Source organism: Dermacentor silvarum, chromosome 1 (assembly GCF_013339745.2).
Source record: "Dermacentor silvarum isolate Dsil-2018 chromosome 1, BIME_Dsil_1.4, whole genome shotgun sequence".
Lineage (NCBI taxonomy): Eukaryota > Metazoa > Arthropoda > Arachnida > Ixodida > Ixodidae > Dermacentor > Dermacentor silvarum.
Window position 1 is genome coordinate 256,252,560 of NC_051154.1, and position 72,089 is coordinate 256,324,648.

Genomic DNA, 72,089 nt, shown 5'->3' on the forward strand with positions numbered 1-72,089 from the left:
TAGAGAAGACGGTTTACCACACTTTCGTGGTAATTATCGCATACAGTATTATCGCATTTGCGCCGTACAGTAAAGTATTGTAGAAGCAACAGCATGTAGCTGTACGACATAATGTGCTTGTCACGCGCACATCAGTGACTTTACTCCTCCCGTAAACCAAAACACTTCTTTAGTCTGCTGAAAGGAATATTATAACGTTATGTGTGCTACCAGAGTCCTTGAATACTTTTAAAAGCGAAGCTCTTCTTTGTGAACCTAGCCGGGTTTCCGTGACCGTGGGTCCTGCGTGGCTGTCCTCTTGCCAAATGGGCCAACAAATCACAGCGGAGAACGTGCGATGTCACAGTCCCCGCCACTGGATTTCTTGCACCACCCCCAGATAGCGCTCACTTCCGCGCATTCGCGGCGGTGGTGGCGGCGGGCGGGCGGGAAAAATATAACCATAAAAACGCCAGGACTCCCCGCGATCTTCATCTTCAACCACTGCACCACCACCGGACGGCGCTCGCCTTCGCGCATCTTCGCCATACTAAATCATAGAGCGTTATGGAGATACAATAGGTAGGGGGTGCTCCGGAGTATGTGGAAAGGTGTAATGGTTCCCAGGCTTACATTTGAAAATGCGGTTGTGTGCTTGAAGTCAGGGTGATGAAGTCAAGCTGTGCAGGGTGATATGGGCTGGCCAAATTTTGAAGTAAGGGAGGCTCAGAGTAAAATTGATCTTTGAGAACGACTGAGGAATATGGAAGAAAGTATATGGGGTGCATGAGGGTGTTCAGGTATTTGTACAGGCCAAACATTGACTCACAGTGGAGGAAAATAACTGGGAAGCTTCCGAGCAAGTATGAGACCGGTATGGTCGCAACACGGCAACGGAGAACGTCAAACGCAAAGTGAGAGAGGCTGAGACAATGTCATTGGTGGCGGCAATGGAAAAGAAACCTGACTAACTAACTCAAGAGAAAAAAATGAAATCAGGGCCGAAACAATTTATGATAACTTGAAGGGAATCTCCTTACTTTTCGAAGCGAGATCAGGATGCCTTAGAACGCGTAGTAATAAAGCGAGGTACACCAAGGATGAAGACGCATGTGCTTGCTGCGGTAAAGCTGGAGAAACGATCGAACATGTTTTATTGGGAATGTGAACGAATCTATCCAGCTACCTATCAAGGCTCCTCTGACCTGCTTGAAGCCCTTGGGTTCAGGGATAGCAGGCAGAAGTAAACATGTCCGCTATAGAGATTACTAAGAGCCGGTTGGAGGTTTAGTGGCAGAAAAGTAGTGAGACCACAAACAACGGAGGTGTACAGAAACGTAATATAGTTCCCAGTAACGGTTCAAAATGCTTGAGGTTTGTAATGCTTTTTATTTGTGTGTTTTCTTAAAAATTAAAGGTAGGACATTAGGCAAAAGACTAACAAGAGCTTGGTGTCGCAACACACCACCCCTTTTCAAAGGGGACGCTCAAAGCATCCATCCATCCATCCTATTGCGTCGGTGGCAGCGGCGGTGGAATTGCGTTAGACTGTCTACAATGCCTGAATAAAGCCTTCCGTGTGCTTCGTGTTCCGACTCTTTATGCACTCACACAAATCGTCGCTGTATGCAGATTCGAATCATAATTTTTTTATCCATATTGCCACGACGAGCCTCCTTCTGGCCACCTAGGCTACACAAGAACCCTTGCTAGAGGGTGAAAATCGTACTATTGGCCCAAGCTCGCCACTTCTGTTAAACGGTATGTCTAAGCTGGTCGTGAGTCCCAGCGCCGGAAGTCGCCGGCTGGGAAACCTGCAGGATAACTGAAACGCATTGACCCATCATCCACGAACATTTGACAAAGTCGGCATGGATCTCTTGGGCCGGTTTTCTCGGTCATCTTCGGGGATTAAATGGATAACCATCGCCACAGAATATTTAACGCGCTATGCTTAAGCAAAGGCTCTGCCTCGGCGCACTGCTTCCGAGGTTGCGGAATTTTTTGTGGACAACATTTTATTGAGTCATGGCGCCCCTTTGTGCGTCATTACCGACCGAGGAACTGCATTTACGGCAGAGCTCATTCAAGACGTTTTCCAATTAACTTACACGACTCATCGAAAAACGACTGCCTATCACCCGCAGACAAATGGCCTGACCAAAAGGCTCAACAAAACGATGACTGACATGCTGTCTATGTACGTAGACGTAAAGCACAAAACGTGGGATGAAGTACTTTCGTACGTAACGTTTGCGTACACCACCGCTACGCAAGAGACCACACGCTCCACACCGTTGTGCCTTATATACGGTTGTGAAGTCCAGACCATCCTTGAAGCAATGCTTCCATGCGACAGCTCTGATCTTCTTGACCAAGACGCCGAGCTCTTCGTATACAGCCAACCGAGGAAGCACGCCAACTGGTTGTCACGAACTAAAAGGAGCAACGGTTCTGGTTCTCGTCTGGACTACTGTTCGCTGCAAACGCCTATCCGAGAAACCTTGCCGGTAAGTGACGTCAATTACGAGGTTCTTCCTGACGGCAGCCAACCGACGTCGAAAGTGCACGTTGTTGCACGAGCTTGTGCACGTTGTGCGGCTGAAACCATACCGCGCACCATAACCACCACAGTTTGTGGATCTTGTTGTTCTTTCTGTTTTATTTATTTTTGTCGTTGACAATCATTGTCTCAGTGACCTTACCGTTCGTTCTATGACTGCGCGTCAGCAAGCGTTTGTATGTGCATGTGTCTTTGTGCGTTTACTTCTACGCTCACCCTGTATATCGTGTGTGCTGCTATTGGCATCGAGTCGATGCTCTTCCGAGGGGAGATAATATTGTCACACCTTGCAACAGGCGCCTCCTAATTATAAAGCAGACGAAAACGCGCTATGCGCCGACACCTGCTTTGACGCGCGCCAGTGAAGAAGCAGACGAAGACCTTCCGATCCACGCGTGGGCGCTTGAGTTTTCGTGTACTCAGCGGTTAGAGACTCGGGCTCAACCCTTCAACTCTGCTGCAAATATCAAAGCATCAAAGGAGTCTGGTACTATGTATTTCGCGAACATTCTTTATGATGTGAAACAATGCTGTTGGCAGCGCTTTTTGGACATGCAGACTGCTGCCTTGTAACTTAACCAAGGCGATAAAATTTCATGACATAATAAATACAGTTAAATACGTATAAAATGTCTATACTTTGTTTTCCTGTATCTTAAAATTAAGTTTAGGATAGGCCACTTTAATCTTTCCATAATATAACAGAGAAGAGACAAAATAAGTGGCTACTGCCGGCACAGAACACGTATCGTATCATCTTAAATATCACCCTCCCTGGTAGCTCAGTGTCTATGGCATTCCGCTTCGGAGCACGAGTATGTGGTTTCAATGCCAGCCAGGGCAGCCACATTCCTAAAGAGGCGGAAGGTGAAAATGTTGCTGTACTGTGTACACAGCGCACGTTTAGGATCCCCACTGGTGGACATTAACCAAAAGACCTCTACTGTGGCATGCCCTTTGTGGGCGTGGCTTTGGCACGTATTCCAGAATTCATTACAATATAGTTTTTTTATTTTCACAATTATGATTGGGCATTATACATAAAATGCACAAGTGAAAATTTCTGCAGATCACACGCAGTGTGGCAATAAAAGTAAACGAAGCTTTCTGGGCTGTTTGCTTTGATTGACGACAATTGGCGCTGATGTTGACGGCCAGTGTTTAAGTTCCTCCGCATTTATTGCAATACGAGAGGGGTAAATTGATACTAAGCGTTACCTTGCGTGTATCACTTGTGTTTGTCTACATTGTACACAGAACACACAGCGAGAGGTGTTTGCTTGAAGCGTTGTTGTGCGCCCTTGTTCATAGCCTGCACTGCGTTGCCTCACACGGTGCATGGCATTGTGGCAGAAGTGTGAAACATTAAATTTTACGGCTCTTCATGCTAAATGCGCAATTTCATTCTGAGACACGTGGGGGGGGGGGGGGGGGATTAACACGCGACCTCGAGCAACTTCATAGCCAAAAAGCTCCCACGGCGGGTACAGAAGTGTCGATTTGATAGATGACCGCTTCCGTAGTATCCGAGTCGGTCTTCTACACACGTTGCCTTCCATCAACATTTCGTATGAATCACACCGTCGCACCGTTCGCACGCCGGCCTTAACCGCACGAAAACCGTTGCGGGACTCCCCTAAAAACAGCTTCGCTGCATGTAAAAGGTGGTCCTGGTGTAAGGAAGACGGAGGCTTCACGTTGGGGGATGAAACTTAGCTCTCACTTATGGGGAAGTCGCTCGGGTGAGCGAGATATTTTGTTCGCAGGTGTTTAATTTGGGTCGCTCACATTCGGCGCGCCGCACAACAGCTTCGCACGCGAAACGTGTTCCGTCCAAGGTCTAATTGAGTGTCACCACTCGAGCTGTAATGATTTAACATTTCCCTAAGAACCACGCCTTCGATTGATGCCAATGGGGTTGTCATGTGAAGACAGATACACGCATTAGGGCCACTAGTTAGCACTACAAAGTACTATGTAATTACTGCACTCCGAAATCAAAGTTTTCTTCAAATGATTTTGTTTACATCCAAAACCGTCTATTTTTTTTCAAGGCTCATCAAAGGAACCCGTATGGGTTTCCTTCGTAGCAATTGCTACGATTGGATGGATGTCTCAATTTCCCTTTAATATCAGAAGATTCTTTTGATTGCTCGTGAAAGTATTTCCGTGTGAATAAACGAATTCCAAAAAATAATTACTCAAGATAATGGCTTTTTTTACGCCATGGTTGTGTGCCTTTCAAGTGTGCAAACACGGGCAGGTGGACAAAAAATTATTCAAACGTATTGCGGAATACAGAATTTACAGGGATGTTTGGGACCAATTCAAGCACCAGCCGCAATATTCCGTTAACATTAGCTTCACTGCAGGCTGACACGGCGTTTATTGTTTTAATTTGTGGCACGAGCATCGAGTGACATTCTTGTTTCTTGTGCATTACTTCCGGTTCACCTTCCGAGACGACCGGAGACGAAATTAAGAAAAACAAAGAAAAAAAAATAGAACCGTACAAAATTCACGGGTTTAATTACAGATATAATATCAGCGCTTAACTTTAGTTACAACTTAAGTTACTAAAGTGTCTGGAATAATTATAAATAATTAGAAATCACTGATTACCGTACACCAATGCACAGAATGCTAACACCGAGGTGCGAGTGCCACTACGAGACACCTAAGTCAAAGATTAGGGTCGCCTACCGTTTTTTGTCCCGTAGCGATGCATTGCCTGAAGTTTTCAGCGGGTGCATCTATTTCATTTTGCCATTTTGCTTCCGTGGAGCCGTAGGTTAAACCTGTTTACTGTTTTGGTGTATACGTGTTTATTTTGCAATGACATCCGATATCCGAAATGAAGTTGTCGCTCGCTTTCCCTTAGACTTCACAGTAATACATTGACTGCATTGAAAGACAGGCAACTAGCCCCCTTCGCTATATACTGAAACGTTTAGGCAGAGTTTGAATATTCCAAAATATACCGCACTTGTGAGCAAGGAGTCCTTGGAACAATTTTAATTTGATCCACGATTCCACGATGTCATCCATAACCAGTCATTTCAAAAGTAGAACGCTAACATTTATTTCCAAATAAGCTCTAGTTGTATGTTACGGCTAATACAAAAGAAATCAATTGGTCGGTGAAAAATGCATGACGTGGGCAAGGGATCAAAGACATCCGTAGGGCGTGCAAGCCTTGACACTGCATGTTAATACGCATTCTGCCTGCGATATCACAGCATCTTAGTGCTCATTATAGGTTAAAAAAAAGTAACTGAAGGCTAGTGATCACTCTTCGAAATTCTCTACATCACGCCATTACACCGAAAATTGAAAGCTCTAATATCCTACCGCTATCAGACACCATGTCATGCATCTTGTACACTTGGTAGTCGTGGTTACACTGCTTCCAATGCATCTACGACATCTACTGCCTCTAGAGAGTTTCCCTGTTCGAGCGCTTTCAATGACTCTACTCAAGTTATTGACTCGACCTTGTCTAGTCCTTCGTCTGTCTCAGGCTTTCATTCTGATTTTAAAAGCATAGGAACGAGCGCTGTATTTCCTGCCTTAATTATTTTCCGTTCTGACTTTCTATTTTTACCTCGTCTTTTTCGTCCATTGCTCCTTCAGCCTTTATGGCCTCATCGCCCCGTTCTTGGGGCTTTACCTGCACTAAGCCTTATTCTTATTCCGGGGATTTCTCTTCGACGCAGTTGATTTTCACAAACTCTACTAAGCAGAAGGTACAGCTACACCATTCCAACGAAATACTTGGGAAGCAGCTAATGATGTGGAGGCGGATATTGAAGCTGTCAGTGCGCACGAGGCGAAGCGAAGGAAGACCGAGCAGAGTGGAGTCAAGTAGCGATGGCAGGTCGTTTCGGTCCTCGAGGGCGCATTTGGAACCTTTTCTTGTGCCAAGTGTAAGCCGCTGCACGTGTTCTAGACAGGGACGCTCGCCACACGACGGGCCTACGACAAACGCTGTCGTCAGTTCAACTTTTACGAGGTGCAGTTCCTGAAGGTTCGGGCAGGACCTCAGGAGCGTACAGAATGCGTGTTCCTTCATATCGCTACCGATGCGAAGATATTCCAGGTGAGCGAAATCTTCGATAGGGGTGTTTTCATCATCAATGTCACACGCGCTTATTCGAAGGGACTTCAGCTGGGGACACTGACTTGCAATGGTAGAAAGTTTGACGTCAGAGAAGTTCGTAAGTGACAATTGTACGAGGCGGAGGACAAATAGCAATTCGGTTACATGAGGCTTGAAAGCACAGCGGGGTTTTGCAGTGTCCATGGTGAGTGAAAGATGCGTCACTTTGGTGTAGCTGGCAACTTTTTCGAATGCACTTTCACATGAGGCTGAGAGCTGCAAAGAAGAGAAAACATTTTAGTGCTTGGGATACAGATTCACATGTGTGCCGGAATAATGTACATACTAAGTAAACGTAAACTCTAGAAGCTATCCACTGATAAAGATTAAGCAAGTTAAGCTAGCTTATATCAACCGTTGTACAATGATTCATGGTCTTCTTTAGAGGCGCTAGTAACCCAGCCCACGAAAAGGAAATATGCTGTTACTTGTGTAACTTGTGGCCGACCGTGTAAAATTCCCATTCTACTTTTGTTGATAAAATTTTATTCTTTTGACCTTGAATGTACCTCACCAGGCTGCAGCCTATTTACACATTTTGCAACTTCACGTACCAATGTACATTCTACTGCGAATAAGCATTCAGTAGCGTCTGGTGTGACAAAAAAACAATAAAGTGCCATGACAAGAAAACAACGAATGGATTAGAAAACCAGTGACTCGAAGCAGCTAGAAGTGAGGGAACTAATACTCATGTATATAAACGCCAGAAGTATGATAAACAAGCTGGACACATTTGAAGATATTTTACTTGATCGCGATCCTGACATTGTTAGCGTCACTTAAACATGGCTTTCAACTACAATCCATAGCCAAGAAATTTCACCTCCAAACTACTCAATGATTAGAAAAGCCGGCAGATCCCACGGCCTGTCGGAATCGATGTTATGCGAAGCAGTGTGCGGGGAGAGCCCACCAAGTTATCAAAACGACCATGAGAGCACCAAGACGAGGCGGACTTTTCATGACCTACATGACACGCATGTCATGACATTAACGTCATGAGTCCTCAGGAGTCCATTTAGCAATGCCTAGGAGACATTAAGGTCTCCTAGGCATTGCTGCCTTAGCCATGCTCAGGACTATGACTTCAACCATTGACCTTTAGCCTTTTTCTTCAATTAGGTACTATGTCAGAACCAATTTAAGTGGTTTTTGAGTGTTATTTTTTTCGCTGGGTGATTGTCGTTTTTGCTGAGTCATGCTCATGACTATGACTTCTACCATCATCCTTTAGTGTTTCCTTCAGTTAGTACCCGCGTCAGAACCCATTTGAGTGGTTCTTGAGTGTTAATCTTTTTTTGCTGATTCATTGTCATTTTTGCTGACTCATGCTTCTGACTATGACTTCAAGCATCATCTTCAAGTGTTGCCTTCACTTAGTGCCCACGTTGAACCCCTTTGGGTGGTTTTTGAGTGTTCATCTTTTTATCCATAGTCATTGTCATTTTAGGCGGCTGTTTTATGACCTACCGGACACCCGTGTCATGACATTTATGTCATGATCTATCATTTATGTTCGTCATACACTGTTGTCATACAATGCCAACTTGGTACCTACCAAGTTAACGAAACGATCATGAGAGCACCAAGACATAGGCAGCTGTTTCATGACCTACATGACGTGCATGTCATGATGATCATGTCATGACCTATCATTTATGTTCGTCATACACTCTTGCCATAGTATGCCAATTTTGGTAAATACCAAGTTAACGGCACCACCACGAGAGCACCAAGACGTAGGCGGTTGGATAGATAGATAGATAGATAGATAGATAGATAGATAGATAGATAGATACCGTCAAAGTGGCAAATGTTCGCTAAGAAATGCTTCGCATTTAAAAGATCTATCAAGTCGCGATGAAGGCGTCGCTCCACTAATGAAAAATAAATTCCTTTTGTGTTCCTGCCTGCGTGTGAGGATACTGAAGCAGTGTTCTCTAAGATTCTGTGCAATGTCAATCCAATTATCGGGAGATGCGTATACCGGAGTCCATACGCAGGCCATGAGTGCATAGATTCCCTTTAAGAATTCATGCAACAACACGGTCATAACTCTCGATCCATCCTCCTGAGAGACTAACCCTTTCAGACTTTAACTGGGCCACAATGCATCCTACATCATTTAGTTCGAATTGAACGGGTCGTATTGCAGCCTACGCGCACACAAGGTTCCACTGCAAATATTTTATATTTTATATTTCGTACATTCATTTTATTTGCAAGTCGCAGCAAGGTACATATTACAGTATGTATATCTGATCCCCAAGTAAGACCATGTCTGCTACCATTACAGAGTACATTAAATATCAATCTTCTCGGAGTGGCTACAAATGAGACTATTGCTCCCGTCCACGTCACTGACGCCGGAATTCTTAAACTCCGCTTCTAACTAGGTCCTAAATAAGGACGGTCCTAACGACATTCCTAGTACTTTAACGCGATAGCCTTAAGGGCCACGTTACGCAGAAAACACAACGTCGCCGGCGTTGACCGTGTGCGAAAATTTTCTGCGAATCACAGCGCGGCGCGCGGCGCGCGCCGCGTGCTCCGCTTGGTTCCTTGCAACACCAGAAGAGAGCGCTCGCCTCCGCGCATCCGGAGCAGCGCGGCGGAGCCGGCCGTGCGTAGGAACGAAAATAAATAAACAGAAAGCTCGCCTTCGTGCCTAACGCTTGCCGCAAGTGTTCGCCGCTGAAGATTATGGTCGCATAAGCCGCATGTCCGGTAAGATTATGGTCGCATAAGCTGAATGTCCGGGAAGCGTCAGAATGAAGTTAGGGCTATCGCGTTCTACTCTTAAAGGCGAATTTTAAGCGTCGGTCAAGTTTTTTTTTCTCAATACATATGCGGAGTTGCGTAACAAGTATTTCGGCCTCATCTTCCGAAAGGCAATTTAAACTTCCACACTACCAGACAATTGGACCGTTGCAAAAGTAACTCCAAATACGAAAATCGGGAGGCACTCGCACGTTGTCCTTATTAAGAAAAATATCATCACAAGCACAATCTCTAAGTCATAATTTTGAAACATATTGTTACGTGTGGAAAGACACACACGAAAGAGGCTATTTACAATATATTTACGCTGGAATCAAACCGCCAGGCCGACACCTTGCTCGTGCCAAAAGCCCAGACACACTTCATCGTCTTTCTCGCGGCGGCTCGTCTCGAGCATCTTCAATATACAGGATGTTTCAGTTAACTTGCGCCAAATATTTAAAGTATGCAAATTCTACACAGCTGGACCGAAACAAATGTTTGCCGTCACTTGGAGATAACTCAGTAATTTTTTTTGGCTTGCCGCATGATTAAATATTTAGTCCTTATTATTTATTCAACTTCTTAATTATTATAATTAGATGAAAAGTGTCAATGAGAAAATCGTAGAACAACATAAGAACTCCCGACACAGCTTTCTGTTGCTCAATACCTGCTACCTCAAAGTGTTTTTCCGAGCGTGAAAGAAGCTCCTCACGCCTCCTCTATCATTCTTTGTACACCTTCCCTCTAGCCTGTTGCGCGTTAGTACAAAGGTAAGCGCTGGAGCTTGTGCAATGCTTTTGTGGTGGGCTCACGGATAATTAGAGCAATCGAGAGGATATTGTGGCAACTCAATGGAAAGGTCCAAGTGAGTTTCTCAAGTCGTCTTTCCCCTCTGGCGCGCTCCTGGTATGCATATACACGCTCTGAACCACCTCCCGACGTGGTGTGACAGACAGCAGTAACCGCAGTAGCAAGCAGCAATCGCCGCAGCAAGCAGCAGCAGAAAGCAATCAAGAAGAAGAAGCAGCAGCAGTAGAAAAGTCAAATTTAGAGGCAAACAAATTAAGCTTCGCTTTGAAAGTAATGTTGGCATTCGGAGCCTGCACCGTCAGCAGCTGTTTGGTAGAACTCTTTTGTTGGGGACTCGGTGGCTTGGAATATCTAAAACTTGCCACACTCAGATGATGAACGTTCAATGAATAGGTCCATTGGGATTCCTGCGCCACAATTTCAGTCAGTTACCGGATAACTTAATAGAGCAATTGTATTTCACTTATGTTCGTACTTTACTTGATTACGATTGTATCTGTTGGGATCCGTACATGGCGGATCTCACAAAACAAGTCGAAATAGTGAAAATAGTGCAGCTAAGTTTGTTCTTACTAATTATAGTAGAACGTTAAGTATGACCGAAAGAAAAATAACTTATCGTGGCCAGCATTAAAAGACCGACGAAAAAATGTCAGACTGAAAATTTTTCACGCTGTTTAACATTCCAAAACAAGGATTGAGAGAGAAAGACATATGAAGTCGACGACTTATATGTCGATGAGACACGACCATGCTCTCAAAGTCCGTGAATTCCCTTTCAGGGGGGACATTTTTCGGTATTCTTTTTCTTGTTCTATATATACGATGATGGAAAACTCTTTCGATTGACAAGAGTAATATTGAAAACAACAATGCTTTTTATCGCGCTTAAGGTATGTGATCACTTGTTTCTTCCTTTACAATGTAACCCCTACCGGCCGCGCTGTCTCAGTTAGCTAAGGCTTTGCGCTGCTGAGCACGAGGTCGTGGGCTCGAATCCCGGCCGCGGCGGCCGCATTTCGATGGAGGCGAAATGCAAAAACGCCAGTGTGCTAGCACAGTAGTGCACGTTAAAAAACCCCAGGTGGTCCGCATTAATCCGGAGCCCTCCACTACGCCGTGCCTCAGAATCAGAACTGGTTTTGGCACGTAAAACCCCAGAAAGAAGAAGTTACAATGTAACCCTCCTGCTGTAATGCCCGCATGGGCGAAACAGGTATGCAATAAACAAAATGAATAAAGGGTCCATGCTGGTGTCGGCCAGTGCGAGAAACTGTTCTACCCAAGGTCATCATCAGCACCACGTCAGCGACGGGGTAAACTGCACATAGCCTTAAGAGGAAGGTCTCACAATGAGTTAGCTCCTTTTTCCATATAGATATGCATCAGAAGCACGCGCTATTAATAAACCACCAATGAATCGATTACACTAACTTACATTTAGTTGAGGAGAGAAAAGTATGTTGCACCAAATTTTTAAGGAGACTTTAGATTAGAGTGTGAAATTTCACAAGAAATCACTACTTTAAAAAAATTGCTCGCGAAGTTTGGCACTTCAAACTCCGCGCAAAATATACGACAATTCGGCAAATTGCTTCCTTTAAGCCGTCTGAAGTCAACCGAGCCTACGTAAAGTTGCTAACTTGTTTACAGGGGTTTTGCAAAAGCCGTACACAAGAGTTGGTGTTATACTTCAAAGCGATATGTTATGTATCATTCACCTCTTTGACCCCCTTCTCTATATTCTTCTTTCTTTCTGGCGTTTTACGTGCCAAAACCATATCTGATTATGAGGCATGCCGTAGTGGGGGGCTCCGGATTGAGTTTTACCATCTGAAGTTCTTTAACGTGCACTACAACGCAAGCACGCGGGTGTTTTTGCATTTCGCCTCCATTGAGATGCGGTCGCTTCTCGGCCTTTTGGCTAAGATGAAAGTGTTTCACTGTCACCCACATAATCGGCCAGTGGGCACGACTAACCTCCGTTCCGATCTTGTTCTTTGGAGGGGCGAGGAGGCGATCATCGTGGACATCACCTGCCCGTTTGACAACCGGCCCGCAGCCCTGAACGAGGCTGGCCAGAAGAAGGAGAAGTGCCATCCCGTCCAGGGGTACCTGCTGCGGAAGTTCCAGACGGTGTCCGTGGAGGCGATCGTCGTCGGTGCGCTCGGATCCAGGGACCCCAGGAACGACCGCAGCATCTGGAAACCTGTACGTCGAGCACATCACCGCCAAGTGAATAAAAACTTCACTAAACAGTCACACACTACACTAACATACACCTCCATGCGAGTTGAAAAACTTCCAACAAATATTTAAGACGGGCTAAACTAACACGCACCTTCATGCCTGCCCCAAAAAACAAACATCACATCTCAAGTGTCTTGGGTCATTCATTATCAGTTCTTTTTGGAAGAAAAATGTTGCAAACATTTTTCTAAAAATCTCTTCTCTATATTACACCTCTTACTATTTTTACTGTAGCGGCGGTGTAAATCGTGTCGCCAGTGAAAAGTAAGGCAGTTACGATGGATGTCGGCAGCCTTTCCCTTTTTACTTCTATATTCGAAATAAATTATTACTGTTACTCTTAACCTTAGTAGTCGGATGCATAAGATTGCGGTATATACAAACCTTAGATTACTTTGTGGTATTGAGTTACGAACATGATGCATTTCTTTTTTTTTTCAGTTTTCAATTGCCTGCAACATGAAAAAATTGAAAGTTGATACTGGAAATATTTTCTAACGATAGCCGTTTATTTATACTCTCTCTTCACGTTAACACCTTTCGCTGTGAAAGCTAAACGGCTCCAAATTAGGCGCTAATAAATATAGCCTACATGGCCATATCCATGTCCCAGCAACGATATGGCATTTACAAAAGCCGCCATAGTCCCACCACTGAAGGAGTAGTACACCCGGTTTATGCGGTTTTTGATAAAACACTCACAAAGTGAATTGATAAGAATGGAGGCTACAGCTGTGCTTCGGAATTCTTGTTGCACCGCAATTTGGCTCACCTCGTGTTTAGCCTCCAAAAGCAGCTGCATGGAGATGGCATGCCGTCCATGTGGCTGTTACACTCGGCCTTAATGCAATACATCGTTGTCAGCCGACAAGACAGCGTGTCGTGGGCGTGGATCTGCGGCATGTTGCCCAAGACGCCAAGTCGATACTCCGGCGAAGCCACGGCGCCGCACTCCAGGGCCAAGCGAATTCGGCTCAGGCCAGTTCCCACTCCACGCGCAATCGACTCCGTCAAACTGCATGGACAACACACGACGATCATGAACGAAATGTTATGCGTTTTTGTTGCGCAACAATTTACAGAATACTTCGCATAGTGAAATGAAGACTTCCCTGTTTCATTCAAAACAAACGTCACCTTGTGAATCAAGACAATGATGGGACTTGTCATCCTTCAGCCGGGAAAAAGAAGAATAGTCAACGTCTCTCTACTCAGTTTTTTTTTTTTGTCATGCATGCCCGAAATGATTTCTCGAAGGAGGTCTTTCTAGGAATCTCGAGCTCTGCGCTTGGCTTCTATGGCAATCAGCTGTGGCTCATTGCACTTTAACTATGTGGGCAGTGGTATTCAATGAAAAGCACTATAATTCGAAGTAGTCCCTGCTGCTTGTAAACGTACCTTGCATTTCTGCAGCTCTACCTATTTATTGTCTGACAGCTCTACCTATTATTGCCTGAAAGCTGGGATAGTAAAGATGTGTTCTGCCTTCCGCTGCGCAGCGTTTCGTACTGCACAGACATCGCTCGTGTTCGAGTACGTGTTCGAGCACCCGACTGACCCGCAACGCGTCGGCATTCTTGCAACAGCTCAAATCACGTGCACAACGATAAAGCACATCACGGGAGACTCCCTTCGAATTGAAAATGCTGAGCGAGCGATGCACCTGAGCGCCTATAGGCGAAACTGAGACATAAGCAGTCCTGTACGGTTCCGGGACTTTCGCCATATCCGCATCACTACCGCGAGGCGCATGATGATGATGATAATTGTGGTTTATTGGCGCAGAGGCCAGCGCGAGGCGCGTGTGCCATCTGCTTAGTCGCTGTGTAAAGCCTGTTAATAAGAAAATGAGAAAATTACCACACTGCGACTTCGCCAAGATTGCTTTCATAGCATAAGCTATGCATTTATAGCCCGTTTAGCCCAAGGGAAATTTCGTTACAGTTGGCCTTTTAGTGTCGCTCTGATTTTTTCTCTTCTTCTTTTTAAGCTTCTTTTAAGCTTTGTGGAGTGACTTTGTCTCTCATGTCTCCTCGAGTTTTAGCCTAAAACACGATGAACCTAGCCACAAAGCTGGAGAATAAAACATGTCATAGAAATAGAAAGTGAGAATAAATATATTTTTAATTTTGTGCGGCTTTCTACGGCTCCAGTTTCGGCCAGATGCGCGATACCATGGTTGCATGAAGAAATTCATAGAAGACTCAACATTGTAGAGGGTCACAGAACAGCGTTGGCTGGGTGAAAGGGCTTACCTTGCTAAATTGTTCTTCCTTGTTTTTATATTATTTTGTTCTTTGTTATTGTTTTAAATACCGCTATTTTTTCCCACACGCTTAACTTGCTCTTTCCGCACACGAACTTACTCGTTCGGGACACAAAGAAATTGCTGTTCTTCGTCTTTCTGGGGTTTTACGTGCCAAAACCAGTTCTGAATATGAGGCATGCCGTAGTGGAGGGCGCCGGATGAATTTTGACCACCTTGGGTTCTTTAACGTGAACTACCACGCAAGCACACGGGCGTTTTTCCATTTCGTCTGCATCGAAATGCGGCCGCCGCGGCCGGGATTTGATCCAGCGATAATGGAATAGTTGGCCTCAGTACATTATGTCTCTTTCGAAAGATACCAGGCTAACAAAATTGTTATTCAAGAGGTCACTGCTGGCCTTCCACGTTTCTGCTGAACTCGACGTTGGCTTAAATCGCATGCAGGAGGGTGTGGTGACCAGGTGGCACGCCATCTGTGTCACTGTTACTCTCGGCTGTCGTCAACCAGTATGTCAGCGTGTCGCAGAGGTGGATGGGCGGCTTGCAGCCCAAGACACCGATGCGGCACTTGGGAGAGGCAAGTGCACAGCACTCCATGCCCTGGCGAATCCCTTTCACGCCAGCATCGACTCCACGCGTAATCAACTCGTCCGAACTGCGTTGGCAATATACGACTTAAGAGAACCATTTCTTTGAAACGCGCTTGAAACGACATGTTTTTTTTAAATGCGCCACTGCGCTCCAATGCAGATGCACAGTGCACTGTCATGTGCCACAGTTGGCAGCATCTTGATTACGTCTCTTAATATTTAAATTAAACTATGGGGTTTTACGTGCCGAAACCGCGATCTGATTATGAGACACGCCGTAGTGGGGTACTCCGGAATAATTTGGACCACCTGGGGTTTTTCAACGTGCGCCTAAATCTAAGTACACGGGTGTTTTCGCATTTCGCTACCATCGAAATGCGGTACGCCTCCTATTTCTTTATTTATTTATTTTTTAATGGGGAACTTATATACAGCCTGTTATAATCGAATGTTGACCACGTGGAACAGTGCGGTCGCACAAAAGGCGCCTTGTTTAACAAGGAAGGTCTCAGTATTCCCCTGTTTTTTTTGTTTGTTTTTATTGTGTGTGTAAACACCTGCCACTTGTGTGGCAGCCATATTGAGCACGGAATCGTAAATTGTGCATGTTCTAACAATATTTTGTTTTCTTTCCATACAGCGAAATAAACTTCTCCAACCATATATTTTGGTATAAATTGTGTCGCTAATAAAGGTGCATGAAGGCAATTGTATCGATTAATACACAAGAACTCATTTTCAAGCACTAAAATAAATTTACAATAAAAGATTGGCATGTCTTTTTTGTCCTGAGACTAGCAATTAGATATGTATTGAATGCTTACCCAAAGCCACCAAAGCTCGAATACACGAATATACATAGTGGGTGCTATTCTTTAATTAGGTCTGGTAGACGTACAAGCACCTATTGATGGACAGGTTCTCCTTGGCACATGTATGCCCTCTTTTTATCTGTTTCTTACGGCTTTCTTTTTCTTTGTGATACCATCAAAAAATAAATAAGTCTTTGGCGGGCTATGCCTTCTTTCCCACATTAAGTGAATATGAACTCATTTTTTTCGAGGGGCGTTTAGAATTAAAGGTGCCTTGTGCAGCAATGCTGTATGCAATGTACAAGCAGAGTTGTCAGGATTGTTTATCCTCTTTTACTCGTAACCTCGGTGTAAAAGTGTACTCTTTAGGCGGGGACACTTCTCGGCTTGATTGGTAGACGCGTCCTACGCAGTGCCTTAAGAAGTGCATAGTACGGATACATGAATTGACAATGTCGGTGTCTGAACATTGTGGCTCTCTGGAACATGACCGCAACTGTGAAATGCGTGCGATTACCGACTCATTAGTATTTTCTGACCAAACTTTATTATTTATTATTGTACTGCGAGAACAGCGTATTTATTGCTAACAAACAAAAAGAAATATGGTAGCTTAAAGCGTTGCGCCGTGTAGTATCGCTTGACCATCAATCGCGCTGCTACGCGAATCAGAAGTGATGTAGCAACAGCTATACCTTCTTTTTAGGTCACTAAAAAATAAAGGCTTTTCATTTCTTGCACAAGACAACCAAAGCCGTTAAATGACATCTCCCCCGCCGTATCGACATAAAATTAATCCGGCCTTTTCACTCAGGGTGTTCGCAGTGGTCGTAGTACATGATTCATATGACATGAATTGTTTTTTACCTGCATATCGGCAGGCCTCCTGCGTTGACCACCATCTGGTGCTGGGATTTTTGCACGGTGCCTAGCGCCTGCGTTGTACTGCGATGACGCAGGGTATCCTTGACGTCCATCTCAACGAGCAGGTCGCACTCGGGCCTTGGGAACAGTCTCCTCCGGCGTCCTGCGCCGCTGTCACAAGCCAGTTTCTCTACCTCGTTCCAAGGCTCGACCACGATGTTCCGGTTCTCTGGGAGGACGTCGTTGATGGCCACGCAGCTTGACATGTCTTTCGCCGCCTGCGGTCGTGGAACCAGTAGAGTCGACGAATGCGTCTTGCGGGATGGCGGCGGTTCTGGGAAGCTGGGTGCGCAGCCACGGAGTAAGTTAATTCTACTGCCACTGCCACTGGATACATCGACGCTCATAGCTGGAAGTCGGACGAATCCTTTTTTCTCCGGCATGCTGCAATATGTCACGAAGCGTTGCGCGTTCGAAAGCTCGAGCAATATTTTCCAATGCCAAAGCCGAGCTCTCGCGCCAGCGCACGAGCGCGTGGCCCAAGTGTCGTTCTTCTTTTTCCTTTACTCCATATCAAGACTTCTCTTACTACCCTCCACACACACAAACACCACCCGGTCTCTGATATCTCCTCGGGCCTTAGACAGGAAAACCTAAGCCCGATTCTAGTTAATGAGCTGGTCTACTCGAAGAGGCGGACATTACTTGCACCAAAACATTGAAATGCATAATCGACTGATAAACAAAAATTCACTAATTAGGCTTTTAACTAATTACCTGATGGCTCATATTGCAATCTACAAATTGTAGCCGTGGAGTTCGCAAGGCGGATCCACTTGGGATTAATTCTCAGGATGACACCAGTTTCGAGATAATAAGTCCCGAACTTTGCGAAGAATTGCATTGGTGTTCCAGTTAATCTTGTGCTTGAATGCATAAAGCGACGTTTTCTTAAGCAACTAGCTGGAACATCAATGCATTTCTACGCAAAGTTCGGGAATTAATATCTCAAAACTGGTGTCATCCCGAGAATTCGTTCCAAGTGGATCCGTCTTGTGAACTCTACGGCTACAATTTGTAAATTGCAATATGGGCCATCAGGTAATTAGTTAAAACTTAATTCGTGAATTTTTGTTAATTATTCGATTATGCATTTCAATTTCTTGTGCAAGTAATGTCCGCCTCTTCGAGTAGACCAGCTCATCAACTAGAATTGTGCTATCTGCCACAGGCAACCTTTAAGGATTTCTGAAAGTGTTCGCTGAAACACCCTGTATATAAACAGGGTGTTTTTTTTAGCTGCACCAAATTTTTAAAATTAGAAATATGTAGATTTTGGTCACATTATGTTTACCATTCGAGTGTACGTATGGGCGGCCTCTAGATACAGAGCAATTTCCGCACATACGTGCGTAATTAGCAAAGTTACACTAATTAACTTTATAATTATCAACAATAGATGGTTATAGCAAATGAGTACTTTGGGGCCCGTCCTCGACACTACCTAGCCCAACGATCAAATTTTGAATAGCGGACTTCATGTGGGAGCTACGCAAACAATTAGTTCCCCTTGGCAGGCAGCTTGAAACTGAAACTGGCCGCAAAAAGAGCGTCTGTGTCGTCGATGTCGCCGCCCCTCAGCCTTTCGTCACGTCTCCGACGTCAACGCTGGTCCGGCCCAACGAGCAGCTTGCGTTATCTCCTTGCTGTTTGCGGCGTTTCAGTGCCAGCGGGCCGCCAAATTTACTTCGTCATTCCGTCGGGCGCCACGGTGCGATGTAGCGCGAACCCCGCTCCTTGGGCTTTTAGATACTACAGGCACGGCGTCATATTACGTCATATCAGTCTGTAGCGTCGACGGCGAACTCCGCAGATAGCAAGGCGATAACGCAAGCTGCTCGCGGGCCGGACCGGCGCCTACCTCGGAGACGTGACGAAAGGCAGGGGGGCGGCGATATCGACGACAACGACGCTCTTTTTGCAGCCAGTTTCGGTTTCAAGGAGCCTGCCAGGGGGAATTAATTGGTCGCTTAGCTCTCACATGAACTCCGCTATTGAAAATTTGATCGTTGGGATAGGTAGTGTCGAGGACGGGCTCCAATGTACTCATTTGCTGTAGTCACCTATTGTTGATAATTAGAAAGTTAATTAGCGCAACTTTGCTAATTACGCACGTAAGTGTGGAAATTGCTCTGTATCTAGAGGCCGCCAATCGGTGCACTAGAATGGTAAAGATAACGTGAACAAGATATATATTTTGCTAATTTTAAAAATTTGGTGCAGCTAAGAAAAAAACACCCTGTATATATATATATATATATATATATATATATATATATATATATATACAGGGTGTCCCAGCTATCACGCAGCACGATTTAAAAAAAGAGGAACGGCGTTACGCGAAGCTAACCTAGCGCGTATTGTTTCCAGTACAGTGGAGTAGCCGTCAGTAATCTTTCGGTTACTGATATTTAATTAGTGAATTGTAATTAATTATCTAACTCGAGAAGTACTGTCCTAACTATCAAAGTTCCAATAAGAAAATTGTAGAGCAACATGAAAAACTCCCGATACAGCTTTCTGTTGCTCAATACGTGCTATGTATATATGTGTTTTCTCAGAGTGTGAAAGGAGCCCGCGAATACACGTATAACTGCCGCGCGACTGGTCGCTCGAGGCACGCTGCGTGTATTCGCGGGCTTGTTTCACGCTCGGAAAAACTTTTATGTAGCACGTACTGAGCAACAGAAAGCTGTATTCTGAGTTTTTCATGCTGCTTTACAATTGTCTCATTGACACTTTGACAATTAGGACAGTACTTCTCAAGTTAGATAATTAATTACAATTAGCTAATTAAATCTCAGTAACGAAAAAATTACTGGCGGCTACGCCACTGTACTGGAAACAATACGCACGAGGTTTGCTTCGCGTAACGCCGTTCCTCTTTTTTTAAATCGTGCTGCGTGGTAGCTGGGAGACCCCTCATATATATATATATATATATATATATATATATATATATATATAACCACCGAGATAGCGATTTACCCACCAGCACCCGGCACACAGGCAACCACGCCAAATGTGGGACAGTATCGGCAAGGAAAGCGTCGCTTTAAATTTCTTAACATTAAAAAACACAAATCACCTGATCGATCTAAGATCTCGTGTGTTGTGCATCGTTTATTTCGTGTATTATGTGTATTTCTCGTGTTCTCGAGTATCGTAAAGTTCACGTGTTTGCAGGCGGTTTTACGCATTTCTTTTTTCTATCGTTTCATCGTATCGCAAAGTCTTTCTGGATCTGTTTTCTCTGCCGATCGGAATGGGAGAGCTTGCAGTGGGATGAGAATAGATTCGGGTGGTTTGGCTACTCTCGGTCACTTTCGGTAATGTCAGCGTGGCAGGCCACACAACGATATCCAAAAGAGAAATGGCCCCAACACCAATTAAGGTAAGAAAAAAAAGAAAAAGAAAAAAAAAGCGGTGAGCCTTAGCGAGTGGGCTTCGGAGCGACAATTATCAATCTGCCGCATGTACGTTCGCCCTGTATTCGAATTCCGCTGTGTGTTGTTCTCTAGAACTCCTGCATATAAACTTCCCCCCCTTCTTCTTCTGGTGAGGCAGGCCTTGCGACAATGTTTAGGGCTACTTGAATTTGTAGTAAATAAAGTTTTACATCTCGAAGATAGCATCTCTTTTCTTGCTAGGCGTTTTCTATTGTTAGCTCTACAATAATTTTTAAGGTATATGAATCCCCCATAAGGCGTTCACAAACAGTTTTTATCACCCAGCCGGATTTGTTTTTTGGCTTGTGCTGGCCGGAATTCTACACACCTCAAATCATTTTTCTACAAACTCTACTAGATCAGTTAAACCTCGAAATTTGGCAGGTGGCTCCTGTTTGCTGCAATATCAATTTCATTAAAGTTCAGTTCAATTATATATTTTTTTAAATGCAGAGCTCACCAGCTGGCGCGCGATTTCACGACCCGCGCAGCCGTCAACGGCCATCCTGGTAACGAGGCTTATATCGATAAAAAAACCCATTCTGCACCTTTCACGAAATCGTCTCACATTACCGCTTGGAAAGAGGTGGTTCTCTCCTCCTCAACCATAACTAAACAAACCACAAGCTAGCACGTTCAGAATGCTACAAACCCACACGTACCCCACTCCGTGGTCGTTTAGCAGGATAGACCCTGATTTCCCGCAGTCGTGCCACAAATGCGGAGCCGATTCATGCTCTTTTGATCGTATGCTCTGGCTGTTCGGAGCCATAGAAAACTCTATACTTGCCACAAAGGAACAGTGGGAGGAATTCCTCAGAAGTGACCACCACAACATCCAGCTCCAGGCAGTCCAGAGGGACCACGACATATCGCAACGCGATTTCGCCTCCCGGTGCCATCGTGGGCGCTGCCACCGACTTGACCTGAGGGAGCCTTCGGCTCCCCCTGGCCACAGTTTCTCAAGACGAATTAAAGTTCTTGTCACCGTCACTAGCTTACCACATTGCTAAGCCCTATCCGAAATGATTACTTTTCGCACATATGATCAAGGCAGTTATTGCCACTGAGGCTTCCCAAAATGAAGAAACGTGTTCAATTGAAACATTTTGTCCTATTCTCGATTGGTCGTTTTCTCTTCGCCTCCCAGACTTCATACCGATCTTTCTAGCAGAATTTCTAGCTGTAATACTAGCCCTCCATAAACTAAATACTTCAGAGCGTTCAACAATGGTCGTGACAGATTTTCTGTGTTCGTGCTCCTCTCTCACTGCTTCTGTTGACTCCCGGCTTTTGCGAGCTTTCAAATCGTTAGGGCCCCCTTATTTATCTTTGATTAGATTCGTTTGGGTAGCAAAGCATAAGGGTCTCTGTCTAAACGAAATGGCAGATTCGTTGGCGAAAGCGTTCCTGAATGGCTTGGTTATTCAAATCCTACCGGCATTAGGTTTCATCATATGGGCTAGATTTCGGAAACAAATGATGCTTCGTGAATTTCACATCCCTTCTTTAACAACCAACAGACGACAGAAGATCGATCTCGTGTGATGATATCGGTCACCCTTCTTTCCCTACAGTGAACAGCGTCCGCATAGCTCTGAGATCTTCGTCTTTCTGTCTTTACTTATTCCTACGCTGCAGTCTCAATGCAGCAATACCAGACTTACATTTTTACTCATATTTTAACGCCTTATACACAATGCGTTAGCTGAAACAAGGGGAAAGCAAGAATGGCATTCCGGGCTTCTCGTGCCCCTGCAAGCACATGCAGCCTATAGCTTGGAGGCTGGATTTTACATTCTTCTTTCATCACGAGGCTCGGAGAGTGCTCGATCTCAACGATAACCGTGAAAAAAAGGCTTGAGGGTCATGTTAGATCCAATTACAAAAGGCCAAAATGATGGAAAATGAAATAGAAGGTTAAAGAATATGGCCCTGAAGCACCTTCAACAGAATGCCCTCTCTCGCTTTACCTCTTTCTCTGTGCGTGTTTGTCCGTGTGTGTGTGTGTGTGTGTGTGTGTGTGTGTGTGTGTGTGTGTGTGTGTGTGTGTGTGTGTGTGTGTGTGTGTGTGTGTGTGTGTGTGTGTGTGTGTGTGTTTTAATGACGTATTAGAGGTAGCCACCCACTAAATCAAGCGAGCCAGGCCGCTTGCAAAGCCGAAGTAGATTAACGTGACTAGGTGACCGGGGTTTTCGAGAATGTCGTTTTGTATCGATTTAATTTGGCGATGGTGGAAAGTATTCTTGATGTGTCGATGAAGATTGAAAGTGGGACTGTGTAAAATGAGATGCTGCAAGTTGGCTTCACCTACCCATTGCAGAAGGTACGTATTCGGGGGGCCGACGTGTCAGTGCTCTTCTTTAAAAAAGATTAAATTATGGTGTTTTAGGCGCCAAACCCACTATATGATTATGAGGCACGCCGTAGTGGGGGCTCCGGATTATATTTGGATCACTAGGGGTATTTTAAAGTGCACCTAAATCAAAGTAAACGGGTGTTTTCTGCATTTCGCCCACATCAAAATGCTGTCGCCGTGGAATACCGTTCTTTCTGTCAGCGAACGTCTGCCATTTGTGAATTATGTCAGGGGTAGTGTCTGTGTTGGCACGTACATTGTTTATGAATATTTCCGAGGATCGGCTGAGGGTGAGACCCCTAAAGATTTGAGAAGCGGCATGTTTGAGTCTCTCCCCGTCAATGTACTTGAGGAAGCGGCGTACTTGTGCCATTTTAAGATTAGAGTTAGGCGGTGGTAAATCTTCACAGGGGTGGTCATCGATATCAACAGACCCACGCTGAAGAACTTGGACATAATAAGGTGGAACTCCACATTGTGAGATGGCAAGACCATGCCCCACCTCGTTACAAAATGGCACTTTCCTTACCGCTATCCATATGAACCTGATAACTGGCCTTTTCACGACAAAACCATCACTGAGCCACCATTCGGGCGACTCCCCCTTATTTTATGAAACAGCTTTTATTCCCTTTACCCCTTTCCCCAGTACAGGGTAGCAAGCCGGTATTTACACAGGCTAACCTCCTTGTCTTTCCTTTTTCTTTCGCTCTCTCTCGCTTCCCCACACGACAGCTGTGTCCAAATTCCGCCTGACTTCACCCATTTCCGGTTCGATGCCGCAGTAAAAAAGCGGAAAGCGAAGCAGATATAAAGTCACCTCATGGCACCAAGAAAGGTATGTTTGGGCTATTTATAGCCGAACTGCTCAACAATGATGCAACTGAGGTCATGGACTGAGAGCGGGCACTCATATCCACCGTCTGTCTAAAATGCGTTCAAGAGGAAACCTTCTAACGCCATGGTAGCTCAGTGGCTATTATGTTGCTGAGCTCTAGGTAGCGGGTTCGATCCCGGCATTGACGGTAGTAGTATTTCCGAGGGGGCGAAATGCAAAAACATCGTCCACTTCTAAGTGGAAGTGCAGAAACACTATGGTGGGAAAAAATATCCTGTAGTTCATGTGTCGAAACGGAAAACCTAACAATTTTTTTTATTTAGCCTATAGCATAAAGAATCTTTCTCCTTCATTAAGGATACGTGGCACCGCAATCGCAAATGTTAAGCTTGCTTTGAAACCAAGCAACTAAAAAGCTCAGAACGAAAAGTTGGCCAAAGAAAAAAACTGTGAGGCTACCCTGAACATCACCATTTGATGCGCGCGTGCTATGGCCATTCTCCTCGGGCCGGAGATGTGCCTTCAATTATTTCTGCGTCCCAACATTCCACAAAGATGGCTTAACCGCCTATATAAAAAAAGCACGATCAACATCAAAATCTGTATTTACAGCACATAGAAGCAATTTGAGTGAACATAAGTACGTTGAATTAACACCAAAAATCACGCTTGAAATCGGTTGCACTTGGCCACACGTAGTGACCTCGCTACGGTGGCTTGGAACGTCCTTCGTCAGCCTCAAGACTCCATGCTCGAACTACAACAAGCGACGAATGCGACCATGGTACCAGAGACGAAAGTGTGCGGATAGGCCGCTGGTCACCAAGGCAGCGACGACGCTGAGGTCAAGCTTCTCGGCATACAAACAACACCGAGGCCGTGGTGAAACAAGTCACTGGAGTGCGCCTGCTGCTGCTCTGGTGCGATGACCGGGACTTGGTGAAGCAGACAGAATGTTGGACAGAACTAAAATGGCAGCAACTGACCGGCGCATCCTGCCAACGTTGGCTGGCCTGCGACGGCTACAACAGAGTACTCCTGGTGACTCTGAAAGGAGGCGACCTGCCAAGAGAGAAAAGATCATGTCTGACTGAAGTGCAAAGGAAATAGTTGTCGGCTTCTTCATATGCTCATTGTGACTCACACAGATGCAAAAAAGAGAACTGAAAAAACAAGCAAGAGAGGAAGCTACACTGATCATACCATAATTTCAGTGTAGTATGCAGAAATAACTCTTATAGAACACGTCTGCCTGCCGAGACTTACTGTTGCACCAAATGCATTTATTGACGGAAATCGTGAGTTTTAAAGGTATCAACACTCATCACAAGCATCTAACAGAATAATTCTACCATTAGGACCTTGAATATCTGGCTGCTTGTTTTCTTCTTCAGATGATTATCTTCTTCGTTACCTTTTCAGACAAGATTTCTAGACTTCTAGAATATTGCGGTAGGCAAAAAAATGGCTTCCTCCCGCCAAGAAAACTCCTAATTTGCTTAATTTTTATATTGTTACAGAATGCGCGCTTCGAGCAAAGCCCATTCTTCCGGCATCGCACGCCGTCATTGACGTGTGATCGAAATTCCCATATACGTTTGCTGTTTCCATCCTTTACATGCGCTATAGGGGATTCAACTACTGTTGAGAGTCGGCGTAAGCCTGACATTGCGAAGGGCATGCGATTCATTGAATTAGTTTAAAAACGCACAATTATCCATCAACGCCTTTCAGCGGACTTAAGCGACGGCTTCTGTTATCTTTTAGACAGGACGGTTTACCACACTTTCGTGGTAATTATCGCATACAGTATTATCGCATTTGCGCCGTATAGTAAAGTATTGTAGAAGCAACATCATGTAGCTGTATGACAGAATGGGCTGTTCACGTCCACTTCAGTGACTTTACTCCTCCGGTAAACCAAAACACTTCTTTAGTCTGCTGAAAGCGATACTATAACGCTATGAGTGCTACCAGAGTCCTTGAATACTTTTAAAAGCGAAGCTCTTCTTTGTGAACCTAGCCGGGTTTCCGTGACCGTGGGTCCTGCGTGGCTGTGCTCTTGCCGAATGGGCCAACCAAACACAGCGGAGAACGTGCGATATCACAGTCACCGCCGCTGGATTCCTTGCACCACCCCCAGATGGCGCTCACCTCCGCGCATTCGCGGCGGTGGTGGCGGCGGGCGTGCGGGAAAAAAATAACCATGAAAACGCCAGGAATCCCCGTGATCTTCATCTTCAACAGTTGCACCACCACCACACGGCGCTCGCCTTCGCACATCTTCGCCATACTAAAGCATACAGCGTTATGGGGATACCATAGCTAAGAGGTGCTCCGGAGTATGTGGAAAGGTGTAATGGTTCCAAGGCTTACATTTGGAAATGCGGTTGTGTGCTTGAAGTCAGGGTGATGAAGTCAAGCTGTGCAGGGTGATATGGGCTGGCCAAATTTTGAAGTAAGTGAGGCTCAGAGTAAAATTGATTTTTAAGAACGACTGAGGAATATGGAAGAAAGTATATGGGGTGCATAAGGGTGTTCAGGTATTTGTACAGGCCAAACATTGACTCACAGCGGAGGAAAATAACTGGGAAGCTTACCAGCAAGTATGCGACCGGTATGGTCACAACACGGCAACGAAGAACGTCAAACGCAAAGTGAGAGAGGCTGAGACAGTGTCATGGGTGGCGGCAACGGAAAAGAAACCTGCTATGACTAACTACCTCAAGACAAAAAAATGAAATCAGGGCAGAAACAATTTATGATATCTTAAAGGGAAGCTCCTTACATTTCGAAGCGAGATCAGGATGCCTTAAAGTGCGTAGTAATAAAGCGAGGTACACCAAGGATGAAGACGCATGAGCTTCCTGCGGTAAAGCTAGAGAAACGATGGAACATGTTTTATTGGGAATGTGAAGAAATCTATCCAGCTAGCAGTCAAGGTTCCTCTGACCTGCTTGAAGCCCTTGGGTTCAGGGATAGCAGTGAGGAAGTAAACATGTCCGCTATAGAGATTACTAAGAGGCGCTTGGAGGTTTGATGGCAGAAAAGTAGGGAGACCACATACAACGGAGGAGTACAGAAACGTAAGAGTTCCCAGTAACGGTTCAAGAAGCTTGATGTTTGTAACTCCTTGTATTTGTGTTTTCTTAAAAATTAAAGGTAGGCCATTAGGAAAAAGAATAAAAAGAGCTTGGTGTCGCAACCCACCACCCCTTTTCAAAGGGGACGCTCAAAGCATCCATCCATCCATCCTCGTGCATCCGCGGCAGCGGCGGTGGAATTGCAATAGACTCTCTACAATCCTGAATAAAGCCTTCCGTGTGCTTCGTGTTCCGACTCTTTATGCATTCACCCAAATCGTCGCTGTATGCAGATTCGAACTCGTTGGATCTGCTGCTTTTTTGTCCATATTGCCACGACGAGCCTCCGTCTGGCCACGTAGGCTACACCAGAACCCTTGCTAGAGGGCGAAAATCGTACTATTGGCCTAAACTCGCCACTTGTGTTAAACGGTATGTCTAAGGCGGTCGTGAGTTCCAGCGCTGGAAGTCGCCAGCTGGGCAGCCTGCGGGATTACTGGATAATCATTGCCACAAATTATTTAAAGCGCTATACTTAAGCAAAGGCTCTGCCTTGGGGCACTGCGTCCGAGGTTGCGGAATTTTTTGTGGACAACATTTTATTGAGACATGGCGCACCTTTGTGCTTCATTATCGACTGAGGAACGGCATTTACGGCAGGGCTCATTCAAGACGTTTTCCAATTAACTTACACGACGCATCGAAAGACGACTGCCTATCACCCGCAGACAAATGGCCTAACCGAAACGCTCAACAAAACGATGACTGACACGCCATCTATGTACGTAGACGTAAAGCACAAAACGTGGGATGAAGTACTTTCGTACGTAACGTTTGCGTACAACACCGCTACGCAAGAGACCACACGCTCCACGCCGTTGTGCCTTATATACGGTTGTGAAGTCCAGACCATCCTTGAAGTAATGCTTCCATGCGACAGCTCTGATCTTCTTGACCAAGACGCTGAGCTCTTCGTATACAGCCAACCGAGGAAGCACGCCAACTGGCTGGCACGAACTTAAAGGAGCAACGGTTCGGGTTCTGGTCTGGACTCCTGTTCGCTGCAAAGGCCTATCCAAGAAACTGAGCCGGTAAGTGACGTCAATTACGAGGTTCTTCCTGACGGCAGCCAACCAACTCGACGTCGAAAGACAGTACACGAGATTGTGCACGTTGTGCGGCTGAAACCATACCGCGCTCCATAACCACCATAGTTTGTGGACCTTGTCGTTCTTTCGGTATTATTTATTTTTGTCATAGATAATCATTGTCTCAGCGGCCTTACCGTTCGTTCTATGACTGAGTGTCAGCAAGCGTTTGTGTGGGCATGTGTCTTTGTGCGTGTACTTCTACGGTCGCCCTGTATATTGTGTGTGCTGCTTTTAGCATCGAGTCGATGCTCTTCCGAGGGGAGATAATATTGCCACACCTTGCAACAGGCGGCGCTTAATTAGAAAGCACACGAATACGCGCGCCAGTCTGTGCGCCTTGCGCCGGCTCCTGCTTTCACGGGCGCCAGTGAAGAAGCAGACGAAGACCCTCCGATGCACGTGTGGGCGCTTGAGTTTTCCGTGTACTCAACGGTTAGAGACTCGGGCTCAACGCTTAAACTCTGCTGCCAATATCAAAGCATCAAAGGGCCTTGGTACTATTGATTTTGGGAAAATCGTTTATGATGTGAAACAATGCTGTTGGCAGAGCTTTTTGGACATGCAGACCAATGCCTTATAACTTAACCAAGGCGATAAAAGTTCAGGACATAATAAATACAGTTAAATGCGTATAAAATGTCTATACTTTGTTTTCCTGTAATTTAAAAGGGAGCTTAGGAGAGGCCACGTTAAACTTTCCATCATATAACAGAAAAGCGACCAAATAAGTGGCTACTGCCGGCAGAATAGGTATCGTATCTTCTTAAATATCACCCTCCGTGGCAGCTCAGTGTCTATGGCGTTCCGCTTCCGAGGACGAGTATGTGGTTTCAATGCCGGTCAGGGCAGCCACATTCCTAAAGAGGTAGAAGGTGAAAATGCTGGTGTACCACGTACACAGCGCACGTTCAGGATCCTCACTAGTGGACATGAACCAAAGACCTCCACTGTGGCATACCTAACTTTGAGGTCGTGGCTTTTGCACGTATTCCAGAATTTATTACAATATAGTTTTTTTTATTTTCGCAATTATCATTGGGCATAATACGTAAAATGCACAAGTGCAAAATTTTGCACATCCCACGCACTGTGGCAATCAAAGTAAACGAAGCTTTCTGGGCTGTTTGCTTTGATTGACGACAATTGGCGCTGATGTTGACGGCCAGTGTTTAAGTTCTTCCGCATTTATTGCAATACGAGAGTGGTGAATTGATACCAAGCGTTACCTTGCGTGTATCACTTGTGTTTGTCTACATTGTACACAGAACACACAGCGAGAGGTGTTTTCTTGAAGCGTTGTTGTGCGCCATTGTTCATAGCCTGCACTGGCATTGCCTCACACGGTGCATGGCATTGTGGCAGAAGTGGGAAACTTTAGATTTTAGGGCTCTCCATGCTAAATGCGCAATTTGATTCTCAGACACATGATGGGGCAACTCTGGAATAATTTTCACCACCTGGGACTATTGAACGTGCCCTTAAATCTGATGGCAAACGCGTTGTCGCATTTCGCCCAGGTTGAAATGCGGCTGCCGCTGTCGCTTTGCATGAACACGCGACCTCGAGCAACTTCATAGCCACAAATCTACCACGGCGGGTACAGAAGTGTCGATTTGATAGGTGACCGCTTCCGTAGTATGATATACAGGATGTTTCAGTTAACTTGGGCGAAATATTTAAAGTATGCAAATGCTACATAGCTGTGCAGAACCAAGGTAATGTTTCCCGTCGCTTGGAGTTAAACAGTGCAATTTTTTTGCTTTCCGCCTGATTAGATAATTAGTCCTAATTATTTATTCAACCTAATTATTATAATTAGATGAAAAGTGTCAATGAGAAAATCGTAGAACAACATGACAAACTCCCGACACAGCTTTCTGTTGCTCAATACGTGCTACCTAAAAGTGTTTTTCCGAGCGTGGAAGAAGCTCCTCACGCCTCCTCGATCATTCTATGTACACCTCCCCTCTAGCCTGTTGCGCGTTAGAACAAAGGTAAGCGCTGCAGCTTGTGCAATGCTTTTGCGGGGGGCTCACGGATAATTAGAGCAATCGAGAGGATATTGTGGCAACTCAATGGAAAGGTCCAAACGAGTTTCTCAAGCCTTCTGTTCCCTCTGCCGCGCTCCTGGTATGCATATACACGCTCTGAACCACCTCCCGACGTGGCGTGACAGACAGCAGTAGCAGCAGTAGCAAGCAGCAATCGCCGCAGCAAGCAGCAGCAGAAAGCAATCAAGAAGAAGAAGCAGCAGCAGTGGAAAAGTCAAATTTAGAGGCAAACAAATTAAGCTTTGCTTTGAAAGTAATGTGGGCATTCGGAGCCTGCACCATCAACAGCTGTTTGGCAGAACTCTTTTGTTGGGGACTCGGTGGCTTGGAATATCTAAAACTTGCCACACTGGGACAATGAAGGTTCAATGAATAGGTTCATTGGGATTCCTGCACCGTAATTTCAGTCAGTTACCGGATAACTTATGTTCCTACTTTACTTGATTACGATTGCATGTCTTAGGATCCGTACGTGGCGGATCTCACAAAACAAGTCAAAATAGTGCAGAATAGTGCAGCTAGGTTTGTTATTAATAATTATAGTAGAACGTTAAGTATGACAGAAAGTAAAATTAAATTATCGTGGCCAGCATTAAAAGACCGACGAAAAAATGTCAGGTTGAAATTTTCTCACGCTGTTTAATATTCTAAAACAGGGATTGAGAGAGAAAGATATATGAAGTCGTCTACTTATATGTCGATGAGACACGACCATGCTCTCAAAGTCCGCGAATTCCCTTTCAGGGGTGACATTTTTCGCTATTCTTTTTTTGTTCAATGTATAGGATAATGGAAAGCTCTTTCGATTGACAAGAGTAGTATTGAAAACAACAATGCTTTTTATCGCGCTTAAGGTATGTGATCACTTGTTTATTCCTTTACAATGTAACCACTACCCGCCGCGGTGGCTCAGTTAGCTAAGGCGTTGCGTTGCTGAGCATGAGGTCGTGGGTTCGAATCCCGGCCGCGGCGCACGCATTTCGATGGAGGCGAAATGCAAAAACGCCCGTTTGCTTGCATTGTAGTGCACGTTAAAGAACCCCACGTGGTCCAAATTAATCCGGAGCCCTCCACTACACCGTGCCGTATGTTTTACGTTGGCACGTAAAACCCAAGCAAAAAGGAGTTACAATGTAACCCTCCTGCTGTAATGCCCGCATGGGCGAAGCAGGTATGCCATAAATGAAATGAATAAAGGGTCCATGCTGGTGTCGGCCAGTGCGAGAAAGTGTTCTACCCAAGGTGACTTGCAGATCATCTTATCAGCATCGCGTCAGCGACGGGGTAAACTGTACATAGCCTTAAAAGGAAGGTCTCGCAATGAGTTAGCTCCTATTTCCATATAGATATGCATGCGAAGCACGCGCTAATAAGAAACCCACCAATGAATCGATTACACCAACCTATATTTAGTTTAGGAGAGAAAACTAAGTTGCACCAAATTTTGGAAGGAGACTTTAGATTGGAGCGTGATGTTTCACAAGAAATCACAACTGGTAAATTAAAAAAATATTGTTCACGAAGTTTGGCACTCCAAACTCGACGCAAAACATACAATTCTGCAAATTGCTTCCTTTAAACCGTCTCAAGCTAACCGAGCCTACGTAAAGTTGCTCACTTGTTTACAGGGGTTTTGCAAAAGCCCTACACACAAGTTAGTGTTATACTTCAAAGCGATATGTTATGTATCATTCACCTCTTTGACCCCCTTCTCTATATTCTTCTTTCTTTCTGGCGTTTTACGTGCCAAAACCATATCTGATTATGAGGCATGCCGTAGTGGGGGGCTCCGGATTGAGTTTTACCATCTGAAGTTCTTTAACGTGCACTACAACGCAAGCACGCGGGTGTTTTTGCATTTCGCCTCCATTGAGATGCGGTCGCTTCTTGGCCTTTTGGGTAAGATCAAAGTGTTTCACTGTCAAACACAAGATAGGCCAGTGGGCACGACTAACCTCCGTTCCGATCTTGTTCTTTGCAGGGGCGAGGAGGCGATCATCGTGGACATCATTTGCCCGTTTGACAACCGGCCTGCAGCCCTGAACGAGGCTGGCCAGAAGAAGGAGAAGTGCCATCCCGTCCAGGGGTACCTGCTGCGGAAGTTCCAGACGGTGTCCGTGGAGGCGATCGTCGTCGGTGCGCTCGGATCCAGGGACCCCAGGAACGACCGCAGCATCTGGAAACCTGTACGTCGAGCACATCACCGCCAAGTGAATAAAAACTTCACTAAACAGTCACACACTACACTAACATACACCTCCATGCGAGTTGAAAAACTTCCAACAAATATTTAAGACGGGCTAAACTAACACGCACCTTCATGCCTGCCCCAAAAAACAAACATCACATCTCAAGTGTCTTGGGTCATTCATTATCAGTTCTTTTTGGAAGAAAAATGTTGCAAACATTTTTCTAAAAATCTCTTCTCTATATTACACCTCTTACTATTTTTACTGTAGCGGCGGTGTAAATCGTGTCGCCAGTGAAAAGTAAGGCAGTTACGATGGATGTCGGCAGCCTTTCCCTGTTCACTTCCCTATTCGAAATAAATTATTACTGTTACTCTTAGCCTTAGTAGTCGGATGCATAAGATTGCGGCATATACAAACCTTAGATTACTTTGTGGTATTGAGTTACGAACCTGATGCATTTCTTTTTTTTTAATTTTCAATTACCTGCAACATAAAAAATTGAATGTTGATAGTGGAAATATTTTCTAACAATACACGTTTATTTATACTCTCTCTTTACGTTAACACCTTTCGCTGTGAAAGCTAAACGGCTCCAAATTAGGCGCTAATAAATGTAGCCTACGTGGCCATATCCATGTCCCAGCATCGATATGGTATTTACAACAGTCGCCATAGTCCCACCACTGAAGGAGTAGCACACCCGGCGTATGCGGCTTTTGATAAAACTTCCACAAATTGAATTGATATGAATGGAGTCTACTGCTGTCCTTCGGCATTCTTGTTGCATTGCAATCTGGCTCACCTCGTGTTTAGCCTCCAAAAGCAGCTGCATGGAGATGGCATGCCGTCCATGTGGCTGTTACACTCGGCCTTAATGCAATACATCGTTGTCAGCCGACAGGACAGCGTGTCGTGGGCATGGATTTGCGGCATGTTGCCCAAGGCGCCAAGTCGATACACCAGCGAAGCCACGCCGCCGCACTCCAGGGCCAGGCGAATTCGGCTCAGGCCAGTTCCCACTCCACGTGCCATCAACTCCGTCAAACTGCATGGACAACACACGACGAAAATGAACGAAATGTTATGCGCTTTTGTTGCGCGACAATTTCCAGAAGACTTCGCGTATTGAAATGAAGACTTCCCCGTTTCATTAAAAGCAAACGTCACCTTCTGAATCAAGACAATGATGGGACTTGTCATCCTTCATCCGGGAAAAACAAGAATAGTCAATGTCTCTCTGCCTAGTTGTGTTTCTTTTTTATCATGCATACCCAAAATGATTCGAAGGAGGTCTTTATAGGAATCTCGAGCTCTGAGCTTGGCTTCTATGGCAAACAGCTATTGCTCATTGCACTTTAACTATGTGGGCAGTGCTATTCAATGAAAAGCACTATAAGTTAAAGTAGTCCCTGCTGCTTTGAAACGTACCTTGCATTTCTGCAGCTCTACTTATTCATTGTCTGACTTAAATGCTGCATACATGAATTCTTGCATATAACATGAAATTATAATCACAAATTTCCCAATACGATAAGCATCGATCCGCTTGAATAATCATCAAAATCAATAGCTAAATAAAACATGAGTGCTTGGTCAGCTGAGATTTTATTACAATTATAGCAACGATTGCTGAATAGTGAAAAAAGAACTTTCTTTCTCTCTTTTTCTTCAATAATTCGCTGATTATGTTTATATAAAAGCAAGTAGTCTAGGGACCCCTTTTACAACTCCTGTGAGAGCATTCGGGTTCCATCTTTATACAATACCAATGTGAAATAATTCGTGTAATAAGAAACTAGTGAACTTGTTACACATACTTTGAACATCATCACGTCTTAATGTTTTAGATCCCGCATACCGCCACCATGCTGTGCGTACTTCTGTACACTAAAGGGTCCGCATGGATAGTATGTGAAGGTAAAGCTTGAAATGGAACAAGTGGCACGAACCGAAAGATAGAAGAAAGAAAAGAAGCAGATGGCGTTCTCCAGCACGGCTGAACAGTGTATCACAATATCACTTAGAGGAAAGTGGCGTTTAGCGCATAGCTGGAACTTCAGGTACCGCCGCGAAGTACAGGCTTTTGCCATCTACTCCGATTTCTTCGTTCAAATACCGTAGATGTGAAACGGAGAAGTGATGTTGCTAGACAACATCTAACTCGATCATTTTCGAAGGAAATAACTTCCTTTTAGGGGAAAAATATTAATTCCATCGAACTGTGGTAGCAGAATCTTGATTTCAGGTCTATTAGTTCCTACAAACAGTGCCACAAATCGCTGTATTTCAAAAAAATGAACCAAGAAGCTTGCAAAGTCATAATTCTACAGCAAAAACATCTCTGTTCAGTGAGCTACGTATTCTTGATCATCGTAAATAGGCAAATGTGTCATGCGAGCCGACAGCTCAGGAAAACGTTTTTTCAATATGGATGAGGGTGTTACAAAATGCCTATTCTGAAAATAGTAATACCTTTATGAGCACTGTGTATTACCTGATTTTTGTCCGAGTTCGATGACTGAATAGGAACAGGTTACAAAGCTTTTGTGATATCGCTTTTATTTCTCATTTATTACAGTTGTAAGGTCGATGCTTTTTTTTTGCGACATTAAACTTTCTTTTTGTCTCAAGAAAGAAGGATTGCAGCAATGTATACCACCGACACTGCGAAGCAAATAAAATGACTTATCGTGACGCAGCTGCTCATCATCCTCAATAAAGCCAGGCAGACTAGTCAACCATAGTCAAAGCGTCGGCAATATATGACGCTGAACAAGGTTGCAGAGCGGTAAACGTAGCGAAGTGGAAACGCGAGCGGAGACCGCGTAAACTCGCCCTAAACAATACTTATTGATGCGAAAGCATCAAATGGCCCAATGTGCGAGATAGCCGGCGGCGTCTGTAGCAGCGAAAGGGCACCTGAATTCCCATTGGCTGTGCCGCCACGTCACGTGCAACCGTCGAGGGAGCAGAGCGGGCGAAAGGGTTCACCTGCTGCCTCGCTAGCGCTCCAGCTGTTGCGTGAGGGAGAGGACACAGCCGCGACGCCACGTTACTCTCGCTCTCGGAAGCCGGCGCGCGTTCCGTACCTCTCTCTCTCACCCCCACTGGGCTTAGCTGCTGCGCGCGCCCGCCGGCTTTGGTGGCTGCTGCTGCTTGCTTGCTCGGGTAGCACGTACCGCTGTCGCACATTACTCCAGCGCAAAAGTCGAAGGACTGCTCAGCGGCGTTCTTGCACAGGTGAGTGACTGTGCTTGTGAAATGTAGCCTGTGAAGCTTCGTGAACTCCAGTGTACATACTTTGCGTACGTTGGCTGGTCCGCGTCGAACTTGCCTGCTGCGGCGCGGTGCACGCTTGCGCCCTGAAAGCTGGGATAGTAAAGATGTCTTCTGCCTTCCGCTGCGCAGCGTTTCGTACTGCACAGACATCGCTCGTGTTCGAGTACGTGTTCGAGCACCCGACGGACCCGCAACGCGTCGGCATTCTTGGAACAGCTCAAATCACGTGCACAACGATAAAGCACATCACGAGAGACTCCCTTCGAATTGAAAATGCTGAGGGAGCGATGCACCTGAGCGTCTATAGGCGAAACTGAGACATCAGCAGTCGTGTACGGTTCCGGTACTTTCGCCATTTCCGCATCACTACCGCGAGGCGCATGTGTCATCTGTTTAGTCGCTGTGTAAAGCCTGTTAATAAGAAAATGAGAAAATTACCACCCTGCGACTTCGCCAAGATTGCATTCATAGGATATGCTATGCATTTATAGCCCGTTTAGCCCAAGGGAAATTTCGTTACAGTTGGCCTCTTAGTGTCGTTCTGATTTTTTTTCTGCTTCTTTTTAAGCTTTGTGGAGTGACTGTCTCTCATGTCTACTCGAGTTTTAGATTAAAACACGATGAACCTAGCCACAAAGCTGGAGAGTAATACATGTCACAGAAATAGAAAGGGACCATAAATATATATTTAATTTTATGCGGTTTTCTACAGCTCCAGTTCCGGCCAGATGCGCGATACCATGGTTGCATGAAGAAATACATACAAGACTCGGCATTGTAGAGGGTCACAGAACAGCGTTGGCTGGGTGAAAGGGCTTACCTTGCTAAATTGGTCTTCCTTGTTTTTATATTATTTTGTTCTTTGTTATTGTTTTAAATACCGCTATTTTTTCCCACACGCTTAACGTGCTCTTTCCGCACACGAACTTGCTCGTTCGGGACACAAAGAAATTGCTGTTCTTCGTCTTTCTGGGGTTTTACGTGCCAAAACCAGTTCTGAATATGAGGCATGCCGTAGTGGAGGGCGCCGGATCAATTTTGACCACCTGGGGTTCTTTAACGTGAACTACCACGCAAGCACACGGGCGTTTTTCCATTTCGCCTCCATCGAAATGCGGCAGCCGCGGCCGGGATTCGATCCATCGATAAAGAAATAACTGGCCTCAGTATATAACGTCTCTTTCGAAAGATACCAGGCTAACAGACTTGTTATTGAAGCGGTCACTGCTGGCCTTCTGCGTTTCTGCTGAACTCGACGTTGGCTTACCTCGCATGCAGGAGGGTGTAGTGACCAGGTGGCACGTCATCTGTGTCACTGTTACTCTCGGCTTTCGTCAACCAGTACGTCAGCGTGTCGCACAGGTGGATGGGCGGCTTGCAGCCCAAGACACCGATGCGGCACTTGGGAGAGGCAAGTGCACAGCACTCCATGCCCTGGCGAATCCCTTTCACGCCAGCGTCGACTCCACGCGTAATCAACTCGTCCGAACTGCGTTGGCAATATACGACTTAAATGAACGATTTCTTTGAAACGCGCTTGAAACGACATGTTTTTAAATGCGCGACTGCGCTTCAATGCAGATTCACAGTGCACTGTCCTGTGCCACAGTTGGCAGCATCTTGATTACGTCTCCTATTATTTCAAATAAATTATGGAGTTTTACGTGACAAAACCGCGATCTACTATGAGACGCGCCGTAGTGGGCGACTCCGGAATAATTTGGACCACCTGGGGTTCTTTAACGCGCGCCTAAATCTAAGTACACGGGTGTTTTCGCATTTCGCTCCCATCGAAATGCGATACGCCTCCCATTTCGTTTTTATTTATTTTTTACAGGGGAACTTATATACAGCCTCTTATAATCGAATGTTGACCACGTGGAACAGTGAGGTCGCACAAAAGGCGCCTTCTTTAACAAGGAAAGTCTCAATATTCCCATGTTCTTTTTTTCTTTTTGTGCTTTTATTTCCCTCCTGCCGCTTGTGGGCAGCCATATTGTACACGGAATCGTAAATTGTGCATGTTCTAACAATATTTTGTTTTCTTTCCATACGGTGAAATAAACATCTCCAACCATGTATTTTGGTATAAATTGTGTCGCTAATAAAGGTGCATGAAGGCAATTGTATCGATTAATACACAAGAACTCATTTTCAAGCACTAAAATAAATTTAAAAGGAAACATTGGTATATCTTATTTGTCCTGAGACTGGCAATTAGATATGTATTGAATGCTTAACCAAAGCCACCAAAGCTCGAATACACGAATATACATAGTGGGTGCTATTCTTTAATTAGGTCTGGTAGACGTACAAGCACCTATTGATGGACAGGTTCTCCTTGGTACATGTATGCCCTCTTTTTCTCTGTTTCTTACGGCTTTCTTTTCCTTTGTGATACCATCAAAAAATAAATGCGTCTTCGGCGGGCTATGCCTTCTTTCCCACATTAAGTGAATATGAACTCATTTTTTTCGAGGGGCGTTTAGAATTAAAGGTGCCTTGTGCAGCAATGCTGTATGCAATGTACAAGCAGAGTTGTCAGGATTGCTTATCCTCTTTTACTCGTAACCTCGGTGTAAAAGTGTACTCTTTAGGCGGGGACACTTCTCGGCTTGATTGGTAGACGCGTCCTACGCAGTGCCTTAAGAAGTGCATATTACGGATACATGAATTGACAATGTCGCTGTCTGAACATTGTGGCTGTCTGGAACATGGCCGCAACTGTGAAATGCGTGCGATTACCCACTCATTAGTATTTTCTGACCAGACTTTATTATTGTACTGCGAGAACAGCTTATTTATTGCTTGCAAACAAAAAAAAATGTGGTAGCTTAAAGCGTTGCGCCGTGCACTATAGCTTGACCATCAATCGCGCTGCTACGCAACAGCTATACAGCTATGTAGCTATGTAGCAACAGCTATACCTTCTTTGTAGGTCACTATAAAAAATAAAGTCTTTTCATTTCTCGCACAAGACAACCAAAGCCGTTAAATGACATCTCCCCCGCCGTATCGACATAAAGTTATTCCGGCCTTTTTACTGAGGCTGTTCGCAGTGGTCCTAGTACTTGGTTCATATAACAAGAATTTTTTTTTACCTGCATATCGGCAGGCCTCCTGTGTTGACCACCATCTGGTGCTGGGATTTTTGCACGGTGCCTAGTGCCTGCGTTGTACTGCGATGACGCAGGGCATCCTTGACGTCCATCTCAACGAGCAGGTCGCACTCGGGCCTTGGGAACAGTCTCCTCCGGCGTCCTGCGCCGCTGTCACAAGCCCGTTTGTCTACCTCGTTCCAAGGCTCGACCACGATATTCCGGTTCTTTGGGTGGATGTCGTTGATGGCCGCGCAGCTTGACATGTAGCACACGTTGTCTTCCGCCGCCTGCGGTCGCGGAACCAGTAGAGTCGACGAATGCGTCTTGCGGGATGGCGGCGGTTCTGGGAAGCTGGGTGCGCAGCCACGGAGTAAGTTAATTCTACTGCCACTGCCACTGGATACATCGACGCTCATAGCTGGAAGTCGGACGAATCCTTTTTTCTCCGGCATGCTGCAATATGTCACGAAGCGTTGCGCGTTCGAAAGCTCGAGCAATATTTTCCAATGCCAAATCGAGCTCTCGCGCCAGCGCACGAGCGCGTGGCCCAAGTGTCGTTCTTCTTTTTCCTTTACTCCATATCAAGACTTCTGCTACTACCCTCCACACACAAACACCACCCTTTCTCTGGTATCTCCTCGGGCCTTAGCCTAAGGCACGTTTAAGTTTGCATGCAAGTTATGGAATAAAACGTTGCAGTGAGAGAGAGAGTGGGACGGGGGGATAATAACCATTTTTTTATTCAACATTCTTGTCCACTGCCTTATGATTCCAATGCTGCACAGATGTGGGAAACCAGGGTTTCATAACAGAACCTAGAAGGCAAAGCATTGCAGAAAGTCACTACAAGAAACGCTTTGAGTAGCACCGTGACGGATGGTCTGTGAAATGGATTACCTTCCCGATTATTACTTATTTTATCCTGATGGCAACTATATGGGCGTTCCAAGCGCATTTCTGCCGTCTCCGTCGTCCTCGGCGTGATGTTCCGTATAAAGTCCAACGCTATAAAATTGTCGCCGCGCACCGTATGCTGCATGTGCAAGTGAAAGCGCGCGAGGGACGTGCGCTTTCACGGCGGAGATCAAACGCGGCGTCTTCAGTCGTGCGAAAAGCCGTGTGGCGATGTGAGGGAGGGAGGGGAGGCGATGTTTAGCTGCGGTAACAAATGCATATCTTGCGACCGGGCGCAAGGGGAACTGGCGGCTCAATCTCCCACGCGAAAGGTGGAAAGCGGGAAGGCAGCGCGGCTTCTACTCTGCCACCAACCGTGTACCTGTACACGGCTGCGGTCTGTCAGGCGCATCGTATCTTGAAAGCGATCACCACACCGCTCTTAACTTTGTATGCGCTGTACTATCGTGAGCAATATGAGCTCGAACACGGGAGCGCGTGGAAAATAGCCTCAAAACCTAGATAGCGTCATACGTGGGTGGCGCTGCCGAAACCGGAGGGGAAAGGAGGGCAGCCAACACCGTCTAGATTTAATACAAGTATGACCTGTTCATTATGGCAGTCTACGTCACAGCCGATATCTCAGCAGCTGCATAGCCTGATGGGTCATTTGATGTAGCTGTGCGCGTTGATGTGAATTGATATCACCGCTAGCGGCCAGTGACATGCTACAAGCTACCGTTTTGCAGCAATGATGTCGAGGCGGGAGTGTGAACAGCCAGCGGAAGCCCGGCGCCCTTTCCAATTTGTTTCCAAAAGCGGTCGCTGCAAATCGGCCGATGTAGGGTTCGAGGCTATTTTCCACGCGCTCGCGTGTTCGAGCTCATATTGCTCACGATAGTACTTTCGCCGCTCAGTTTCCGTTGAAGCGATAGACCGCACGAGCCTTCGGTCGCTGCAGCTGCGCGCTTACTCACGCCAGCGTTTTCACAGTGGTTTCTGCGGTCATTGAGGGCGATCTATTCATGTTTGCTTGTGCGCGCTGACACCACGCTTGTTAATTAAGCTAGTATGCGAACTTGTCCCAAGTTTATGCAGCCGATAAAACTACTATCCTTACTCCGTACAGCTCTTTACTAATTTACTATCGCAATTGATGCCTCGCCTTTCGGGCGAAATTGTGGCATTTTTTTTTCTTTTAGGCGCAGCTTTCTAGGCTCACCTGTGTCGGGGTCGGTGCACGCGTACGCGGTATCATCATCAGCATAGGCTCGAGCGTCCTCGTCTTCTTACGCTGCTGGCTCGTTGGCGCCCCTCGGGTTGTGCTCGTGCTCGTGCTCGGTAAGCGCTTGTGCCACTGGTCCCACGTTCGTCGACGTCGTCTTCTGCCACAACTGGCGCCGTTGCCGCTCATCATTACAGCGTTCACTTCTCTTGTGACGTCGTAATGGGGAGGCCACGCTTACGGGGGTATCAGCCATTGCATAAGGGGGTATGAGCCATTTATTGTCTTACGTGACGGACAGATTTACTTTTGAAGCAATTCAATTTCGAAGAATCGCAAGTGGCAATGGCGGGCGAATGCTTCTAACCACGCCGCCGAACAAACTCGAGACCTCGAGCGCAAGCGACATCAGCGACAAGCACATAATTGTAGAACACAACAGAAGGAAAAGTTGCTCGAAAGAGAAGGAAAAGTACAAGGAAAGGGAAGAACAAGTAGTACGAAAGGGAAAGAAAGGCAGTAGCAAAGGGAAGGAAAAGTAGTAGGTCAGGTACACACGACGAGCTTCGCTTACCCTCATTTTCTCGACAGGGGAAGGGCTAGTGATTTTTTTTATTTACCTCGGAGTTGTTTTCGGTATTTTTAATTTTCCAGCCGCTACCTTTCTTATCAGAATGTGATAACTATCAGATCTTCATTTCACCTAGTCTTTTCTGGTATTTGTCACCACCCATTATTGTGCAATCGCTTATCGTGGGTGCGTTCCAAGCGCATTCAGGTCAAAATAACAACAAATCAAATGGCGCGAAGAGACCAGCAGACTTCTCACATCAAGGTCGGCAAGTTGGGCGGGTTGGTGAAGTTGCAGAGTGAGTGTTGGTAAAGTTGCACAATTGCTCACATCAATGTCATCCAAGTAATTTCAACTTCTGAACTTTAAACTGGCAGTCAAAGAACATCCCGATCAACTCTCCGCAAAGCGCCTCCAGCGGCCAGTCGCGAGGCAATTTTGAGTGTATTCGCGTGCTTCTTTCATGCTCGGAAAAACACTTTTATGCACCACAGACAGAAAGCTGTTCCGGAGTTTATTCATGTCGCTCTACAATTTTGTCATTGACCCTTTTTATCTAACTATAATATTTGAGAAGTTGCCAAAATAATTAAGACTAATAATGTAATTAGGCGGGATGGAAAAAAATCTCGGTATCTCCAAGCGATGGTAAACAACATTACCTTGGTTCTGTCCAGCCACATTGCATTGCCATATTATTAAAGTTTGGCTGTAGTTACGTGGGACACCCTATAATGACAATGCGATGTTGATCTGATAGGCACTGATAATCTGTAGCAGGTAGCCTCAACCCAGTTCTTCGGCTCGGACATGCCCTTGATCTGCTTCGAATATTTCAGTAGTAGTAGCAGTAGTAGTATGTGATTATTGGGGGGAAAAGTGAAGAATTAAGTGCTCGGAATATTTCAAAAGCAGCTTCATTAGAGCTCGAAGTGTTCGCGTAGCGTTATTTACCATCGCAGCATTCAACGCGTTTTCAACAATCATAGCACGGAAAGTTCTAGATGAAATGTCACAACCGGCAGTATTTTGTGAAATCAACTTACAATGAATCCGCCTCTCTTGCATGTCATTTTCTGTCTGCAATTTGCTGTCCTTAACCGAAGTCTGCTTTAGACCGCTCTTAGATGGACTTCTACGTCAAGGGAGATTGCAGCTCTAGCAATAGACGATGTCAAACCACCCTGTGACTCAGGAGGTCGTAAATAATTCTGCATTTTGACGCAACGTAGAGAGGAAACTCAGTGCTGTTCCCTGCCTCCACCCGCGGAGGGTCAGCGGGCTACCCTGTCGGCCCAGTTTTGGCGGGACTGGGACTTTTGCACGCGCAGGGCCTGCGTGCGTGCGCTCGCGACGAGGGCGTTGGGAAACCACATCGGGAATTCGGAAGGAGCGCACGCGTTAGCCTCTTTGCGATCCCTTATTCGCGATGACCTCTGCTCGTTGGGGTTTCCTGGTCTCGATGGGAGCGCATGCCCTTTTGTGGTCTCGATGTCCCGAGGCAGCGCCTTGCGATCATGCCACCATTTTTGGGCTTTGCCTTCCTCCTGCTTTTCCATTTACACTCTAAACCCAATAACCTGTAATGTAATTTCTACGCGGCTATAACCTATAAAACAGATTACAGCGACAGTCGTTTTGATGTTCTGGTTATTTTCGCTTAGTTTAAGGGTGACGCGTTCTTCTTGAAAGCCGATTATAGGTTACGGAGCCCATTTAAGGGTGACATCAATACATCCGGTGTGTAACCTCTACATAGTAACCTATAAACTGCTGCGCAACGCATTTATTCAAATAGAGGTATGAGATATATACTGCATGTTCCCACCTGCTTCAACCAAGGGGCGCCATCTTGGCAACTTCATCTCTCCTTGTTGCCTCGCGTTTGTGCATGATGGAATATGTGCTAATATGGCAGTTTGACGTTTCGCGGCATTTTTTTGGGTAGTTTTGCTTGTTTTTCCTCTCGTATACGTATGTTTGGTACCGTCTCAATGGCCTTTACCAACAAAGACCTGTTCGGCGTGATGCGTGCACGATACAGCGAACCATTGTGCGACTGCAAGCAATACACGGTTAATGGTTCGTAAAATATAAAGTGTGAACATTGTGATGAATTCCCTGGCGTCCACGGGAGGAAACTTTACATTGGTAAGGGCTTTGTGCTCCAATTGCGTGCGCTTGCTGCGCTAGATATTCGAACGTATGCAGTGTTTGGCCGCAATACTGGGTTGCAGGTGACGTTTGGCGGCGCGACCAAAATATGGTACAAAAAGGCTACGAACCCTCGACCTTTGGTGCCAAAGCTACAACCCCCCCCCCCCCCCCTTTAGGTGGGAGGCTAACCCACGACCTTGCATTGTGCGCACCTTGGGACGAACATCGTCTGCCACGTCGCCGCGCTTCTGCTGACATGGCCGGTCGAGTCACGTGACTCAACCAGTAGTGCCACAAGATGTCGCCGCGCTTCTGCTGACGTGGCCACAATGCTTTCGCATTCATCCACCTAGGGATAACTAAGTGCCCCTTGAATTTTTATTTGTGATATCGTTAGTTTAAATATCAACATGCAATTACTACTAGCCGCTATTTCACTTTGATTCGATTGTTTTTTCTTGTAGCTGTGCACTCAGCCGGAACTGAGGTCGTTTAAACATCGTAAACCTGGAGAAAAAAAAGTGACCAGTGCTGTAAAGGTGTTCTCTGAAAACCAAGGGCCTGAATCACACTTTTGGGCATCATGAACCACTTACAATGCATGGCCGGGCACCCTCTGATAAACGAGGTATGTACATTAGCCAAGAAAGCGTCGTTCAGAGCGTTTGCAAATCGAGCTCCAAAAGGAGTGAAAGATGTTTAAAATTAACCTCACGTAAAGGAACAATAGCGAAATTAAAATGGTAAATGTAACAAAAGCGGTCACCGGTAAGCCATAAACAATGTACACGTGTCAGTACAGTTGCAATGTAATCTGTAAAATAAAGGAAGCATATACAGGGTGTCCCAGCTATCACGCAGCAGGATTTTAAAAAATAGGAACGCCGTTACGCGAAGCAAAGCTAGTGCGTATTCTTTCCAGTACAGTGGAGTCAAGAGTTCGACGGAATACCGTCTGGTCAGGTAACAGCATAGTTATTTGTGAAGCACGTCGCTGACCAAGGTCAAAATGAAAATAAAATGACGTTTCGGGATCCGTACGGGTCCCTTGTTCACAATGGCTAATGTGAACAATGGCCATTGTGAACAAGGGACCCGTACGGATCCCGAAACGTCATTTTTTTTTCATTTTGACCTTGGTCATTGACCTGCGTCACAAATAACCAGTACAGTGGAGTAGCCGCCAGTAATTTCTTCGTTACTGAGATTTATTTGTTAATTTTAATTATATCTAACTCGAAAAGTACTGTCCTTATTATCAAAGTGGAGAAAATTATAGAGCAACACACAAAACTCCCGATACAGCTTTCTGTTGCTAATAACTAATTAACTTATAAAATCTTACATTTTTACTCATATTTTAACGTGTTATACATAACACGTTAGCCGAAACAAGGGGAAAGCAAGAATGGTATTCCGGGCTTCTCGTGCCCCTGCACATGCAGCCTATAGCTTGGAGGCGGGATTTTCCCTTCTTCTTTCATCACAAGGCTCGGAGAGTGCTCGATCTCAACGATAACCGTGAGACAACGGCTTAAACGGGATGTTGGAGCCAATCACAAAAGGCCAAATTGATGGAAAATGAAGTAGAAGGTTAAAGAATATGGCATTGAAGCACCTTCAACAGAATGTTGTGTGTATATGTGTCTGTGTGTGTGTGTGTGTGTGCGCGCGCCCAACAGGCGCACGGACTCTGCACAACGCAGCTGTTAGGACCAATGTACACACTACGCTCGGTAACCTTGCACTACCCTGTGTACTCTTAAACTGCCGTTAGGAACGAATGAATGAATGGTGTTATTCAGAAAACGGTGGAACGAAGGTCGCTGGTGGGGGAGGAGGGTAATCACGAAGCGAGCCAGGCCGCTTGCAAAGCCGAAGTAGGCTAATGTGACTACGTGACCGGGGTTTTCGAGAATGTCGTTCTGTAAAGGTTTAATATGACGATGTAGGAAAATATTGTTCACGTGTCGATAAGGTTGAAAGTGAGACTGTGTAAAATGAAATGCTGCAAGTTGGCTTCGCCTCCACATTGTAGAAGGTACGTATTCGAGGGGCCGACGTCTCAATGCCCTTCTTTAAAAAATATATTAAATTATGGTCTTTTACGCGCCAAAGCCACTATATGATTATGAGGCACGTCGTCGTGGGGGCTCCGGATCATATTTGGACCACTAGGAGTATTTTAAGGTCCACCTCAATCAATGTAAACGGGTGTTTTCTGCCTTTCGCCCCCATCAAAATGCCGCCGCCGCTGTGGAATACCGTTCTTTCTGTCAGCGAACGTCTGCCATTTGTGAATTATGTCAGGGGTAGTTTTTGTGTTGGCACGTACAATGTTTATGAATATTTCCTGGGATCGGCTGAGGGTGAGACCCCTAAAGATTTGAGGAGCGACATGTTTGAGTCTCTCCCCGTCAATGTACTTGAGGAAGCGGCGTACTTGTGCCATTTTAAAGTTCAAGTTCGGCGGTGGTAAATCTTCACAGGGGTGGTCACCGAGATCAAGATACAAACGCTGAAGAGCTTGGACATAATAAGGTAGAACTCCAGATTGTGAGATCCACCTAGATACAAAATGGCACTTTCCTTACCGCCATCCATATGCACCTGTTAACAGGGCTTTTCACTGCAAAACCATCACTGAGCCACCACACGGGCGACTCCCCTTTACTTTATGAAACAGCTTTTATTCCCTTTACCCTTTCCCCCAGTAGAGGGTAGCAAGCCGGTATTTACACTGGCTAACCTCCTGTTCTTTCCTTTTTCTTTCTTTCTCTCTCTCTTCCCCAGGCGTCAGCTGTGTCCAAATTCCGCCTGACTCCACCCATTCCCGGATGGATGCCGCAGTAACATAGCGTGAAGCGAAGCGGATATAACGTCACCTCGTGCCACGAAGAAAGGTATGTTTGGGCTATTTATAGCCGAACTGCTCAACAATGATGCAACTGAGGTCATGGACTGAGAGCGGGCACTCATAGCCACCGTCTGTCTAAAATGCGTTCAAGTGGAAACCTTCTAACGCCGTGGTAGCTCAGTGGCTATTATGTTGCTGAGCTCCAGGTAGCGGGTTCGATCCCGGCATTGACGGTAGTAGTATTTCTGAGGGGGCGAAATGCAAAAACATCGTCCACTTCTAAGTGGAAGTGCAGAAACACTATGGTGGGAAAAAATATCCTGTAGTTCATGTGTCGACACGGAAAACGTAACAATTTTTTTTATTTAGCCTATAGCATAAAGAATCTTTCTCCTTCATTAAGGATACGTGGCACCGCAATCGCAAATGTTAAGCTTGCTTTGAAACCAAGCAACTAAAAAGCTCAGGAGGAGAAGTTGGCCAAAGAAAAAAACTGTGAGGCTACCCTGAACATCACCATTTGATGCGCGCGTGCTATGGCCATTCTCCTCGGGCCGGAGATGTGTCTTCAATTATTTCTGCGTCCCAACATTCCACAAAGATGGCTTAACCACCTATATAAAAAAAGAACGATCAACATCAAAATCTGTATTTACAGCACATAGAAGCAATTTGAGTGAACATAAGTACGTTGAATTAACACCAAAAATCACGCTTGAAATTGGTTGCACTTGGCCACACGTAGTGACCTCGCTACGGTGCCTTGGAACGTCCTTCGTCAGCCTCAAGACTCCATGCTCGAACTACAACAAGCGACGAATGCGACCATGGTACCAAAGACGAAAGTTTGCGGATAGGCCGCTGGTCACCAAGGCAGCGACGACGCTGAGGTCAAGCTTCTCGGCATACAAACAACACCGAGGCCGTGGTGAAACAAGTCACTGGAGTGCGCCTGCTGCTGCTCTGGTGCGATGACCGGGACTTGGTGAAGCAGACAGAATGTTGGACAGAACTAAAATGGCACCAACTGACCGGCGCATCCTGCCAACGTTGGCTGGCCTGCGACGGCTACAACAGAGTACTCCTGGCGACTCTGGAAGGAGGCGACCTGCCAAGAGAGAAAAGATCATGTCTGACTGAAGTGCAAAGTAAATAGTTGTCGGCTGCTTCATATGCTCATTGTGACTCACACAGATGCAAAAAAGAGAACTGAAAAAAGAAGCAAGAGAGGAAGCTACACTGATCATACCATAATTTCAGGTGTGGTATGCAGAAATAACTCTTATAGAACACGTCTGCCTGCCGAGACTTACTGTTGCACCAAATGCATTTATTGACGGAAATCGTGAGTTTTAAAGGTATCAACACTCGTCACAAGCATCTAACATTATAATTCTACCATTAGGACCTTGAATATCTGGCTGCTTGTTTTCTTCTTCAGATGATTATCTTCTTCGTTAGCTTTTCAGACAAGATTTCTAGACTTCTTATTGCGGTAGGCAAAAAAAATGGCTTTCTCCCGCCAAGAAAACTCCTAATTTGCTTAATTTTTATATTGTTACAGAATGCGCGCTTCGAGCAAAGCCCATTCTTCCGGCATCACACGCCGTCATTGACGTGTGATCGAAATTCCCATTTACATTTGCTGTTTCCATCCTTCACATGCGCTTTAAGGGATTCAACTACTGTTGAGAGTCGGCGTAAGCCTGACATTGCTAAGGGCATGCGATTCATTGAATTAGTTTAAAAACGCACAATATTCTGTCAATGCCTTTCAGTGGGCTTAAGCGACGGTTTCTGTTGTTATCTTCTAGAGAAGACGGTTTACCACACTTTCGTGGTAATTATCGCATACAGTATTATCGCATTTGCGCCGTACAGTAAAGTATTGTAGAAGCAACAGCATGTAGCTGTACGACATAATGTGCTTGTCACGCGCACATCAGTGACTTTACTCCTCCCGTAAACCAAAACACTTCTTTAGTCTGCTGAAAGGAATATTATAACGTTATGTGTGCTACCAGAGTCCTTGAATACTTTTAAAAGCGAAGCTCTTCTTTGTGAACCTAGCCGGGTTTCCGTGACCGTGGGTCCTGCGTGGCTGTCCTCTTGCCAAATGGGCCAACAAATCACAGCGGAGAACGTGCGATGTCACAGTCCCCGCCACTGGATTTCTTGCACCACCCCCAGATAGCGCTCACTTCCGCGCATTCGCGGCGGTGGTGGCGGCGGGCGGGCGGGAAAAATATAACCATAAAAACGCCAGGACTCCCCGCGATCTTCATCTTCAACCACTGCACCACCACCGGACGGCGCTCGCCTTCGCGCATCTTCGCCATACTAAATCATAGAGCGTTATGGGGATACAATAGGTAGGGGGTGCTCCGGAGTATGTGGAAAGGTGTAATGGTTCCCAGGCTTACATTTGAAAATGCGGTTGTGTGCTTGAAGTCAGGGTGATGAAGTCAAGCTGTGCAGGGTGATATGGGCTGGCCAAATTTTGAAGTAAGGGAGGCTCAGAGTAAAATTGATCTTTGAGAACGACTGAGGAATATGGAAGAAAGTATATGGGGTGCATGAGGGTGTTCAGGTATTTGTACAGGCCAAACATTGACTCACAGTGGAGGAAAATAACTGGGAAGCTTCCGAGCAAGTATGAGACCGGTATGGTCGCAACACGGCAACGGAGAACGTCAAACGCAAAGTGAGAGAGGCTGAGACAATGTCATTGGTGGCGGCAATGGAAAAGAAACCTGACTAACTAACTCAAGAGAAAAAAATGAAATCAGGGCCGAAACAATTTATGATAACTTGAAGGGAATCTCCTTACTTTTCGAAGCGAGATCAGGATGCCTTAGAACGCGTAGTAATAAAGCGAGGTACACCAAGGATGAAGACGCATGTGCTTGCTGCGGTAAAGCTGGAGAAACGATCGAACATGTTTTATTGGGAATGTGAACGAATCTATCCAGCTACCTATCAAGGCTCCTCTGACCTGCTTGAAGCCCTTGGGTTCAGGGATAGCAGGCAGAAGTAAACATGTCCGCTATAGAGATTACTAAGAGCCGGTTGGAGGTTTAGTGGCAGAAAAGTAGTGAGACCACAAACAACGGAGGTGTACAGAAACGTAATATAGTTCCCAGTAACGGTTCAAAATGCTTGAGGTTTGTAATGCTTTTTATTTGTGTGTTTTCTTAAAAATTAAAGGTAGGACATTAGGCAAAAGACTAACAAGAGCTTGGTGTCGCAACACACCACCCCTTTTCAAAGGGGACGCTCAAAGCATCCATCCATCCATCCTATTGCGTCGGTGGCAGCGGCGGTGGAATTGCGTTAGACTGTCTACAATGCCTGAATAAAGCCTTCCGTGTGCTTCGTGTTCCGACTCTTTATGCACTCACACAAATCGTCGCTGTATGCAGATTCGAATCATAATTTTTTTATCCATATTGCCACGACGAGCCTCCTTCTGGCCACCTAGGCTACACAAGAACCCTTGCTAGAGGGTGAAAATCGTACTATTGGCCCAAGCTCGCCACTTCTGTTAAACGGTATGTCTAAGCTGGTCGTGAGTCCCAGCGCCGGAAGTCGCCGGCTGGGAAACCAGCAGGATAACTGAAACGCATTGACCCATCATCCACGAACATTTGACAAAGTCGGCATGGATCTCTTGGGCCGGTTTTCTCGGTCATCTTCGGGGATTAAATGGATAACCATCGCCACAGAATATTTAACGCGCTATGCTTAAGCAAAGGCTCTGCCTCGGCGCACTGCTTCCGAGGTTGCGGAATTTTTTGTGGACAACATTTTATTGAGTCATGGCGCCCCTTTGTGCGTCATTACCGACCGAGGAACTGCATTTACGGCAGGGCTCATTCAAGACGTTTTCCAATTAACTTACACGACTCATCGAAAAACGACTGCCTATCACCCGCAGACAAATGGCCTGACCAAAAGGCTCAACAAAACGATGACTGACATGCTGTCTATGTACGTAGACGTAAAGCACAAAACGTGGGATGAAGTACTTTCGTACGTAACGTTTGCGTACACCACCGCTACGCAAGAGACCACACGCTCCACACCGTTGTGCCTTATATACGGTTGTGAAGTCCAGACCATCCTTGAAGCAATGCTTCCATGCGACAGCTCTGATCTTCTTGACCAAGACGCCGAGCTCTTCGTATACAGCCAACCGAGGAAGCACGCCAACTGGCTGCCACGAACTAAAAGGAGCAACGGTTCTGGTTCTCGTCTGGACTACTGTTCGCTGCAAACGCCTATCCGAGAAACCTTGCCGGTAAGTGACGTCAATTACGAGGTTCTTCCTGACGGCAGCCAACCGACGTCGAAAGTGCACGTTGTTGCACGAGCTTGTGCACGTTGTGCGGCTGAAACCATACCGCGCACCATAACCACCACACTTTGTGGATCTTGTTGTTCTTTCTGTTTTATTTATTTTTGTCGTTGAGAATCATTGTCTCAGTGACCTTACCGTTCGTTCTATGACTGCGCGTCAGCAAGCGTTTGTATGTGCATGTGTCTTTGTGCGTTTACTTCTACGCTCACCCTGTATATCGTGTGTGCTGCTATTGGCATCGAGTCGATGCTCTTCCGAGGGGAGATAATATTGTCACACCTTGCAACAGGCGCCGCCTAATTATAAAGCAGACGAAAACGCGCTATGCGCCGACACCTGCTTTGACGGGCGCCAGTGAAGAAGCAGACGAAGACCTTCCGATCCACGCGTGGGCGCTTGAGTTTTCGTGTACTCAGCGGTTAGAGACTCGGGCTCAACCCTTCAACTCTGCTGCAAATATCAAAGCATCAAAGGAGTCTGGTACTATGTATTTCGCGAACATTCTTTATGATGTGAAACAATGCTGTTGGCAGAGCTTCTTGGACATGCAGACTGCATGCCTTGTAACTTAACCAAGGCGATAAAATTTCAGGACATAATAAATACAGTTAAATGCGTATAAAATGTCTATAATTTGTTTTCCTGTAATCTTAAAAGGGAGCTTAGGATAGGCCACGTTAACTTTCCATCATATAACAGAGAAGAGACCAAATAAGTGGCTACTGCCGGCAGAATAGGTATCGTATCATTCTTAAATATCACCCTCCGTGGCAGCTCAGTGTCTATGGCGTTCCGCTTCCGAGGACGAGTATGTGGTTTCAATGCCGGTCAGGGCAGCCACATTCCTAAAGAGGCGGAAGGTGAAAATGTTGCTGTACTGTGTACACAGCGCACGTTTAGGATCCCCACTGGTGGACATTAACCAAAAGACCTCTACTGTGGCATGCCCTTTGTGGGCGTGGCTTTGGCACGTATTCCAGAATTCATTACAATATAGTTTTTTTATTTTCACAATTATGATTGGGCATTATACATAAAATGCACAAGTGAAAATTTCTGCAGATCACACGCAGTGTGGCAATAAAAGTAAACGAAGCTTTCTGGGCTGTTTGCTTTGATTGACGACAATTGGCGCTGATGTTGACGGCCAGTGTTTAAGTTCCTCCGCATTTATTGCAATACGAGAGGGGTAAATTGATACTAAGCGTTACCTTGCGTGTATCACTTGTGTTTGTCTACATTGTACACAGAACACACAGCGAGAGGTGTTTGCTTGAAGCGTTGTTGTGCGCCCTTGTTCATAGCCTGCACTGCGTTGCCTCACACGGTGCATGGCATTGTGGCAGAAGTGTGAAACATTAAATTTTACGGCTCTTCATGCTAAATGCGCAATTTCATTCTGAGACACGTGGGGGGGGGGGGGGGGGGGGGATTAACACGCGACCTCGAGCAACTTCATAGCCAAAAAGCTCCCACGGCGGGTACAGAAGTGTCGATTTGATAGATGACCGCTTCCGTAGTATTGAAGTCGGTCTTCTGCACACGTTGCCTTCCATCAACATTTCGTATGAATCACACCGTCGCACCGTTCGCACGCCGGCCTTGACCGCACGAAAACCGTTGCGGGACTCCACTTAAAACAGCTTCGCTGCATGTAAAAGGTGGTCCTGGTGTAAGGAAGACGGAGGCTTCACGTTGGGGGATGAAACTTAGCTCTCACTTATGGGGAAGTCGCTCGGGTGAGCGAGATATTTTGTTCGCAGGTGTTTAATTTGGGTCGCTCACATTCGGCGCGCCGCACAACAGCTTCGCACGCGAAACGTGTTCCGTCCAAGGTCTAATTGAGTGTAGTCACCACTCGAGCTGTAATGATTTAACATTTCCCTAAGAACCACGCCTTCGATTGATGCCAATGGGGTTGTCATGTGAAGACAGATACACGCATTAGGGCCACTAGTTAGCACTACAAAGTACTATGTAATTACTGCACTCCGAAATCAAAGTTTTCTTCAAATGATTTTGTTTACATCCAAAACCGTCTATTTTTTTTTTCAAGGCTCATCAAAGGAACCCGTATGGGTTTCCTTCGTAGCAATTGCTACGATTGGATGGATGTCTCAATTTCCCTTTAATATCAGAAGATTCTTTTGATTGCTCGTGAAAGTATTTCCGTGTGAATAAACGAATTCCAAAAAATAATTACTCAAGATAATGGCTTTTTTTACGCCATGGTTGTGTGCCTTTCAAGTGTGCAAACACGGGCAGGTGGAGAAAAAATCATTCAAACGTATTGCCGAATGCGGAATTTACAGGGATGTTTGGGCCAATTCAAGCACCAGCCGCAATATTCTGTTAACATTAGCTTCACTGCAGGCTGACACGGCGTTTATTGTTTTAATTTGTGGCACGAGCATCGAGTGACATTCTTGTTTCTTGTGCAGCACTTCCGGTTCACCTTCCGAGACGACCGGAGACGAAATTAAGAAAAACAAAGAAAAAAAATAGAACCGTACAAAATTCACGGGTTTCATTACAGATATAATATCAGCGCTTAACTTTAGTTACAACTTAAGTTACTAAAGTGTCTGGAATAATTATAAATAATTAGAAATCACTGATTACCGTACACCAATGCACAGAATGCAAACACCGAGGTGCGAGTGCCACTACGAGACACCTAAGTCAAAGATTAGGGTCGCCTACCGTTTTTTGTCCCGTAGCGATGCATTGCCTGAAGTTTTCAGCGCGTGCATCTATTTCATTTTGCCATTTTGCTTGCGTGGAGCCGTAGGTTAAACCTGTTTACCTTTTGGGTGTACGTGTTTATTTTGCAATGACATCCGATATCTTCATATTCCTAGTTGCCAGAGAGCAATGGGTGATATTTCAGTGAGATGTAATACTGTTAGATGTACTATGTATTACTGAATTGTAAATTCATATGATAGCTCAAATTAAAACTGAGCACAAAGAGGAGACTGTGGTGCGATTGTCTCCGGTTTGTTCCATTTTGCATTACCGCCGGTAACATGAAGCATGAGTTTGACGTGAAAGCAGCATTATCGTATCTTATAACTGATTCCACGACATCAATAAGTATTCTTCTAGAAGGACTCATACCCAGCGAATTCTTTTGCAACATTGGGAGGGTTGATCACGCAGTAATTAAAACCTGAGTGAAAAAAACACTTGATTGTCTGGCATATATTTGTCGCGTAAAAGTGGTTTACCTTACGTGCTGCTATATACAACTAATACAAGTCATGACTTATATACATACTCTATTTTACTAATGCATAATGCGAAAGCTCAGATCACGAACAAACAAAGCATCCTTCCATTGATATCCAGGCCCACGACAAAAGGTCTCACCCACCTTTCATTGTTTGATGTGCCCCATTACCACGCTAATTTACTGAAAGGTTACTGGTTACCATAGGCGCCGATAACAGGGGAGGGGGGGGGGGGGCTCCGAGGCTTGAGCCCCCTCCGGAGATTTACCGGCCCCTAACGTGTCAATACCGGAGTTCTGTTACCCACATATTTTGAGGATTCTTTTCCGTTGCCTCTACCTTTTCACTTTTGTTGTGGCACAAAGTTTACAGCATCATTGTTGGCGCGGACGTGCACGGGTGTTGAGTTATACTTTCGCTTTATTTCGGCAAATGCTGACAATAGGAGGAAACACTGCAACATTTTTTTAAATATTTCCGCTGAGAACACCATGCACAAACAGAATATATTTATATATATACGCCGGACAAGTTTATTATACTTTTTAAAGGAAAGGAGGTAGCCAACTAAATGGATAGCCTATGCCTAAATAATGAATATGTTGATGTATGTTCACCTCACTTCAAATTACTTTGCGTGCTTTTTTGACCCTGAAAAAAAACCTGCAGACTTCAGCGAGCCCTTCGCCTGAGTCTTCTATCAATGGCGTGTGAAAAGCACGTGAGCGATATGTGTCTGAATATTGATTATCTTTCCAGTAGGCAATGCTAACGACTGGCGAGAAAAAAAAGAAAGAAAAAGCTCTTCTAATTATTTACAACGTTTACGCATTAGGGATGGAAACATCGCCTCTTGCATGCAGAGGCCATAAATGCGGGTGTTTCAACAAACCCTTTCGAAAAAATTTTAAAGGTTCCGTGTGGCACATTCTAGTTCAAGAGCTGGTCTACTCGAAGGGGCGGACAAAACTTGCACAAAAAATTTAAATGCATAATCGACTAATCAACAAAAATTCACCAATTAGGTTTTTAACATATTAACTTATAGGCCCATATTAAAATTTACAAATTCTATCGGTGTAGTTCGCAAGGAGGTTGCACTAGGAACTAATTCTCAGGATGGCATAGTTTCGAGACATTCATTCCCGAAAATTGCGGAGACACGCATTGGCGCTCCAGTTACTTTCGTGCTCACCCGGCGTGGTTGTTAGTGGCTATGGTGTTGGTCTGCTGAACATGAGGTCGCGGGATCAAATCACGGCCACTGCGGCTCAATTTCGATGGGGGCGAAATACTATAACTGCCGTATACTTAGACTTAGGTGCACGTTAAAGAACCCCAGGTGGTCTAAATTATTCCTGAGTCCTCCACTACGGCGTGCCTCATAATTATGTCATGGCTTTAGCACGTAAAACCCCATAATTTATACATCTATTCATACATGTGTGCTTCGATGCATAAAACAACGTTTTGTTAAGAAAGTGATTGGCACGCCAATGCATTTCTCCGCAAAGTTAGAGAATTAATATCTGGACACTGGTGTCAGCCCGAGAATTAGTTCCAAGTGGATCCGAGCTTCATGGCTAGAATTTGTAAATTGCAACATGAGCCATAAGGTAATTAGCTATACACGTAATTGGTTAATTTTGTGAATTAGTCAATTATAAATTTCAATTTGTTGAGCAAGTAATGTCCTCCTGTTCGAGCAGACGAGCTCATCAAATAGAACTGTGGTATCTGCCACAGGCAACCTTTAAAAATTGTTGAAAGTGTTCGCTGAAAAATTCACCCAGTAGCCGAAATGATGCCAAGCCGGATTCACTCGAAATCAGCATAAATAGAAGTTTAGAAGTCATACGCAGCAGCGCTTATACTCGGACTCAAAGTATTTTTTTTTTAAATGCGCAGTTTGGCCGGGAAGGCGAAGCCGTATTAGTGATAGCGAAGTAGAAGACAATTCGCCTTAACCAGTCGGCCACGACTGCGCACACGAAAAGACAATTACGCCAAGGGAGATTTTTACCGTGTAAATCCGTGTAAAGATCGAACCCGTGTAAGGGCCGCACCCCCAACTTGACAGCCAGTATTCAAAAAAGACATCCAACTGAGAAGCAATCGCGTTCCGTGCGCTAATTCTGATCGGGCTCAACAATGAATTGTCGCGCGCACCGTACTTTCGCGCGTCGCTACTGGATGGCGAGAGGAGGCGATGGCGGAGGTTTAAGCCGCCAAGCACTCTTCGAAAAGGCAGGAAGCTGTTCAACGCCCAGTAAGTTTACGACGCATTTCGACGCGCTGCCACTCACAAGTTCAGCGAATGTCATACGACATTTAAATACAGGAAAGTTCTATGAGGCATGTTCGCCGACTAGCGGCAATGAATCGGCAAAGAGATTGCTCTTAAGAAATCTAAAATGATACGCAATAAAGGACGAAACGGAACCATGAAAGGTCCACCGACGGCTGCTGGCCGCGGCCGTCTACGGCCCTAATTCGGGCTGCCGTGACTCTATGCCGTTTCTGCAGCACAGTCGATCGCGCAAGCACTTTAGCAGCATGCACGGCAGTTATACACGTAATTTTCAACATTCGTCTGCACAAAATTCTTCAAATTGTGTATGTGCGCGGTGGCAGTTCGCAAATTCGCATGATGACAACCGTGGTTTTGGAATGGCTGCGCGCTGCGAAACTACTTTGGGTTGCCTTTCGCATGGTTTTGACGGAGCCTTTCAATAACCTTGCCTGGTTAACCTCATTAATTCGTTCTTGGCGCTCGGCAGGTGAACGAGCCGCGTTGCTTACCCTACATGTAAAGTTTGTAAATACCCTACATGTATACGCAGCACACAGTGTTTCTCTTTACTTACTTGCCGCGTCGACCAGCACGCATCCAGCGCTGCGGCCGCTTCGCTTCATGCGGCTTTCCGGGGAACCGCTAAAACCACACATCAGGATTACGACCCTCATGTTCATGACAATTTACCAAGCAACAATAACGGCGGCAACCGCATTTCGGGACCACGCGCTGCTCTGCGTAATCGTCAGGTTCCGCTGCAAATTTCGACGCGGTTTGTCGAAACATAGAGCGCTCGCTTTCCATGTGCAGGCTGTAGCGCACAAGGTTGTGAGTGCGTTTCAAGCACTTTTCGAGTATGAAAACTAGTGACAGAATTCAATACAACGCGCAAAGCGAGCGAGACCTCTGTAACTCAAGGGACGCCCTACATCTCAAATGGCCCCTAAACCACCTCAGATATTTCTTGCACATTTCACGTAAACACGCGCATCGAGTTCAGAATGCCGTCAAGATCAACGATGCCAAACGCTGCAGCGCTACGCGCCGCGGGCGCGCCACAAAATAAAAAAAAACAATGCTGTCCTCCTCTCCTGGCCTTTTATTGCGATAGCAATTATATGGACACTTCAACCGGTTTTCTGCCATCGGCGTCACTGTCGTCGTCGCCGTCGCCGTGAGGTTCCGTATAAAGTCCAAGGGCGATCGTCGCCGCGCGCCGTATGCGCGAGCGAAAGCGCTCGGGGGACGCACGCTATCACGGAGAGCGAACGCACGGCGGAAAGCAAACGCGACCGTCGCGCGAAAGGCAGTGGGGGTGTGGGAGGGAGGGAGGCGGGGCGACGCTGTTCTGCAGCACCAAAGGCGCGTAGCTTGCAACCGGGCGCAAGGGGAACTGGCGACTCAATCTCCCACGCGAATGCATGAAAGCGGGAAGGCAGCGCGGGAGGGAGGGGGGGGGGGAGGCGCAGCTTCTACACTGCCAACTGCGCTCGTACTTAGCCCGTCTGTGGCGGTCGCCCGCACGGTCTCTTATCTCCACACGGCTCTGACCCTTGTATGCGCTGTTCATTCACCGCTCAGTTTCCGTTGAAGCGACAGGCCGCACGAACCTCCGCCCGCTGCGGCGGCTGCGCTTGCTGCCAGCGTTTTGACAGTCATTGTCTGCGGTCATTCAGTGTGATATATTCATGTTTGCTTGTGCGCGCTGACACCACGCTTGTTAATTCAGTTAGTAAGCGAATGTGTCCAAGTTTATGCAGCCGATAACACTACTATCCCTACTCCGAATAGCTCTCTACTAATTTGCTATCGCAATTGATGCTTCGTCTTTCGGGCGAAACTGCGACATTTTTTCGTTATCCCCAGCGCTCGTCACGATGTCACCAGGGTGCATCTGGCGAGGTCAACAGCGGTGACGATGTCCATTGGTCGAACAAGAACCTACGGCTTCGGTTAGTCTGTCATATACATATATGGGTGTGTGTGTGTGTGTGTGTGTGCGTGTGCGTGTGCGTGTGCGTGTGTGTGTGTGTGTGTGTGTGTGTGTGTGTGTGCGCGCGCGTGCGCGCGTGCGTGCGTGTGTGTGTGTGTGTGCGCGTGTGCGCGTGTGTGCGTGTGTGTGTGTGTGTGTGTCAAATCTTGTGTTATTTTAGCCCTTTTGTGCTTCTAGTATGCGAAGTACGATTACGGCACCTTTGATGATGCGTCCACATTGCGCGCCGTTTTGGCGTGGTGGCAGTGGTCACGTTTGCTAGACTCATATTATGCAGTGCTGTTGCCAACTGCTATGCTAGTGCTGCAGGTATCGAAGCTGGCACTCTCACAATTAAGTGTGCAGGATGCTCGTGCAGGTACATTTTACGGCGACTGAACGCGCAGTATTTGGCTGTGCAATATGTTGAAGATTTCCTTCTATAGAAGAGCCAGCCACCAGAGTACATAACAAGAAGCATGAGATTTAACATTCTTATCGCGAAAACGACACAGACAAGGCAAGACAAGGCACTGCGTCATTCGGTTGTGCCGTATTTTTGGTAGAAAATAACACTGTGTCAAACATAATGCCACTGTTACAGCATATTCTTCAAAATAGGGTTTTAGTAATGGCTTCGCGCGCGCGGAATCTGGAAAACCACTGGAGCGATATTTCGAAAAAAAGATAAGGAAAACTAAACTGCATGCCGCAAGTGAAGCTCAAATGAAAAAAAAAAAAAACAGAAAAAAATGGACAGAAAAGGGTACCACATGCGCTAGGTACTAAACATGCCCCTTGTGTCCCGATTTTTTAGCGCTTCACTGGCAGTGTCTCGTAGCAACAAGGAGCAATTTCTACCTTTCCCTAAAACGAAACAACGCATGAAACAAATTTTTTTCTGCGATTTTACAAGCAATGCAGTTTTAACATGCGGTATTTGTTCGCAGTAGTATGGCGGCAGCAGGCGAAGGACCTCGCCTGTATAAGGCCTGCGTGGACGTTGATAATTTCTGACTACCGTCCCTTCTCGAACTAACAGCACACTGGGCCACAGTCGGCTTTATGCACGTAATGTCCCGTTTAAACACTACTCACGTTTATAGAGAGACCCGTGATCCTGATCCTGGCAAGATTCTCCGCTTTGGCCACGCCTTCTGCAAGCGGATTCATCCACGCCTCCCTCTCACCAGAGAGCGCCAGCAAATGACCGAGAGCTTCCCCGAGCGTGTGTGAAGCAGATTCGCCAAGTTCGCATCGGCTCATGCGAAGGCGGGTTAGCGAATCGCTCGCTCCATTGTTCGCACATAACATCCGGTCAAATTCAGTCTCGGCAGCGAACAGGTCGACGACCTGGAATAGCGTAACGATGCTTATTAGAATTTAGATTTTCAAGAGCTGGTAATATCTCTAAATGCGTATTTGTACGCGCATATGATTTTGATACGGCACTTGCCATTCACAAGAACGTTATATGAAAAGTTTGTTTTTAAGGTATGGTCTTGTATACAGTCCTTGTAAAAGTTCAATGTTCGAGTGCATTATACCAGAAAGTTTAGTGAAAGTGGGAAAACACCATACAATCACTAGAAACAAAACTTAATTTTTGGAATCCCTTTTTAAATTGGTACAAAATTCCCTTGATTTAATTGCGCAAAATATTTATGGCTTAAATTGTTTTTGTACGTAACAGTTATGACGCGGTCGCATGAGAAATCTTTCTTCCCTTTTATATCACTACTGAATAAGCTCGTATATCCTGTAAATAAATCAATGACGAGTCCTATGGTGCTTCTCCGTGTTTTGTGGGCTTTCTTTCGGGCTCGGAAAAAAACTTTTCTGTAGCACGTATTGAGCAGCAGAAACATTTATCGAGAATTTTCTAGGATGGCGTACAATCTTCTCATTCACACTTTTGCTCTGAATATACTATTTGTTCAAGTTGATTAATTTGTAATAAGTAATTGTGTAATCAGGTAAAATATGAAAAAAGTATATTGACTTGCTTCAACCGACGGAAAATATCATCTTGAATCTGTCCAGCCACTTGACACTTTTATATTTCATGTTTTAGTACAAGTTACGTGGGACACATGGAATTTTGCGAAATTGCGTACCCGCCATTGTGCGCCGGTGGCGGCAACGCTACGCACTTGTGTCTTTGTCACAGTAGCGCTGCTTAAATCTCAGAGCAGATCACATCATTGGCCTCTGCGAGAGGTGCAAGTATTTTTTTTTTTTTTGTGGTCAGCAGCATGGAATGTACACACAGCAAATGTTGTTTTGAAAATGTAAATTCATTCACTGCTTCAGCAGTCTTGTTACAAATAGTAAACCCTTGTTCACTGAGCAGGTATTCAGCACTACTATAGTATTTTACATCTTCAAAGGATCCTTGGCCCCGCACTCTAAAACGAGCCCCGACTGAAAGCACTTCCTCCACTCCAAGTTGAGCAAGCGTCGCCCTTCGGCTAAGAAGGCGCAACGCTTCTCAAGAATTGCCATGTGGTCTTAATTGAGCGCAATGACTATGCCTGGCTTGGAGCGGCGCTATCATGGACTTCCTCGAGTCTAGGTGCAATGCTGAGTAGAGCGACGTTCTATAATGCGGGGGTTATGCTTTGTCGCTGTATGCCCTCAGTCATGTTTTCTATGGCACTCACCAGGGCGACGCAATCGCATACGTAAGCCTTGTTATTTTGGGCCCCTCATTCTTTCCAGTAAACAGAGATCACTGATTTCTGCTGGAGTCAATTGAAGAACGAAATGTAATTTAGCCCAACCTGTGAACAAGTATGACATCTATAAAAACTGTTATTATAACACATGCACTTATGCCCTTCTAAGTTTTGTTTTCGCCATGACTAGCATAAGACGCCTTTTGCTCGTTTAGAATGTCACATAGAGCGACGGCTATATTTCATTGATGACTCGATATGTAATGGATCAATGATAGGTTAATGGTTTGAGTTATTTATTAAAGCAATCCTATTGTCAATGTTAATGCAAATTACGCATTCCTCTTGTTTTATGATCCCAAATTCTATCATTTGTACGACACAGAGGGCAGGCTAACTGGTTTGTCAATTTCTAACTCTTGACGTGGACTCAGGGCACAATAGTACATTAGCGATACATTCTAAAAGGGAAGACGTGAAATGAAATGTTCATGTGTTCTATTGGAAGGCTTATCTAAAGGGGTGTATGAAAAACGAGCAAGCCATACCTCAAAACGCTCGATGCAGCTGTGTGTGTGCAGGAGAAGCAGCAAGGTCATGGCCGCGTATGCGAATACCACATCGTCCTCGTAGGCCTTCAGAAACTCGGACTCTCCGACCCTGCGTATGGCATGCTTGCCTGGCATGACCTCGGTCATTTCGAAGTCCAGCAACCAGATGACGTCGTTCATTTGCTTCAAGTGCCCTACTAGGTGGCACACTGTGGACTGCGTCCCTGTGCACCGTAGAAGTATTGCCAGCCTTGCTCCACCGATGGCAGAGCGCAGTGGCTGCAGTCTGCTTGGCACTACCGGGAGTTTTGCCTGGAACTGCCGCTGGACGTGGTTGAAGGGGCCCTCAAGTTTGGAAGCTGCTTTTTCTTCCTGTGTCGGAGCTTTTCTGCACTGCACGAAAGCAAGCGCATGGAAATGGACGCCCATCAGGCATTACCCACTGAAGTGAACGGCTATAGGCTCAACTAGTATCAGCCAAAAAGCTCCAGACAACGTTAGTCGAGACTCTATGCATCACAGCCGTCTTTACTGATACGTTCCACCCTCTCACTCATCGACGCTAACTTCATGCATGCTTTGTGTGGCAACATTGTTTTCTACAAATATGTATATTATCCAGCAAAAGTATTTAGGCTGACGACTCTCATTTGCAACAACAGTTCGCTCTCGAAAGCTAACTTCCGGAAATTTTTTTCTTAGAGGATAAGGCACTGCATACGGCAGTGCGGAATTTCCAAGCTGTTGCAGTACTATAACATAACACCAGGCTTATAGTCCCTTTTACTTCAAGTCGCAAATCTGTTGTCGTTTCTACAATAGTGTGTTATACAGACACATGGCAAAAGCATAAGCAAGCGGCAAATATGGTAGCGGTATACCTGGCATCGCCGGCCAAAAGATTGTTAAGTGATCGTTAACTGAATGAATAAGTAAAGTGGTAAGTTCGGAAACAAGCCAGCACTCCTGTTTCCGCAATGTCATTAAACTGTCACTGAAAAAAAGTACGGCGACCCCATCGGCACCAGCACGTCGAGCGAGAGCAGGGCCTTTCGGGCCACGTAGTTGGCGGATCATAATACAAAGACGCTAAGGTCTGTCAAGAGACCTTAACAGTGGCTGGGAGTTTCTGATTGCTCCGGCCGAAACACGCCGTTACGCGCATTCTTGGACATTTGATTGCCTGGTGACCATTTTCAAGCATCACCGTTTAATAAAAAGTTAGTTTTCGCTGGTCACAGTTTTGCTGCTCTCTGGTTCTGCGTAATTACTACAACGTGACAATATATAGCCTCATCTATATCCAGTTAGAAAATGTGAGTTCCGCAAAAGCAAACCACTCGGTCTCCTCGGCGACGCCAAATTGTCAATTGAAAGAAGGACGGCCCCACAGGCGTCAGCGCGTCGAGAGAGAGAGGCACTATTCTGACTGCACACGAGGCGGATCATTTTACACTGAGCATGTTGCAGCGCCCATTATTGTACATTCTTCCATTGTGGTGACAGGTGCGCATCGGCAAGCACTACGTTTTAATGAGAGCAGCATTCCGGGAAAGTTGGTAATCAATTACTCAAGTATTATTGCGCAACAAAGACACGGACGTGAGAGAAGAAGAACACACACCAAGCGCACACTTTTGCGCTTCGTGTGTGTTTTTCTTCTCTCACATCCGCATCTTTTGTTGCGCAATAATACTTGAGTAACATTTTAATACTTTAACATCACGCACTTTCCGGGGCTATGTATGTATGTATGTATTTATGTATGTATGTATGTATGTATGTATGTATGTATGTATGTATGTATGTATGTATGTATGTATGTATGTATGTATGTATGTATGTATGTAACCGCTTCACCGGCTACCTGGGTCACGTGGTAGTCCGTGGTGGAACCGGTAACGCATCGCACTGCTGTGCTAAAGTAAGAGAGTTCCAAACTACTGACCATCAGACCAACTTTGCTCACTGAATATGTGGCAATGTGTCTCGAAATTCTGGTCTGGCGTCGGCAGTTGGCATTCTATCGGCGACCCACGGCGCGATGCCGTGTTTACGTAGGAGGGCCTTCTTAACCCTTTAAGGCCCAGTGATTCCAAATGGAATCATCAATTTTGTAGCTCAGTGGGCAACCCCGGTTTAAAAGAGAACGGTGGTTCTTACGCTACAACTCATATTTAGCCCTTGCTCTACATATGCAGGCAAGCTGGTAGACTCAAGGAAGCGCTGCCACCTCTGAACGACAAAATAAAAGAATCGCTTGCACTGTTCCCGCCAATCGCCGAGATCCCCTCTTCTTTTCACCGTACGACAATTCTTTTATTTTTGTCTTGAACATTTGGACTTTGACTATAAGGTGTTATGCTATCCCTTCGCAGTAAACTTATTCGGCGAAAAGTGTTTGCGGGTACCGGAGAACTTTGCGAATCTTGATGACTACTGACGTGATACATTTTCGATTGACGTTACCTCACTGACCAAATCACGTGTTTGTTCGCGCTCAAACGGCGTTTTTATGCCGTACTGCCCCATGTTTTGGGCACGTGTTACCTAATGGATCATTATCGCCTCAGGAGCCTGTATTGTTAGTGGAGCCTTGCTCTGCATTTTGTGATTTTATGCTATTGATATCAGCCTATGCCGTGTAGATAACTTTTTTTTTGGGGGGGGGGAGGAAATTCTTCAGTAATGCGGAAATATTTTCTATCGGAACTGATGGCGACAATCAGCACATGCGAGTTTTATGGGAAAAAGAAAGAAGTCCCGAAGCTTGGGCTGATCATTCGAGGTGACATTGATTCGTCCGATGAAAAAATGTCACCGTTTCGCCCTAAGGGCGAAGCAATGAATACGATAGCAACACACCAATGTCATACGAAGTAAGGTGAGCGGCTTTGGTAGCAATATGAATTGTAGTAAACATGAGCTGATTAAGTAAGCAGGTGTGCTGCGGCGTAAGTAGACCGACATGAAGAGAGACTCGATGACCACGAGAAGGCGCGTGTGAAACGGTCGTGTTGATGAGAAGCGCTTCCCGTGGGCAGCGCGTGCGAAGGGGCACACCTGTAGCGCTGCACTGCCGATCCGGGCAGCATTGCATATGTGGCGTGCGTTGGAAAATGTGGCCCGACTATTACTAACTGAATGAACAAGCGTGGTGTGAGCGCGAACAAACAAACATGAATAGATCACACTGAATGACTGCAGACAACGACCGTCAAAAGTCTGGCAGCAAGCGGATACGCCGCAGCGGCGAAGGTACGTGCGGTCTATCGCTTCAACGGAAACTGAGCGGCGAATGCACGGCGCATAAAGGTCAGAGCCGTGTAGAGATAAGAGACGGTGCGGCGAGCGACGAGCGCGGTTGTTGGCAGAGTAAAAGTGCGCCCCCCCCCCCCGCTCTATCCGGCGCTCGTTTCCCGCTTCCTTGCTTGCGCGTGGGGGAGATAAGAGACGGTGCGGTCGAGCGACGAGCGCGGTTGTTGGCAGAGTATAAGTGTCTACCCCCCCCCCCCCCCCACTCCCTCCGGCGCTGGCTTCCCGCTTCCTTGCTTGCGCGTGGGAGATTGAGTGCGTTCGCTCTCCGTGGTAGCGCGCGTCCCCGCACGCTTCCGCTCGGGCATACGGCGCGCGGTGCAGATTTTATCTATACGGAACCTCACGGCGACGGCGACGCCGACGGCAGAAATCCGGTTGAAGTGTCCGTATAATTGCTATCGCAATAAAAGAAGTCATCGCGCAAACTAGAAAAAATAGCGAAGAATGTGCTCTTACTCCCGCATTCGGTGCGAGAAGTGTGGCACGCGCGTCTGCCTCTACAAAGAAAAGAATTGCTTCAAAGAGTTTCATCTAAAATAGACTTTTCACGTATTGCTTGAAGCGACGCAATTCAAGTCCACCAAGTCCCACTGATTCCATTTAGAATCATTAAATAAGTTTTTATTGAAAAGCGTGAGCGCAGATTTTTTATTTTTTAACTACCACGATCATGCACATTTCAATTTGTAAAGACAATGTCTTTACATTGAACAGAATTAATTTGGGCCTGAGAGGGTAAACGTCAAAAACAAAAAGAACATTTAAGAACAAAGTGTTAAGGGGTCCGTTAAATCTGTAAATATTATATACGTAAATATAGCCGGGATCAAGTTTCCCGACCAAGGGCTTTGTTATACAAGATAACATAGTGCGCTGTACATTTATAGAGCTACTTTAGTCTGATTCATACATGGTATATAGGAAGCAGATTGCCCTCTTTTAAAGCACGAAGTTCGCACTTGGTTGCCTTCAATAGCAGGAGAGAATCTACACCGACACTTGCACTTCATTGAGGCTTCAATTTTGACGCCTGTCAAGAAATTTTCCTCCGAACAAAAAAAAAACCCAACAAATTATGGGGTTTTACGTGCCGAAACCACGATCTGATTATGAGCCATTGCGTAGTGGGTAACTCCGGAATTATTTTCGCCACCAGGGGTTGTTTACGTGCACCTAAATTTAAGTACTTGGGTATTCTTGCATTTCGCCGCCATCGAAATGTGGCTGTCGTGGCCGGGATTCGACCCCGCGACCTCGTGCTTAACAGCGCAACACCAAAGCCACTAAGCAGCCACGGCGGGTCACCTCCGAAGAAACGCAAAGTCACCATAAGGAAGTCTCCACATTCAAATTCATTACCTTTGTCAAGTGATTTTAATTCAGATGTTTCTCCCCGATTCAACATAACAGCGGTAATTTGCATGCGTGCTTTCTAACAAGAGGGCTGCCGTCACCTGCGAGGGCAGTGAACCGCACTAACCAGCGCCCGTTGTACCAAAGACATACTTCCATTACGTAATAGCCGGGAAGGTGTAGCAAAGTCTCAGCAAAGAACACTAAATATGGTCCAACAATGTTCGCGAAAGTGAACTTCCAAAACAGAAGCATTCAGATATTAAAGCGAGACAGAAAGCGTCTTACCAAGGCGAGAGTCGTGCTTCTTCTTCGTCGTGTTCTCGCGCTCTTCGTTTTCCTTTCCTTATTTATTTGTATTCACATATGCTCTCATAACAGAGCAATACGGTGTCAGCTTTACCGCCGAAACCGTAAAAATCGTCCAACACGGAACCGGTATAAGGCGATAGGACGATAAAAAAATTGCAGATTACAATTTATTTTAATGCGTATAGACGTAATTATTCGAATGAGATATACGCATGCAAACTTTTATTTTATAGCCATTGATTATTACGTTTCAAATAAAATTCGGTCTTCTACACACGTTGCCTTGCATTACCATTTCGTATGAATCACACCGTCGCACCGGTCGCACGCCGGCCTTGACCGCACGAAAACCGTTGCGGGACTCCCCTTAAAACAGCTTCGCTGCATGTAAAAAGTGGTTCTGGTGCAAGTAAGACGGAGGCTTCATGTTCGGGGATAAAACTTAGCTCTCACTTATGGGGAAGTCGTTCGGGTGAGCGAGATATTTTGTTCGCAGGTGTTTAATTTGGGTCGCTCACATTCGGCGCGCCGCACAACAGCTTCGCACGCGACACGTGTTCCGTCCAAGGTCTAATTGAGTGTAGTCACCTATCGAGCTGTAATGATTTAACATTGCCCTTACAATAACCACGCCTTCGATTGATGCCGATGGGGTTGTCATGTGAAGACAGATACACGCATTAGGGCCACTAGTTAGCACTACAAACTACTATGTAATTACTGCACTCCGAAATCAAAGTTTTCTTCAAATGTTTTTGTTTACATCCAAAACCGTCTATTTTTTTTCAAGGCTCATCAAAGGAACCCGTATGGGTTTCCTTCGTAGCAATTGCTACGATTGGATGGATGTCTCAATTTCCCTTTAATATCGGAAGATTCTTTTGATTGCTCGTGAAAGTATTTCCGTGTGAATAAACGAATTCCAAAAAATAATTACTCAAGATAATGGCTTTTTTTACGCCACGGTTGTGTGCCTTTCAAGTGTGCAAACACGGGCAGGTGGAGAAAAACTCATTCAAACGCATTGCGGAATACAGAATTTACAGGGATGTTTGGGACCAATTCAAGCACCAGCCGCAATATTCTGTTAACATTAGCTTCACTGCAGGCTGACACGGCGTTTATTGTTTTAATTTGTGGCACGAGCATCGAGTGACATTCTTGTTTCTTGTGCAGCACTTCCGGTTCACCTTCCGAGACGACCGGAGATGAAATTAAGAAAAACATAGAAAAAAAATAGAACCGTACAAAATTCACGGGTTTCATTACAGATATAATATCAGCGCTTAACTTTAGTTACAACTTAAGTTACTAAAGTGTCTGGAATAATTATAAATAATTAGAAATCACTGATTACCGTACACCAATGCACAGAATGCTAACACCGAGGTGCGAGTGCCACTACGAGACACCTAAGTCAAAGATTAGGGTCGCCTACCGTTTTTTGTCCCGTAGCGATGCATTGCCTGAAGTTTTCAGCGCGTGCATCTATTTCATTTTGCCATTTTGCTTGAGTGGAGCCGTAGGTTAAACCTGTTTACCTTTTGGGTGTACGTGTTTATTTTGCAATGATAACCGACGTCTTCATATTCCTAGTTGCCAGAGAGCAATGGGTGATATTTCAGTGAGATGTAATACTGTTAGATGTACTATGTATTACGGAATTCTCAATTTATAATAATAGCTTAAATTAAAACTGAGCACAAAGAGGAGACTGTGGTGCGATTGTCTCCGGTTTGTTCCATTTTGCATTACCGCCGGTAACATGAAGCATGAGTTTGACGTGAAAGCAGCATTATCGTATCTTATAACTGATTCCACGACATCAATAACTATTCTTCTAGAAGGACTCATACCCAGCGAATTCTTTTGCAACATTGGGAGGGTTGATCACGCAGTAATTAAAACCTGAGTGAAAAAAACACTTGATTGTCTGGCATATATTTGTCGCGTAAAAGTGGTTTACCTTACGTGCTGCTATATACAACTAATACAAGTCATGACTTATATACATACTCTATTTTACTAATGCATAATGCGAAAGCTCAGATCACGAACAAACAAAGCATCCTTCCATTGATATCCAGGCCCACGACAAAAGGTCTCACCCACCTTTCATTGTTTGATGTGCCCCATTACCACGCAATTTACTGAAAGGTTACTGGTTACCATAGGCGCCGATAACAGGGGAGGGGGGGGGGGGGGCTCCGAGGCTTGAGCCCCCTCCGGAGATTTACCGGCCCCTAACGTGTCAATACCGGAGTTCTGTTACCCACATATTTTGAGGATTCTTTTCCGTTGCCTCTACCTTTTCACTTTTGTTGTGGCACAAAGTTTACAGCATCATTGTTGTCGCGGACGTGCACGGGTGTTGAGTTATACTTTCGCTTTATTTCGGCAAATGCTGACAATAGGAGGAAACACTGCAACATTTTTTTAAATATTTCCGCTGAGAACACCATGCACAAACAGAATATATTTATATATATACGCCGGACAAGTTTATTATACTTTTTAAAGAAAAGGAGGTAGCCAACTAAATGGATAGCCTATGCCTAAATAATGAATATGTTGATGTATGTTCGCCTCACTTCAAATTACTTTGCGTGCTTTTTTGACCCTGAAAAAAACCTGCAGACTTCAGCGAGCCCTTCGCCTGAGTCTTCTATCAATGGCGTGTGAAAAGCACGTGAGCGATATGTGTCTGAATATTGATTATCTTTCCAGTAGGCAATGCTAACGACTGGCGAGAAAAAAAAGAAAGAAAAAGCTCTTCTAAATATTTACAACGTTTACGCATTAGGGATGGAAACATCGCCTCTTGCATGCAGAGGCCATAAATGCGGGTGTTTCAACAAACCCTTTCGAAAAAATTTTAAAGGTTCCGTGTGGCACATTCTAGTTCAAGAGCTGGTCTACTCGAAGAGGCGGACAAAACTTCCATAAAAAATTTCAATGCAGAATCGACTAATCAACAAAAATTCACCGATTAGGTTTTTAACATATTAACTTATGGCCCATATTAAAATTTAAGTTCTATTGGTGTAGTTCGCAAGCAGGTTGCGCTAGCAACTACATCTCAGGATGGCACCAGTTTTGAGATATTCATTCCCGAAAATTGCGGAGACATGCATTGGCGTTCCAGTTACTTTTGTGCTCCCCCGCCGTGGTTGCTTAGTGGCTATGGTGTTGGTCTGCTGAACATGAGGTCGCGGGGTCAAATCACGGCCACGGCGGCTCAATTTCGATGGGGGCGAAATGCTAGAACACCCGTATACTTAGATTTAGGGGCACGTTAAAGAACCCCAGGTGGTCTAAATTATTCCTGAGTCCTCCACTACGGCGTGCCTCATAATTAGGTCATGGCTTTAGCACGTAAAACCCCATAATTTATACATCTATTCAAACATGTGTGCTTCGATGCATAAAACAACGTTTTGTTAAGAAAGTGATTGGCACGCCAATGCATTTCTCCGCAAAGTTAGAGAATTAATATCTGGACACTGGTGTCAGCCCGAGAATTAGTTCCAAGTGGATCCGAGCTTCATGGCTAGAATTTGTAAATTGCAACATGGGCCATAAGGTAATTAGCTATACACGTAATTGGTGAATTTTGTTAATTAGTTTATTATGAATTTCAATTTTTTGTGCAATCAATGTCCGCCTCTTCGAGTAGACGAGCTCATGAACTAGAATTTTGCTATCTGCTACAGGCAACCTTTAAAATTGTTGAAAGTGTTCGCTGAAACATTCACTCAGTAGCCGAAATGATGCCAAGCCGGATTCACTCGAAATCAGCATAAATAGAAGTTTAGAAGTCATGCGCAGCCGCGCTTATACTCGGACTCAAAGTACTAAAAAAAGTGTGCAGCTTGGCCGGGAAGGCGAAGCCGTGTAGAAGACAATTCGCCTTAACCACTCGACCACGACTGCGCACACGGAAAGACAATTACACCAAGAAAGATTCTTACCGTGTAAATGCGTGTAAAGATCGAACCCGTGTAAGGGCCGCACCCCCAACTTGACAGCCAGTAATAAAAAAAAGGCATCCAACCGAGAAGCAATCGCGTTCCCTGCGCTAATTCTGATAGGACTCAACAGCGAATTGTCGCGCGCAGCGTGCTTTCGCGCGTCGCTACTGGATGTCGAGAGGAGGAGATCGCATAGGTTTACGGTGGATTTCATAATCGTATTTGGAAAAAGGAGCTGAAATGGCCCGGTCTAATGAAAGGCCCGTCAAGATCGCAACAGAAAAGTGCAGCCCTTACACGAGGGTATACGTTAGTTGTATTGGCCATACAAATTGTAGCAAACATTCACCTAAAATTAAAATACCAAGCGTAGTGTAATGCACGGACCATATAAGCCTGTAAATACTTCACTGGATAACCTCGAGCATTCGGTTTCACAATGCAAGCATTATGAAGAACGCCGGCAACGGAGGCGAACGGTTCATACAGTCGCGCGATTCACCGCGACTCTGAAAATTAGATTCATCATCATTATCTGCCTATTTTTATGTCCACTACAGACGGCTTCTGTCAGTGATCTGCAGTGAAATCTGTCTCTTAACTCTGACACACAAGGGCGCGGAAAGACAGCCCGGCAAGGAAGACAGCGCGCATGAAGTTAGCAGCCATCCCTGCTCGCCCTTTATCATTGCACCCCACCACTGTTTACCAACAATTAGAGATGGCACGCGGGACACATAAGCGCTAGCCGCGCACAGTCCTTCACCGCTACGGCAGGGCTAGAGGAGAAGACGCGTGCTCTCCTTCCCATTCGCGTTTACGTGACCTACAAATAACCCGAATATTGAGCGCGTGGGCAGATAATGCCCATCAAGCCGCCATCCTTTTCGGCTCACTGTTACGTGCTTTTTCTCGCACCCACAGTGTATAGGTCGCTCATGTATTTGGCTTTTGGATTTAATACGGAACATCACGGCAACGACAACAGCGAAGATTTACCTGAAATGTCGATATAAATGTTTGCGCCATAAAGCGAGAAATATAAAATTGTTCGCAAATAGTGTATATAAATATGCATGGGTAGGTTTCGCAAAGCAGGGCGGGCCCCAGCCCCCCTCCGCCCCCCCGCCCCCCGCAAAAATGAAAACTTTCCGCCCTATGATATTTACTGATAAGAAATCCTGCCTTACATGCACAGTGGTGTGCGTATGCACTGTTGTTAATAGCGATGCGGTTATTCGAGTTCGTCCTTATCAAGCGAATGACGTTGTACTGCTGATCTCGACGACGCGAGTTCGACCGCAGATGCCGCATTCCGATGTGGACGAAATAGAAAAACGGTCGTGAACCGTGCATTGGATGCCGAAAAAACTCAAGGTGACCATAATTAATATTGAGCCACCCATCGCTGGTTTTGCCCATAAAACCCCAGATTTCAATTATTTCTTTAAATAATTTAAGCTGCCTTCGAGTCCAAAAAATGGTCCAACGTATCGGATGATGTGGTAAGAGGTATCTGATCGCTCTTGAAGTTGTACAAATTCCACTAATGCCGTTGGCGTTTATTTTTTATTCTCTCTTTTCATTTCTTTATTTTGACAGAATAATATGTCTTCTTAGAGTAATGACATTTGCGGCGAATGTTGCCTAATGGTCAGCAAAAACAACCACCAAACTTGGCAAGGCGCCATTTTGGTCCCAATTTGAAAC

General features: G+C 45.6%; 1 protein-coding gene across 1 annotated transcript; it reads right to left on the reverse strand.

Annotated features, from left to right (window-relative positions):
• Positions 1-6,092: 6,092 nt before the first annotated feature.
• On the reverse strand, positions 6,093-39,083 carry LOC125942646 (uncharacterized). The gene is made up of 9 exons (XM_049660857.1): positions 38,632-39,083; positions 36,798-37,019; positions 33,054-33,296; positions 32,015-32,243; positions 17,069-17,343; positions 15,242-15,454; positions 13,303-13,545; positions 12,261-12,489; positions 6,093-6,917 (listed from the first exon to the last, which is right to left on the reverse strand). The coding sequence occupies exons 1-9, from the start codon at positions 39,081-39,083 to the stop codon at positions 6,231-6,233; spliced, it is 2,793 nt and encodes a 930-aa protein (XP_049516814.1). The 3' UTR covers positions 6,093-6,230.
• Positions 39,084-72,089: the final 33,006 nt, after the last annotated feature.

Excerpts from the sequence above, each read along its gene's own strand:
- LOC125942646 (XM_049660857.1), bottom strand. The coding sequence starts at position 39,083 with ATGCCGGAGAAAAAAGGATTCGTCCGACTTCCAGCTATGAGCGTCGAT. Across the intron at positions 32,244-33,053 it reads TTTTGGAGGCTAAACACGAG|GTTTCCAGATGCTGCGGTCG; the intron begins GTGAGCCAGATT and ends CTCGACGTACAG. Across the intron at positions 6,918-12,260 it reads AGAACAAGATCGGAACGGAG|CTCTCAGCCTCATGTGAAAG; the intron begins GTTAGTCGTGCC and ends TCTTCTTTGCAG.